The following is a 72,089-nucleotide window of genomic DNA, read 5'->3' on the forward strand; positions in this document are numbered from 1 at the left end:
CATCATTCCACGCATCATTCCACAACTTATTTCACCCGTCATTGCTACTCATCGTTCCACACATCATTCCAAACCTCATTCCACACATCATTCCACAGATCATTCCACAACTCATTCCACACATCATTCCAGACATCATTCCACACATCATTCCACACCTAATTCCACACATTATTCCACACATCATTCCACAACTCATTCCACACATCGTTCCACAACTCATTCAACACATCATTCCACACATTATTCCAAACATCATCCCACACGTCATTCTACACATCATTCCTAAAATCATTCCACACGTCATTCCACACTTCATTCCACAACTCATTCCACAACTCATTCTACCCGTCATTCCACACATCATTCCACACATCATTCCAATCCTCATTCCACACATTATTCCACACATCATTCCACACATCATTCCACACATGATTCCACACCTCATTCCAAACATCATTCCACACATGATTCCAGACCTCATTCCACACATCATTCCACACATCATTCCACACAACATTCCACACATCATTTCAAACATCATTCCACACGTCATTCCACCCATCATTCCGTAATCATTCCACACCTCATTCGACACATCATTCTAAACATCATTCCACATATCATTCCACACATTAATCCACTCATCATTCCACATTTCATTCCACACATCGTTCCACACATTATTCCACTCATCATTCCACACATCATTCCACACATCATTCCACACAATATTCCACTCATCATTTCACAATTCATTCCACACATCAATCCACACATCATTCAACGCATCATTCCACGCATCATTCCACACATCATTCAACACATCATTCCACACATCATTGAACACATCATTCCACACATCATTCCACACATCATTCAACACGTCATTCCACACATCATTCAACACATCATTCCACACATCATTGAACACATCATTCCACACATCATTCCACACATCATTCAACACGTCATTCCACACATCATTCAACACATCATTCCACACATCATTCCACACATAATTCCACCACATCATTGCACACAACATTCCACGCATCATTCCACATCTCATTCCACTGATCATTCCACACATCATTCCACAATTCATTCCACACATCATTCCACGCATCATTCCACACATCATTCCACACATCATTCCAATCCTCATTCCACACATTATTCCACACATCATTCCACACATCATTCCACACATGATTCCACACCTCATTCCAAACATCATTCCACACATGATTCCAGACCTCATTCCACACATCATTCCACACATCATTCCACACAACATTCCACACATCATTTCAAACATCATTCCACACGTCATTCCACACATCATTCCGTAATCATTCCACACATCATTCCACAGCTCATTCTAAACATCATTCCACATATCATTCCACACATTAATCCACTCATCTTTCCACATTTCATTCCACACATCGTTCCACACATTATTCCACTCATCATTCCTCACATCATTCCACACATCATTCCACACAATATTCCACTCATCATTTCACAATTCATTCCACACATCAATCCACACATCATTCAACGCATCATTCCACGCATCATTCCACACATCATTCAACACATCATTCCACACATCATTGAACACATCATTCCACACATCATTCCACACATCATTCAACACGTCATTCCACACATCATTCAACACATCATTCCACACATCATTCCACACATAATTGCACCACATCATTGCACACAACATTCCACGCATCATTCCACATCTCATTCCACTGATCATTCCACACATCATTCCACAATTCATTCCACACATCATTCCACGCATCATTCCACGCATCATTCCACACGTTATTCCACACATCATACCGAACATCATTGCACAAATTATTCCATCCATCATCCCGCACCTCATTCTAAACATCATTCGACACATCACTCCACTCATCATTCCAAACAGCATTCCACAATTCATTCCACACATCATTCCACACATCATTCCACACGTCATTCCACACATCATTCCACACATCATTCCACACATCATTGCACATCTCATTCCACACGACATTCCACACCTCATTCCACACTTCATTCCTCACATCATCACAAACCTCATTCCACACATCACTCCACACGTCATTCCACACAACATTCCACATAGCATTTAACACAGCATTCCACACAAAGTTCTACAAATCTTTCCACTCAACATTCCACACATCATTGCACACCTCATTCCAAACATCATTCCAAACCTCATTCCAAACTTCATTCCACACATCATTCACTTCATTCCACCACTTCATTCCACACATCATTCCACACATCATTCCAAACCTCATTCCACAAATCATTCCACACATCATCCCACACATCATTCAACATATAATTACAAACCTCATTCCACACATCCTTCCACACATCATTCCAAACCTCATTTCACACATCATTCCACACCTCATTCCACAAATTATTCCACACATCATTCCAAAACTCATTCTATACATCATTCCACACGTCATTCCACACATCATTCCACTCATCATTCCACACAGCATTCCACAATTCATTCCACACATCAATCCACACATCATTCAAAGCATCATTCCACGCACCATTCCACTCATCATTCCATCACATCATTCCACGCATCATTCCACAACTCATTCCACCCGTCACTGCAAACATCATTCCACACATCAGTCCACACATCATTCCACACCTCATAACACACATCATTCCACACATCATTCCACAACTCATTCCACTCATCATTCCATAACTCATTCCACACATCATTCCACAACTCATTCCACATATCATTCCAAACATCATTCCAAACATCATTCCACACGTCATTCCACACATCATTGCAAAAATCAATCCACACATCTTTCCACAACTCATTCCACCCGTCATTCGACACATTCCACACAGCATTCCAATCCTCATTCCACACATTTGTCCACACATCATTCCACACATCATTCCACACATCATTCCACACCTCAATCTACACATCATTCCACACACCATTCCACAAACCATTCCACACATAATTCCACACCTCATTCCACACATCATTCCACACATGATTCCACACCTCATTCCACACCTCATTCCACAAATCATTCCACACATCATTCCAAACATCATTCCAAACATCATTCCACACATCATACCACACATCATTCCACAATTCATTCCGCACTTCATTCCACCCACCATTCCACGCACCATTCCACATATCATTCCATACATCGTTCGAAACCTCATTCCACAACTCATTCCACCCGTCATTCCAAACATCATTGCACACATCATTCCAAACCTCATTCTACACATCATTCCAATCCTCATTCCACACATTATTCCAAACCTCATTCCACACATCATTCCACAACTCATTCCACCCGTCATTCGACACATTCCACACATCATCCAAACGTCATTCCACACTTCATTCCAATCCTCATTCCACACATCATTCCACAGATCATTCCACAACTCATTCCACACATCATTCCAGACATCATTCCACACATCATTCCACACCTAATTCCACACATTATTCCACACATCATTCCACAACTCATTCCACACATCATTCCACAACTCATTCAACACATCATTACACACATTATTCCAAACATCATTCCACACGTCATTCTACACATCATTCCTAAAATCATTCCACACGTCATTCCACACTTCATTCCACAACTCATTTCACAACTCATTCCACCCGTCATTCCACACATCATTCCACACATCATTCCAATCCTCTTTCCACACATTATTCCACACATCATTCCACACATCATTCCACACATGATTCCACACCTCATTCCAAACATCATTCCACACATGATTCCAGACCTCATTCCACACATCATTCCACACATCATTCCACACAACATTCCACACATCATTTCAAACATCATTCCACACGTCATTCCACACATCATTCCGTAATCATTCCACACATCATTCCACAGCTCATTCTAAACATCATTCCACATATCATTCCACACATTATTCCACTCATCATTCCACACTTCATTCCACACATCGTTCCACACATTATTCCACTCATCATTCCACACATCATTCCACACATCATTCCACACAATATTCCACTCATCATTCCACAATTCATTCCACACATCAATCCACACATCATTCAACGCATCATTCCACGCATCATTCCACACATCATTCAACACATCATTCCACACATCATTGAACACATCATTCCACACATCATTCCACACATCATTCAATACGTCATTCCACACATCATTCAACACATCATTCCACACATCATTCCACACATAATTCCACCACATCATTCCACACAACATTACACGCATCATTCCACATCTCATTGCACTGATCATTCCACACATCATTCCACAATTCATTCCACACATCATTCCACGCATCATTCCACGCATCATTCCACACGTTATTCCACACATCATTCCGAACCTCATTGCACAAATTATTCCATCCATCATCCCGCACCTCATTCTAAACATCATTCGACACATCATTCCTCTCATCATTCCAAACAGCATTCCACAATTCATTCCACACATCATTCCACACATCATTCCACACGTCATTCCACACATCATTCCACACATCATTCCACACATCATTGCACAACTCATTCCACACAACATTCCACACCTCATTCCACACATCATTCCTCACATCATTACAAACCTCATTCCACACATCACTCCACACATTATTCCACTCATCATTCCACACATCATTCCATACATCATTCCAAACAATAATTCACTCATCATTCCACAATTCATTCCACACATCAATCCACACATCATTCAACGCATCATTCCACGCATCATTCCACACATCATTCAACACATCATTCCACACATCATTGAACACATCATTCCACACATCATTCCACACATCATTCAACACGTCATTCCACACATCATTCAACACATCATTCCACACATCATTCCACACATAATTCCACCACATCATTCCACACAACATTCCACGCATCATTCCACATCTCATTGCACTGATCATTCCACACATCATTCCACAATTCATTCCACACATCATTCCACGCATCATTCCACGCATCATTCCACACGTTATTCCACACATCATTCCGAACCTCATTGCACAAATTATTCCATCCATCATCCCGCACCTCATTCTAAACATCATTCGACACATCATTCCACTCATCATTCCAAACAGCATTCCACAATTCATTCCACACATCATTCCACACATCATTCCACACGTCATTCCACACATCATTCCACACATCATTCCACACAGCATTGCACAACTCATTCCACACGACATTCCACACCTCATTCCACACATCATTCCTCACATCATTACAAACCTCATTCCACACATCACTCCACACGTCATTCCACACAACATTCCACATAGCATTTAACACATCATTCCACACAACGTTCTACAAATCTTTCCACTCAACATTCCACACATCATTGCACACCTCATTCCAAACATCATTCCAAACCTCATTCCACAAATCATTCCACACATCATCCCACACATCATTCAACATATCATTACAAACCTCATTCCACACATCCTTCCACACATCATTCCACACCTCATTTCACACATCATCCAACACCTCATTCCACGAATTATTCCACACATCATTCCAGAACTCATTCTAAACATCATTCCACACGTCATTCCACACATCATTCCACTCATCATTCCACACAGCATTCCACAATTCATTCCACACATCAATCCACACATCATTCAAATCATCATTCCACGCATCATTCCACTCATCATTCCATCACATCATTCCACACATCATTCCACACATCATTCCACGCATCATTCCACAACTCATTCCACCCGTCATTGCAAACATCATTCCACACATCAGTCCACACATCATTCCACACCTCATAACACACTTCATTCCACAACTCATTCCACTCATCATTCCATAACTCCTTCCACACATCATTCCACAACTCATTCCACATATCATTCCAAACATCATTCCAAACATCATTCCACACGTCATTCCACACATCATTCCAAAAATCATTCCACACATCTTTCCACAACTCATTCCCCCCGTCATTCGACACATTCCACACATCATTCCAATCCTCATTCCACACATTATTCCACACATCATTCCACACATCATTCCACACATCATTCCACACCTCAATCTACACATCATTCCACACATCATTCCAATCCTCATTCCACACATTATTCCACAACTCATTCCACCCGTCATTCGACACATTCCACACATCATTCCAATCCTCATTCCACACATTATTCCACACATCATTCCACACATCATTCCACACATCATTCCACACGTCATTCCATACATCATTCCAAAAATCATTCCACACATCTTTCCACAACTCATTCCACCCGTCATTCGACACATTCCACACATCATTCCAATCCTCATTCCACACATTATTCCACACATCATTCCACACACCATTCCACACATCATTTCACACATCATTCCACATATTATTCCACACATCATTGCACACATCATTCCACACCTCATTCCACAAATCATTCCACACATCATTCGAAACATCATTCCAAACATCATTCCACACATCATACCACACATCGTTCCACAATTCATTCCGCACATGATTCCACCCACCATTCCACGCACCATTCCACATATCATTCCATACATCGTTCCAAACCTCATTCCACAACTCATTCCACCCGTCATTCCAAACATCATTGCACACATCATTCCAAACCGCATTCTACACATCATTCCAATCCTCATTCCACACATTATTCTAAACCTCATTCCACACATAATTCCACAACTCATTCCACCCGTCATTCGACACATTCCACACATCATTCCAAACGTCATTCCACACTTCATTCCAATCCTCATTCCACACATTATTCCACACATCATTCCACACATCTTTCCACACATCATTCCACACCTCATTCTACACATCATTCCACACACCATTCCACACAACATTCCACACATAATTCCACACCTCATTCCACACATCATTCCACACCTCATTCCAAACATCATTCCACACTTCATTCCATACATCATTCCACACACCATTCCACACACCATTCCACACATAATTCCACACCTCATTCCACACATCATTCCACACCTCATTCCAAACATCATTCCAAACTTCATTCCATACATCATTCCAAACATCATTCCACACATCATTCCAAACCTCATTATACACATCATTCCAATCCTCATTACACACATGATTCCACATCTCATTCCACACATCATTCCACACATCACACCACATATTATTCCACACATCATTCCACATATCATTCCACACATTATTCCACACATCATTCCACACATCATTCCACACCTTATTCTAAACATCATTCCGCACATCATTCCACACATCATTACACTCAACATTCCAAACATCATTCCACAATTCATTCCACATATCACTCCACGCATCATTACACATATCATTGCACACATCATTCCATACCTCATTCCACAAAGCATTCCACACATCATTCCACATATCATTCCACACATCATTCCACACATCATTCCACATATCATTGTTCACATCATTCCATACCTCATTCCACATATCATCCCACACATCATTCAACATAAAATTTCAAACTTCATTCCACACATCCTTCCACACATCATGCCACATCTCATTCCACACATCATTCCACACCTCATTCCACAAATCATACCACACCTCATTCCACACCTCATTCTAAACATAATTTCATACATCATTCCACACATCTTTCCACATATCATTGTACACATCATTCCACACATCATTCTACACCTCATTCCTCAAATCATTGCACAACTCATTCCACACATCATTCCACCACATCATTCCACACATCATTCCACACATCATTCCACGCATCATTCCACAACTTATTTCACCCGTCATTGCTACTCATCGTTCCACACATCATTCCAAACCTCATTCCACACATCATTCCACAGATCATTCCACAACTCATTCCACACATCATTCCACACATCTTTCCACACACCATTCCACACCTCATTCCACACATCATTCCGCACATCATTCCACAACTCATTCCACACATCATTCCAGAACTCATTCCACACATCATTCCACACATTATTCCAAACATCATTCCACACGTCATTCTACACATCATTCCTAAAATCATTCCACACGTCATTCCACACTTCATTCCACAACTCATTCCACAACTCATTCCACCCGTCATTCCACACATGATTCCACACATCGTTCCAAACATCATTCCACACATGATTCCAATCCTCATTCCACACAGTATTCCACACATCATTCCAAACTTCATTTCAAACATCATTCCACACATCATTCCACACACCATTCCACACATCATTCCACAACTCATTCGAGACATCATTCCATACATCATTCCAAACATCACTCTACTCATTATTCCATACATCATTCCACAATTCATTCCACACATCATTCCACGCATCATTCCACACATCATTCCACACATCATTCCACACATCATTTACCAAATCTCATTCTACACCTCAATCCGCACATCATTCCACACATCATTCCACACATCATTCCACACATCATTCCACATATCATTCCACACATCATACCACAAATCATTCCAAACATCATTCCGCACCTCATTTTAGACATCATTCAAAACATCATGCCACAATTCATTTCAGACATGATTTCACGCATCATTCTACGATTCATTCCACACATCATTCCACACATCATTCCACACATCAATCCACACATCATTCCACACTTCATTCTACACATCATTCCACACATCATTCCACACACCATTCCACACATCATTCCACACATCATTCCACACCTCATTCCACACACCAGCCCACACATCATTCAACACATCATTCCACACAACATTCCAGACATCATTCCACACATCATTCCATACATCATTCCACTCATTATTCCATACCGCATTCCACACCTCATTCCACAAATCATTTCCACATCATTCCACACCTCATTTTAAATATCATTCCACGCATCATTCCACAATTAATTCCACACATCATTCCACGCATCTTTCTAAGCATCATTCCACACATCATTCTGCACATCATTCCACACATCATTCCATACATCATTCCACACATCATTCCACACATCATTCCACACAAAATTCTACGCATCATTCCACACATCATTCCACAATTCATTCCACACATCATTATACTCATCATTCCACACATCATTCCACCCATCATTCCACACATCATTCCACACCTCATTCCACACATCATTCCGAACCTCATTCCGCACATAATTCCACACATCATTCCACACATCATTCCACACATCATTCCACACATCATTCCACACATCATTCCACTCATTATTCAACACCTCATTCCAAACATCATTCCACACATCATTACACTCAGCATTCCACACATCATTCCACAATTCATTCCACACATCATTCCACGCATCATTTCACACATCATTCCACGCATCATTCCACATATCATTCCAAACATCGTTCCACACATCATTCCACATATCATTCCACATCTCATTCCATACCTCATTCCACATATCATTCCACACATCATCTCAAACATCATTCAACATATCATTACAAACCTCATTCCACACATCCTTCCACACATCATTCCACACCTCATTCCACACATCATTCCACACCTCATTCCACAAATCGTTCCACACATCATTCCACAACTCATTCTAAACATCATTCCACACATCATTCCACTCATCATTCCACACAGTATTCCACAAATCATTCCACACATCAATCCACACATCATTCAGCGCATCATTCCACGCATCAGTCCACACATCATTCCACACATCATTCCACACTTCATTTCACACATCATTCCACACATCATTCCACACATGATTCCACACCTCATTCCTCACATCATTGCACAACTCATTCCACACATCATTCCACCACATCATTCCACACATCATTCCACACATCATTCCACACATCATTCCACACATCATTCCACAATACATTCCACCCGTCATTGCACACATCGTTCCACACATCATTCCAAACCTCATTTCACACGTCATTCCACTGATCATTCCACACATCATTCCACAAATCATTCCACACATCATTCCACGCATCATTCCAAGCATGATTCCGCGCATCATTCCACACATCATTCCAGGCATGATTCCGCGCATCATTCCACACATCATTCCAGACATCATTCCACACATCATTCCACAAATCATTCCACACATCATTCCACAGCTCATTCTAAACATCATTCCACACATCATTCCACACATTATTCCACTCATCATTCCACACTTCATTCCACACATCGTTCCACACATTATTCCACTCATCATTCCACACATTATTCCACACATCATTCCACACAATATTCCACTCATCATTCCACAATTCATTCCACACATCAATCCACACATCATTCAACACATCATTCCACACATCATTCCACACATCATTCAACACATCATTCCACACATCATACCACACATCATTCCACCACATCATTCCACACAACATTCCACGCATCATTCCACATCTCATTCCACCCGTCATTGCACACATCGTTCCACATCTCATTCCACACATCATTCCACTAATCATTCCACACATCATTCCACAATTCATTCCACACAACATTCCACGCTTCAATCCACGCAGCATTCCACACGTTATTCCACACATCATTCCGAAGCTCATTCCACAAATTATTCCATACATCATCCCGCACCTCATTCTAAACATCGTTCGACACATCATTCCACTCATCATTCCAAACAGCATTCCACAATTCATTCCACACATCATTCCACACATCATTCCACACGTCATTCCACACATCATTCCACACATCATTCCACACATCATTGCACAACTCATTCCACACGACATTCCACACCTCATTCCACACATCATTCCTCACATCATTACAAACCTCATTCCACACATCACTCCACACGTCATTCCACACAACATTCCACATAGCATTTAACACATCATTCCACACAACGTTCTACACATCATTCTACTCAACATTCCACACATCATTGCACACCTCATTCCAAACATCATTCCAAACCTCATTCCAAACTTCATTCCACACATCATTCACTTAATTCCACCACTTCATTCCACACATCATTCCACACATCATTCCAAACCTCATTCCACAAATCATTCCACAAATCATCCCACACATCATTCAACATATCATTACAAACCTCATTCCACACATCCATCCACACATCATTCCACACCTCATTTCACACACCATTCCACACCTCATTCCACAAATCATTCCACACATCATTCCACACCTCATTCTAAACATCATTCCCCACATCATTCCAAACATCATTCCAAACATCATTCCACACGTCATTCCACACATCATTCCAATCCTCATTCCACACATTATTCCACACATCATTCCACACATCATTCCACACATCTTTCCACACATCATTCTACACATCATTCCACTCACCATTCCACACACCATTCCACACATAATTCCACACCTCATTCCACACATCATTCCACACATGATTACATACCTCATTCCACACTTCACTTCAAACATCATTCCACACATCATTCCACACACCATTCCACACATCATTCCTCACATCATTCCACACCTCATTCCACACATCATTTCACAAATCATTCCACATATTATTTCACACATCATTGCACACATCATTCCACACCTCATTCCACAAATCATTCCACAAATCATTCCAAACATCATTCCAAACATCATTCCACACATCATTCCACACATCATTCCACTCATCAAACCACACATCATTCCACAATTCATTCCGCACATCATTCCATTCATCATTCCACGCACCATTCCACATATCATTCCAAACATCATTCCAAACCTCATTCCACAACTCATTCCACCCGTCATTCCAAACATCATTGCACACATCATTCCAAACCTCATTCTACACATCATTCCAATCCTCATTCCACACATTATTCCACACCTCATTCCACACATCATTCCACAACTCATTCCACCCGTCATTCGACACATTCCACACATCATTCCACACATCATTCCACACATCATTCCATATCTCATTCCACACATCATTCCACACTATTCCACACACCATTCCACACATAATTCCACACCTCATTCCACACATCATTCCACACCTCCTTCCAAACATCATTCTACACTTCATTCCATACATCATTCCAAACATCATTCCACACATCATTCCAAACCTCATTCTACACATCATTCCAATCCTCATTCCACACATGATTCCACACATCATTCCACACATCATTCCACACATCACTCCACATATTATTCCACACATCATTCCACATATCATTCCACACATTATTCCACACATCATTCCACACATCATTCCACACATCATTCCACACCTTATTCTAAACATCATTCCGCACATCATTCCACACATCATTACACTCAACATTCCAAACATCATTCCACAATTCATTCCACACATCACTCCACGCATCATTACACATATCATTGCACACATCATTCCATACCTCATTCCACAAAGCATTCCACACATCATTCCACACATCATTCCACATATCATTGCAGACATCATTCCATACCTCATTCCACAAAGCATTCCAAACATCATCCCACACATCATTCAACATAAAATTTCAAACTTCATTCCACACATCCTTCCACACATCATGCCACATCTCATTCCACACATCATTCCACACCTCATTCCACAAATCATACCACACCTCATTCCACACCTCATTCTAAACATCATTCCATACATCATTCCACACATCATTCCACACATCATTGTACACATCCTTCCACACATCATTCTACAACTCATTCCTCAAATCATTGCACAACTCATTCCACACAACATTCCACCACATCATTCCACACATCATTCCACACATCATTCCACGCATCATTCCACAACTTATTTCACCCGTCATTGCTACTCATCATTCCACACATCATTCCAAACCTCATTCCACACATCATTCCACAGATCATTCCACAACGCATTTCACACATCATTCCAGACATCATTCCACACATCATTCCACACCTAATTCCACACATCATTCCACACATCATTCCACAACTCATTCCACACATCATTCCACAACTCATTCAAAACATCATTCCACACATTATTCCAAACATCATTCCACACGTCATTCTACACATCATTCCTAAAATCATTCTACACGTCATTCCACACTTCATTCCACAACTCATTCCACAACTCATTCAACCCGTCATTCCACACATCATTCCACACATCATTCCAATCCTCATTCCACACATTATTCTACACATCATTCCACACATCATTCCACACATCATTCCACACCTCATTCCAAACATCATTCCACACATGATTCCAGACCTCATTCCACACATCATTCCACACATCATTCCGTAATCATTCCACACATAATTCCACAGCTCATTCTAGACTTCATTCCAAACATCATTCCACACATTATTCCACTCATCATTCCACACTTCATTCCACACATCGTTCCACACATTATTCCACTCATCATTCCACACATCATTCCACACATCATTCCACACAATATTCCACTCATCATTCCACAATTCATTCCACACATCCTTCCACACATCATTCAACACATCATTCCACGCATCATTCCACACATCATTCAACACATCATTCCACCACATCATTCCACACAACATTCCACGCATCATTCCACATCTCATTCCACCCGTCATTGCACACATCGTTCCAGATCTCATTCCACACATCATTCCACTGATCATTCCACACATCATTCCACAATTCATTCCACACATCATTCCACGCATCATTCCACGCATCATTCCACACGTTATTCCACACATCATTCCGAACCTCATTGCACAAATTATTCCATCCATCATCCCGCACCTCATTCTAAACATCATTCGACACATCATTCCACTCATCATTCCAAACAGCATTCCACAATTCATTCCAAACATCATTCCACACATCATTCCACACGTCATTCCACACATCATTCCACATCTCATTCTACACATCATTCCACACACCATTCCACACACCATTCCACACATCATTCCACACCTCATTCCAAACATCATTCTACACTTCATTCCATACATCATTCCAAACATCATTCCACACATCATTCCAAACCTCATTCTACACATCATTCCATTGCTCATTCCACACATGATTCCACACATGATTCCACACATCATTCCACACATCACTCCACATATTATTCCACACATCATTCCACATATCATTCCACACATTATTCCACACATCATTCCACACATCATTCCACACATCATTCCACACCTTATTCTAAACATCATTCCGCACATCATTCCACACTTCATTACACTCAACATTCCAAACATCATTCCACAATTCATTCCACACATCACTCCACGCATCATTACACATATCATTGCACACATCATTCCATACCTCATTCCACAAAGCATTCCACACATCATTCCACATATCATTCCACACATCATTCCACACATCATTCCACATATCATTGCACACATCATTCCATACCTCATTCCACAAAGCATTCCACACATCATCCCACACATCATTCAACATAAAATTTCAAACTTCATTCCACACATCCTTCCACACATCATGCCACATCTCATTCCACACATCATTCCACACCTCATTCCACAAATCATACCACACCTCATTCACCACCTCATTCTAAACCTCATTCTATACATCATTCCACACATCATTCCACACATCATTGTACACATCATTCCACACATCATTCTACACCTCATTCCTCAAATCATTGCACAACTCATTCCACACAACATTACACCACATCATTCCACACATCATTCCACACATCATTCCACGCATCATTCCACAACTTATTTCACCCGTCATTGCTACTCATCGTTCCACACATCATTCCAAACCTCATTCCACACATAATTCCACAGATCATTCCACAACTCATTCCACACATCATTCCAGACATCATTCCACACATCATTCCACACCTCATTCCAGACATCATTCCACACATCATTCCACAACTCATTCCACACATCATTCCACAACTCATTCAACACATCATTCCACACATTATTCCAAACATCATTCCACACGTCATTCTACACATAATTCCTAAAATCATTCCACATGTCATTCCACACTTCATTCCACAACTCATTCCACAACTCATTCCTTACGTCATTCCACACATCATTCCACACATAATTCCAATCCTCATTCCACACATTATTCCACACATCATTCCACACTTCATTCCACACATGATTCCACACCTCATTCCAAACATCATTCCACACATGATTCCAGACCTCATTCCACACATCATTCCACACATCATTCCACACAACATTCCACACATCGTTTCAAACATCATTCCACACATCATTCCACACACCATTCCACACATCATTCCACACCTCATTCGACACATCATTCCATACATCATTCCACACATCACTCCAATCATTATTCCACACATCATTCCACAATTCATTCCACACATCATTCCACGCATCATTCCACACATCATTCCACACATCATTAAACACATCATTCCAAATCTCATTCTACACCTCAATCCACACATCATTCCACACATCATTCCACACATCATTCCACACATCATTCCATATATCATTCCACACATCATACCACAAATCATGCCACACATCATTCTACACCTCATTTCACAAATCATTCCAAAATCATTCCTCACCTCATTTTAGACATCATTCAAAACATCATTCCACAATTCATTTCAGACATGATTTCACACATCATTCTACGAATCATTCCACACATCATTCCACACATTATTCCACACATCATTCCACACATCATTCCACACGTCATTCCACACATCATTCCACACATCATTCCACACATCATTCCACTCATTATTCCACACCTCATTCCAAACATCATTCCACACATCATTCCACACATCATTCCCACACATCATTCCACACGTCATTCCATACATCATTCCACACATCATACCACACCTCATTCCGCACATAATTCCACACATCATTCCACGCTTTATTCCACACCTCATTCCACACATCATTCCACACATCATTCCACGCATCATTCCACACATCATTTCAACCATCATTCCACACATCATTCCACACACCATTCCACACATCATTCGACACATTACTCCACACCTCATTCCACACATCATTTCACACAACATTTCACATATTATTCCACACATCATTCGAAACATCATTTCACATGTCATTCCACAAATCATTCCACACATCATTCCACAACTCATTCTAAACATCATTCCACACATCATTCCACACATCATTCCACACACCATTCCACACATCATTCCACACATTACTCCACACCTCATTCCACACCTCATTTCACACATCATTTCACATATTATTCCACACATCATTCCACACATCATTTCACACGTCATTCCACATGTCATTCCACACATCATTCCACACATCATTCCAAACCTCATTCCACACATCATACCACACATCATTCCACACATCATTTCACACATCATTTCACATATTATTCCACACATCATTCCACACATCATTCCACACATCATTCCACACATCATTCCACACCTCATTCCACAAATCATTCCACACCTCATTTTAAACATCATTCCAAACATCATTCCACAATTCATTCCAGACGTGATTTCACGCATCATTCTACGAATTATTCCACACATCATTCCACACATCATTCCACATATCATTCCACTCATTATTCCACACTTCATTCCACACATCATTCCAAACATCATTCCACACATCATTCCGTACATCATTCCACTCATTATTCCATACCGCATTCCACAACTCATTCCACATATCATTCAACACCTCATTCCACAATTCATTCCCACATCATTCCACACCTAATTTAAACATCATTCCACGCATCATTCCACAATTCTTTCCACACATCATTCCACACATCATTCCACACTTCATTCTACGCATCATTTCAGACATCATTCCACACATCATTCCACACATCATGCCACACCTCATTCCACACATCATGCCAAACCTCATTCCAAAGATAATTCCGCACATCATTCCGCACATCATTCCACACATCATTCCACACATCATTCCACACATCATTGCAGACATCATTCCACACATCATTCCACTCATTATTCCACACCTCATTCCAAATATCATTCCACACATCATTCCACGCATCATTCCAAACATCATTCCACACATCATTCCACACGTCATTCCATGCATCATTCCACACATCATTCCACACATCATTCCACACATCATTCCAGACATCATTCCACACATCATTCCACTCATTATTCCACACCTCATTCCACACATCATTCAACACCTCATTCCACAAATCATTCCCACATCATCCCACACTTAATTTAATCATCATTCCACGCATCATTCCACAATTCATTCCACACATCATTCCACACATCATTCCACACATCATTCTACGCATCATTTCTGACATCATTCCACACATCATTCCACACATCATTCTGCACATCATTCCAAACATCATTCCACCCATCATTCCATACATCATTCCACACCTCATTCCACACATCATTCCAAACCTCATTCCAAACGTAATTCAACACATCATTCCGCCCATCATTCCACACATCATTGCACACATCATTCCACACATCATTCCACACATCATTCCACACATCATTCCACTCATTATTCCACACCTCATTCCAAATATCATTCCACACATCATTCCACACATCATTCCACACATCATTCCACACATCATTGCAGACATCATTCCACACATCATTCCACTCATTATTCCACACCTCATTCCAAATATCATTCCACACATCATTCCACACATCATTCCAAACATCATTCCACACGTCATTCCACGCGTCATTCCATGCATCATTCCACACATCATTCCACACATCATTCCACACAACATTCCACACATTGTTCCTCACCTCATTCCACATCTCATTCCACCCCATTCCAAACATCATTACACGCCTCATTCCACACATCATTCCACACATCATTCCTCACCTCATTCCACATCTCATTCCACACCTCATTCCACACAACATTACAACGCCTCATTCCACACATCATTCCACACATCATTCCACACACCATTGAACCAGCGGTACTAAATTAGTTGAAACATTGCTCATGTCTTTCCGGGGAAATTTTGCACAACCAAGTGAACGCCTTTGTCATTGACACTTGATCTACAATTCTAGTTTTCAAATCGTGTGTGCAACCGCCAGTTACTTGTTAGAAATCAGCAGAGGAGAAAACAGTTTTCTTGTCGAATGATGCCGTTGCCTGAAAAATGTGTGTTGTATTTAGCCGTGCAATATGCATTCAGCAGGATGAATAAAAGCAACGCCTTTTGGAATGCAGGCACTGCATGTTTTGCACTCAACAAAACGTTACATTTTGTTGTTATGCCGGGCATTTTACATTCATGCATTGTAATGCGAACTCACTTTTTACCGGAAACGTATGAGAAATGTTTCAACCAACATATTGCATCGTTGGTTCAATGGTGTAATGGTGAGCACTCTGGACTTTGAACTCAGCGATCTGAGTTCAAATCTTGGTAAAAGCTGAATTTTTGTTGTCCTAGCTGCTACAAATTTGGGACAACAAAGTGAAATACACCTGGTGCTGGTGTGCAGTTTTGATGCCTTTGTTATTGAAGCTTGTTCTACAAGTCTAGTTTTTCTACTTTATCTGGCTAATTTGTATGCCTATTCCTTGGATTGAACACTATCCTTAATTTCCCTTGTTAGCCACGCTTGAGCCACTTTACTCGTTTTATTTTTACTCCAGTCAGTGATGCACAATTGTTGAAGATCGTCCATATGATCTTAACAATAGGTTTGCCATTGCCTATCCACCGTAAACCCTTTCAGTATCATTTACCAATCTAATCTAGCCAATTCACGCCTCATAACATCACTCTCACCCAAGGTGCCTCGCAAATTATTGCGAATTAGTCGCTTCTCATTACACATCATCCAGTCTATGATGGCCAGCTCTCGGGTTGGTTCCTCGACATATTTGTCTCGAAATCCATCCCAAATACATTCCAGGAAATCCTCCTCCACCGCATTGCTCATCCACCATATTACACATCCATCATATTACATATCCATCAGATTACACATCCATCCTATTACACATGCAAACGATTACACATTCATCTTATTGCACATCCATCCTATTACACATCCATCCTATTACACATCCATCATATTAGACATCCATCATATTACACATCCATCCTATTAGACATCCATCCTATTACACATCCATCATATTACACAGCCATTATATTACACATCCATCCTATTACACATCCATCATTATACACATCCGTCCTATTCGATGTCCAGCCTATTACACATCCATCATATTTCACATCCATCATATTACACATCCATCATATTACACATCTATCCTATTACACATCCATCATGTTACACATTCATCCTATTACACATCCATCCTATTACACCTCCATTATATTACACATCCATTATATTACACATCCGTCCTGTTACACATTCATCATATTACACATCCATCCTACTACACATCCATCATATTACACATCCATCCTATTACACATACATTATATTACACATCAGTCATATTACACAACCATTCTATTACACATCTATCCTATTATACATCCATCCTATTACACATCCATCATATTACACATCCATCCTGTTAAATATCCATCATATTACACATAAATCAGAATGCACATCCATCCTATTTCACATCCATCCTGTTACACATCCATCATATTACACACCTATCATATTACATATCCATCCTATTACACATCCATCCATAGCAACATCCATCATATTAAACATCAATAATATTACACATCCATACTATTACACGTCCATCATATTGCACAACGATCATATGACACATCTATCCTATTACACATCCATCATGTTAACCATTCATCCTATTGCACCTCCATCCCATTACACATCCATCATATTACACATCAATCATATACACATCCATCATATTACACATCCATCATATTACACATCCATCCTATGATACATCCATTCTATTACACATCCATCCTATGATACATCCAACCTATTACATATCCATCCTATTGTACATCCATCCTATTACACTTCCATACTATTACACATCCATCCTATTAAACATCCATCATATTACACATCAATCAGATTACACATCCTATTACACAACCATCATATTACACATCATTCTTATTACATATCCATCCTATTACACATCCATCCTATTGTACATCCATTCTATTACACTTCCATACTATTACACATTCATCCTATTACACATCCATCATATTACACATCCATCCTATTACACATCCATCATATTACACATCAATCATATTACACATCCATCATATTACACATCCATCCTATTACACATCCACATCCATCATATTACATATCCATCCTATGACAATTCCATCATATTACACATTCATCCTATTACACATCCATCATATTACACATCCGTCGTATTATACTTCCATCATATTACTCATCCATCGTGTTATGCATCCATCATATTACACATTGATCATATTACACATCTATCCTATTACACATCCATCATGTTCCACATCCATCATGTTACACATCAATCAGTTTACACATCCATCCGGTTACACATCCATCCTATTACACATCCAACCTATTGCACATCCATCATATTGCACATCCATCGTATTATACATCCATCCTATTACACATCCATCATATTACACATCCATCCTATTACACATCTATCATATTACACATCAATCATATTACACATCCATCTTATTACACATCCATCCAATTAAACATCTATCATATTACACATCCATCCTATTACACATTCATCATATCATACATCTATCCTATTACACATCCATCCTATTACACCTCCATCATATTAGACATCCATCATATAACATATCCATCCTATTAGCCATGCATCATATTACACATCCATCCTTTTAAACATCCATCCTACTTCACATTCATCATATTACCCATCCAAACTGTTACACATCCATCATATTGCACATCCATCCTATTGTGCATCCATCATATTGCACATCCATCATATTACACATCCATCATATTACATATCCATCCTATTATACATCCATCCTATTACACAACCATCCTATTACAGACCCATCATATTACACGTCACTCATATTACACATCCATTCTGTTACACATCCATCCTATTACACTTCCATTATATTACACTTCTATCATATTACATATCCATCTTATTGCACATCCATCATATTACACATCCATCCTGTTACACTTACATCCGATTACACACCCATTGTATTTCACATTCATCATATTACACATCGATCATATTACACATCTATCCTTTTACACATCCGTCATGTTACACATTCATACTATTACACATCCATTCTATTACACATCCATCATCTTATACGTCCATCATATTACACATACGTCATATTACACATTCATCTTATTACATATCCATCCTATTATGCATCCATCCTATTACACCTCCATAATATTAGACATCCATCATATAACATATCCATCCTATTAGTCATGCATCATATTACACATCCATCCTATTACACATCCATCCTATTACACATCCATCATATTACACATCCGTCATATTACACATCCAACCTGTTACACATCCATCATATTGCACATCCATCGTATTATACATCCATCCTATTACACATCCATCATATTACACATCCATCCTATTACACATCCATCATATTACACATCAATCATATTACACATCCAGCCTATTACACATCTATCATATTACACATCCATCCATTTGGGATAACCAAGTGAAAGGCACCTGTTTCTTGTGTGCCGTTTTTTTGCCTTTGTCATTGATGCTTGACCTACAAGTCTAGTTTTCAAATCGTGTGTTCAACTGGCAGTTACCTGTTATAAATCAGCGGAGGAGAAATCAGTTTGTTGTCTAATGATACCTTTGCCTACCCAATGTGTGCTGTGATTATCTGTGCAATATGCATTCAGCAGGATGAATAAAAGCAACGCCTTTTGAAATTTCACTCAACGCATCCCAGGCCAACAAATGGTCTAATGGATATCAACTCAGGTAATATTGTATCATGATGTCCATCGCAAAGTGGTACATGTAATATTGAATCTGACCAAAATGGGACTACGTGTGTTGTACAAGCCTAAAACAGCACGGCTACATGGGAGAATGAACAAGGGATTTTGGCAGAGCGCTAGTTCTACCTGCACTGAGTTCAAGGAAAGTGATGTGCTTGATCGGACCTTGACAAGAATGATGTCTAGACCAGTTGGGAGAATCAATACCGAAGGCAGTTAGGCCTTATTAATATGTTGCAACTGGATTAATGCTAAAAGAGGGTAAACAAGATTAGAGAAGGGTAACAAATCGTCTTCAACGAAACGGCTTGAAGTAATGTGTTGATCTTGGTTAGTGGAACAAGCCCAATGAAACCTGCAGCAAATTGCAGTAAGAAAACTTTCTTTCTGGGTAACTGATGGAGACCTTGGGCAATGTTCACTTATCAACTTACTAAGACTCAGAATTTGGTAAAAGTGTACCCGGTGGCATGAGTATCAGTTGCAGGAACAGAATGACACCACCTTGTTAGAGATAGTAGGATATTACTCAAGTATGCCTGAGAAATATTTAGCAGAATGCAATGAACACAGGAAATTAACCCTTTTGAATGGGATAACATGGAATTGCACCATGAAGATAATTGCCGGATAGCATTTTCCTGTACGATTTTCATAAAGAGCGAAGGGTGATTATTGTTTCAACACCATACGCCTTGAAGACCAGTATGGTACCAACCTGACTTGTCTCATTGCGAAAGGAACGTTTTGCATTACCCGACTCCAAACTGTGAAACTTGTGGCGCGTCTTTCGTTTGGAAACTATTTGCGTAGGCAATAAATATCATGATGAGGAAGGAGTTAAAGGTGCAACTGCCAAAGGGCAGATATAATTAATTTGGATAGTTAATTGGGCCAATTGAAGACCAAGTGAAATGGGCAGTAAGCGATTTGGGCAACAGAGGGTAACACCGGTTAGAGGCTGAGGTGATATTTACAGTATAGTTGATCGAAATAGTCCGACAATGAACCAAGAGACTATGTGTGTTTTTTATGTTCCCTATTATCTAACAACAGACACACACTATCGGTATGTGGCGAGGGTGGCAGCTGTTAACACATTTGACATATTCAGTATTGACCAAGAAGTTGAAGACGTAGCCCAACGATTGAAAATTATTTTACTAAAGGGAAACGGTCGGACTTCGCAGTTGTCAGAAACGGGGGACGAGATCGCCAGATAAATGCTGCAAGTCGAGGAAATCGGAGAGCCTAATGCCCAAAAAATCAGTACGATAAATATGCGACTAAATCATCGAACCCAAGAAAAACATAAAGAACTTGTATGTGCAATGTATGGCTTATGGTTACTAGGGAACAGCTGACGCAATATAAACCAGATGAAACAAGAAAATACCCGATTGGATAACAAAGAAACCTCGAAAATAGGTGCAGCATTAGGCCATTCGGCCCTTCGAGCCTGCATCACCATTCAATATGATAATGGCTGTTCATGTAACATCAGTACCCCATTCCTGCTTTCTCACCTTACCATTGATCCCTTTAGCCGCAAGGGCCACTTCCGACTCACTTTTGAATATATTTAATGAACTGAACATATTCTGTGGCAGAGAATTGCGCACGGTCACAATTCTTCACTCAGACAACTGTGAACCTGTGGAATTCTCGACCACAGTTTCTCCTCATCTCGGTCTTAAATGGCTTGCACCTTATCCTTAGACTGTGACCCCTGGTTCTGAAATCCCCAACATCGGGAACATTCGTCCTGCATCTAACCTTTCAAATCCCGTCAGAATTTTATATGTTTCTATGAGATCACTTCTCATTCTTCTAATCTCCAATGAATATAAGCCCAGTCTTTCTTCATATATCAGTCCTACCATCCCGGGAATCAGTCTCGTGAATCTTTGCTGCACTCCCTCAATAGCAAGAATGTCCTTCCTCAGAGTAGAAGATCAACATTACACACAATACTCAAGGTGAGGTCTCACGAAGGCTCTGTACAACTGCAGTAAGACATCACTGCTCCTATACTCAAATCCCCTCGCTATGAAGACCAGCATGCCATTTGCTATCTTTACTGCCTGCTGCACCTGCATGCATACCTTCAATGACTGATGTACCATGACATCTAGGTCTCGTTGCAGCTCCCCTTTTACTACTCTGTCACTATTCTGATAATAACCTTCCTTCCACTTCTTGCCACCAAACTGGATAACCTCACAATTATCCACATTATACTGCATCTGCCATGCATTTGCCCATTCACCAACCTGTCCAAGTCCCCTTGCAGCCTCCTGGCATCCTCCTCGCAGCTCGCACTGCCACACATTTTAGTGGCATCTGCAAATTTGGCGATATTACGTTCAATTCCTTCGTCTAAATAATTAATTTATATTGCAAATAGCTGGTGTCCCAGCACTGAAACCTGCGGCACCCCACTAGTCAGTGCCTGCCATTCTGAAAATGACCCTTTAATTCCCACTATTTGCTTCCTGTCTGCCAACCAGTGCTCTATCCACGTCAATGCATCACCACTAATACCATGTGCATTAATTTTGCACAACAATCTCTTGTGTGGGACCTTGTCAAATGCCTTGTGGAAGTACAAATATATCACATCCACTGGTTCTCCCTTATTCTTACACTAGTTAGATCCTCAAAAAACTCTAAAAGATTTGTCAAGCATTATTTCCTTTTCATAGATCCATGCAGATTTGGAGTGATCCTGTCACTGCTTTTCAAATGCACTGCTATTACATCTTTAATAACTGATTCCAGCATTTGCCCGAGCACCGATATCAGGCTAACCGGTCCATAATGCCCTGTTTTCTCTCTCCCTCCTTTTTTAAAAAGTAGGGTTACATTAGCTGCCCTCCAATCCATAGGATTGAACCAGAGTCCATGGAATGTTGGCAAATGACCACCAATGCATCTGCCACTTCCTTAAGTACTCTGGGATGCAGACTATCAGGTCATTGGGATTTATCATCCTTCAGTCCTTTCAATTTCCCGAACACCATTTCCTGACTAATAAGGATTTCCGTCGGTTCCCCCTTCTTGCTAGACCCTCGGTCTCCTAGTATTTTCAGGAGGTTATTCGTGTCTTCCTTAGTGATGACTGAACCAAAGTATTCTTTCAATTGTTCTCCCATTAACTTGTTCCCAATTATGAATTCACCAGATTCTGACTGCTAGGGACCTTCATTCGTCTTCACTAATCGTTTTCTCTTCACATATCAATTGAAGGTTTTGCAGTCAGTTTTTATGTTACTTGCAAGCTTACTCTCATACTTTACTTCCCCCCTCTACTTTAAAAAAACCTTCGTCCTCCTCGGCTGAATTCTAAATGTCTCCCAGTCTTCAGGTTTGCTGCTTTTTCTGGCCACTTTCCCTTTTAATTCTTATGCCACACAGGGATGTACAATTGTTGTAGTTCATCTATGTGACACTTAAATGTCTGCCATTGCCGATCCACTGTCAAACCTGTTAGTATGGTTCTCCAGTCTATTCGAGCCAATTCACATCTCATACCGTCGAAGTTTCCTTTCTTTAAGTTCAGGACACTAGTCTCTGAATTAACTGTGTCGCTCTCCATCTTAATGTAGAATTCTACCATATTATTGTAACTCTTCCCCAAGGTGCCCCGCAAGACCAGATTGCTCAGTAATCCTCTCACATTACACAAGACCCAGACCAGGATGGCCTACTCTCTAGTTGGTTACTCGACTTATTGGTCCAGAAAAGCATCCATTATACACACCAGGAATTCCTCCTCCACAGTATTGCTACCAGTTTGGTTAACCCAATCAATATGCTGTTTAAAGTTACCTATGATAACTGCTGTACCCTTAACGCACCCCTTCCCCAGTGTCTGCACCCAGCTCTACCCCAGTGTCTGCATCTACTCTTGCACCAGTGCCTGCATCCTTCCCTCCCCCAATGTCTGCAACACCCCCTCCCGATGTCTGCACACACCCCAACCCCCGTGTCTGCACCCACCCCGCCACCAGTGTCTGCACCCACCCCTTCCCCCAGTGTCCGCACCCACGCTCCCCCGTGTGCACCCATTCCTCCCCCAGTGTCAGCACCTACCCTCCCCCAGTGTCTCCACCCACAACTACCCCAGTATCTCCACACACCTCTCCCCCAGTGTCTGCAACCACCTCTCCCCCAGTGTCTGCAACCACCTCTCCCCCAATGTTTGAACCCACCTCTCCTCCATTGTCTGCACCTACTCCTGCCCTAGTGTCTGCACCCACCTCTCCCCCAGTGTCTTCACCCAGCCTTTCCCCAGTCTCTGCGCCCTTCCCCAGTGACTGCACCCATCCCTCCCACAGTGTCTGCAGCCATCTCTCCCCCAGTGTCTGCACCCACCCCTTCCCCCAGTCTCTGCAGCCATCCCTCCCCCAGTGTCTGCAACCACCACTCCACTCCAGTGTCTGCACCCATCCCTCCCCCAGTGTCTGCACCGACCCCTCCATCAGTGCCTGCACCCACCCCTCCCCCAGTGTCTGCACCGACCCCTCCATCAGTGTCTGCACCCAATCCTCCCCCAGTGTGTGCATCCAACCTCTCACAATATCTGCAGTAAAACAAACAGAGAATGGGATGTTCGACCCGGGCCTCGCTGTAACTGGGGTTTGTGTTAGGCTCCAGTCTCAGTTCCTGGTCATTATCATTTCAAAGATTCAGGGGGAGAGTCGCACTTGTATGGTGGTAGTTGCGGCGATACCCCGCCTCACAACACAAATCCCAAACACCAGATTCTCCAAATCAGCTGGAATAAGGTGTGTGCAAACTGCTGAACCCGTCTGTGAGAGGAGATGGAATAAGGTCTGAGATTGACAGGGATGGGACTATATACGCTGGAATATTCATGATTGTTCATTGTACCGGGGCCTTATTTAAAAGCTTTTGGTTCCTGGAAGCCTTGGAAAAGTGTCATGTATGTACATTCTGTTTGTAGCCACCAGATGGCATCATTGTTGGAGGCCACTGAGCAGCACGCAATGGTGCTGCTCAGGGATAAAAGGCCAGCCATTTTGAGAGTCAGGCACTTTGTCCTAATTAATGCAGAGCCAATGTTGTCCCTTGCTTAGTTAAACAGTACTCAGTTTGATCCTTTATTGCATACATAAGATATGGCCAGGACAACACAACAACCTTTGTTTGCAAAATGAGCACGATTGGATTTTTAGAGCGTGTCGTGAAGGGAGATGATTCGGCAGACTTTGTGAGCCATTTGAACAAGATTTTCATGGCCAACAAAATGAGGCGGTCGACTGTGTGCAGCTCAAGATCTACAGTCTGACAAATATCGACTCATGCCGAGTGATCCAACAGAGAAAACGTATGAGGAGTTGTGTACTTTGGTACGGGAGAACCTCAAGCCAGACGATGGCATCTTCATCTCGAGATGCAGATTTTATACACACATTCAATCAAAGGGCCAGTGTGTGGTGGAATTGTTTGCCGACCTGAGACGTCTAGCCAGACCGTGCAAGTTCGGGACGGTGTTGGCAGACATGCTGCGGGACTTCTTTGTTATCGTTATCAACCACGAGGTGATCCTGCGCAAACTTCTGGCAGTGGAGGAGTTGCATTTAAAATAGGCCCTCCAGATCGCTCAACCATGTATGATGACAGACAGGAGTCAAAAGCTAAAAGCAGTGAAGAACCGAACCTCGGAATGTACTGTAAATACAATTGATTCAGCGTTTGGCAGAGCGGCACATGGCAGGGCCTCTCCGGTTGCATTCGCGAAAGCTGTGGCTGCCCGAAGTCCGCCAGCGGGAATGTATACGACTTGTCTGTGTTGGCATTGTGGGGGAAATAATCGGCACCAGCAGTGCCGATTTAAGCAATATAGTTGCAAAAGGTTGTTTGAGATTGAGGCATCTCCAGCGCAAGTGTTCGCAGATGAGCAAGCGAGCTGCTACACACCAAGTGGAGCATGACAATCAGACTAGTGTGGATCCGGATACGCAATCCCAGATGCCACAGGAGGAAGTCCATGGACTGTACTCCTTCATGACCAAGAGTAAGCCAATTTTGACTAACGTAAATTTTAATGGGATATCGGTATCGGTGGAACCAGACACGGGGGCGAGTCAATCGATCATGAACGAGAGGGCATTTAATACGCTGTGTGATACTCAGATTGAGAGGCTCCGGCTGAGCCTGGTAATGCCAAGCAGCGCACGTACACCAAAGAACTGATAAAGGTGATTGGCAGAGCACAAATTAAAGTGTCATATAATGGTGCAGTTCACGAGTTACCGCTGTTGGTTGCTCGGCAGGAGCTGGTTGGAGAAAATCAGACTTGACTGGAACGACATAAAGTTTTTGTCATCGGAGGAAGATACATGTGCCCAAGAATTGAGCAAGATCCCCTCGCTGTTCGAACCGGGTATCAGCAACTTCACGGGAGACAAAGTGCAGATCCATCTGGACTCAGCTGCATGACCCTCCATCATAAAGCTCGGGTAGTGCCGTATATGATGAGGGAGAAGGTCAAAATTGAACTGGACAGACTGCAGTGTGAAGGAATCATATCACCGGTCGATTTTAATGAATGGGTCAGCCCCATTGTTCCTGTGCTGAAAAGTGATGGCACCGTCAGAATCTATGGAGACTACAAGGCTACGATCAACAGGGTTTTGAAACAAGATCAGTACCCGTTACCGAAGGCTGATGACGTGTTTGTGACGCTAGCAGGAGGGAAGTCGTTCACAAAACTGGACTTGACATCGGCCTATATGACATCGGAGTTGGTCGAGACATCGAAGAGACTTACGTGCATTAACACACATAAAGGACTGTTTATTCACCACAGATGCCCTTTCGGAATTTGCTCAGCTGCAGCAATATTCCAGCGGAAAATGGAATGTCTACTGAAATCCATTCTGAGAACAGTTGTGTTCCACGATAACATCCTGATCACCAATTATGCCTCCAAGAAACATCTGAACAACCTGGAAAAGATTCCACTGCCTTTGGATAGGATGGGACTCAGACTGAAACGCTCGAAGTGAGTCTTCATCGCACCGGAGGTCGTATTCCTGAGATGCAAAATCGGCGCTAATAGCATCAGACCTACTGACATGAAAACCAAGGCCATTAAGAATGCAGCCAAGCTGTAGAATGTGATAAAGCTGCGTTCGTTCCTTGACCTACTCAACTACTTTGTTAACTTCCTACCTAAATTGAGCAGCTTACTAGAATCATTGCACATTCTATTGAATAAAGGGGACAACCTGGTGTGGGGCGCATCACAAGACCGAGCTTTCGAGAAAGCCACCAACGTGCTTTGCTCGAACAAGCTGCTGGTATATTGTGATCCATGTAAACGTTTAGTTTTGGCCTGTTATGCATCGTCATATGGAAGTTATTGCATACTCCAACAAGCCAATGAACCAGGGAAACTTTAATCTGTCACGTTTGCATCCAAAAGATGGTCGTAAGCGGAAAGATCCTTCAGCATGGTAGAAAAAGAAGCTTTTACATCTGTGTACGGTGTTAAAATGATGCATCAATACCTGTTCGGTCTGAAGTTCAAATTAGAGACTGATCACAAGCCGCTCATTTCATTGTTTTCTGAGAGCAAATTTATCAATACCATTGCTTCATCCCGCAACCAAAGATGGGCGCTGACATTATCGACCTATGATTATGTCATTCGCTGCAGACCTGGCGCAGATAATTGTGCTGATGCTTTGAGCTGGTTTCCGTTGCCCACACCGGAGGTGGAATCGCCACAACCGGCGAATCTAATGTTAATCATGAATGCTTTTGAGAGTGAAGGAACCCTTGTCATGGCTCAACAAGTTAAGACGTGAACCAGCCAGCACCCAATTTTATCGGTAGTAAAGCGTTACATCCTCAAAGGGGATTGGTCTGCCATACCTAAGCAAATGTGTGAGGATGCCAAACAATACATTCATCGCAAGAACGAACGGTCTATTCAAGCAGATTGCATATTATGGGGCAATCGCGTTGTAATGCCCAAGAAAGGGAGAGAGAAGTTCGTGCATGAGTTACACAGCATACATCCTGGTATAGTGATGATGAACGCCCTCGCAGGTACGACATTTGGTGGCCAGTAATTGATTCTGAGCTGGAAGCATGCGAGCATCAGTGCAACACTTGTATGCAGCTCAGCAAAGCACCAGCGGAATCGCCACTCAGTCTGTTATCATGGCCATCCAAATCTTGGTCCAGGATCCATGTAGATTTTGCAGGTCCCTTTCTGGGCAAGGTGCTTTTAGTGGTGGTAGAAGCTAATTCAAATAGAATGCATAATCATGACCGCTTATTCGAAATGGATAGAATGCATAATCATGTCATCCAGTACCTCCACGGCAACTATAGAGAGTCTCAATGCCATATTCGCCACACATGGTTTTACTAACATAGTGGTGATCGACAATGGGTTGTGATTCACCAGTCAGGAGTTTCAAGAGTTTCTGAAATGGCATAAACCATGTAAGGTCAGCACCGTTCAAGCTTGCGTCCAAAGGGCAAGCTGAACGTGCAGTACAAATTATCAAGCAAAGCATGAGGAGAGTAAACCTAATGGTCACTAAAGACCCGCTTGTCCTGCATACTGCTGTGTTACAGGACAAGACCCCACACACTCATAGGGGTCTCACCTGCTGAACTCATGATGAAAAGAGGTCTTAAGACCAAGCTATCTCTGGTACACCATATTTAAATAATCGTGCTGAATGCAGAAGAAAAAGTCAATAACGGTACCACGATCGCGCAAATGTGTCACGTGAGATTTCTGTTAATGATCTGCATGTGTGTTGAACTATGTTCAGGGTCTCAAATGTACTGCTGGTATGGTCATGGCCAAGAAGGGCAACAGAGTATTCGTTATTAAGCTCAAGAATAGGCAAACTTGCAGGAAACGCATGGATCAGACAAAGCTGAGGCACAGAGATGAGCCAACACAGTCGGACGAAGAAATCGTCGATGACCAACCACCCTAACAGCAGCCTTCAGAGAACCCGGAATTTCCATCATGGACCTCTTCAATAAAAATGGAATTGCAATTCCTGATATGGCCACGGCCACCCCCAACAAGTCAGGCATCCAGCCACCAGCCAGAACAGACTCCGCGCGTTCACCCAAGGCTGGAATCGAAATAAGAGGGTCAACCCGGAAGAGCAAAGCACCGGACCGTCTTAGCCTGTGAAACACTGTGATACGTTTGCACAGGGGTGTATTTACAGGTTTGTACATTCTGTTTGTAGCCACCAGATGGTGTGATTGTTGGAGGCCACTGCGCAGCACGCACGCAAAGACCAGCCATTTTGAGTGTCAGGCACTTTGGGACTAAATAAAGCAGAGCCAAGTGTGTACTTTGCTTAGTTAAACATTCCTCAGTTTGAATCTTTATTGCATACATAACAATATGAATTCTGAGTCTGTAAGGATTTGTGGGGAGCGCTGAGCATCGCTTCTATTGTTGATAAAACAATTTGAAATTGGCGGTTGTCGAAAGCTGGAGCTGGAGCTGGAAGATCAGCGCTCTGCTCTCTCTCTCAATTTTGATTCTGTTGCCTCCCCTGCCGCACTCTCTGTTGAATCTCTCATTCTGCCTCCTCCCCTTCCCGCCTCTTTCAATCTGCACTTTATCAGTCAGGTCGGGGCTAGCTCAATAAAAAGGAGCCAGGAGCAGTTCGTTTCTCATTCATGTCTGGCCGAGGTAAATGAGGCAATGGAATGGGCAAAAGCAGAGTCAAGTGGCACCGTAAAGTGCTCCGTGATGACATCCAGGGCATCACCAAACCCGCCATCCGCCACCTGGCTCGCCGTGGCAGTATCGAGCGGATCTCGGGCCTGGTCTACCAGGAGATGCGCGGGGTGCTGAAGGTTTTCCTGGAGAATGTAATCAGGAATGCAGTCACCGACATCGAACATGTGAAGCACAGACGGTCACTGCCATGGATGTGGAGTAGGCTCTGAAACGGCAGGGCCGCACTCTCTATGGATTCGACGGCTGAACAACTCGACCCTTTCCCCCGGACATAACACAACGGCTCTTCTGAGAGCCACCCATCGCCTCACACAGAGAGTGCAGCGACCTGGGGATGGGAGTGTGGATATTAATTCAGCTATTTCATTAATGGAAAGAGAATAAAAGTCCCGGATTTATATAGCGCCTTACACGACCACTGGACGTCTCAAAGAAAATGACTGTTGTCGCTGTAGGAATATGCGAATTATTAAATCTTTGAGAACAATATTTTAATATGAGAGATCAGAAATTCGATCACGGTCAAAATGAGAGGGCGGGGATACAGAGTCTCCTTTACCCAGACATTACAGTTTCCCCTGACAGGTAATCCTGTCATATTGTGAGGTTTCTGCGTGAGAACCGGTTAAACGAGACGGCACTGGCGGGATTGAGCGGGAATTTGTGTTTACATGCTGCAGTGACCTGGGAAGTATTCTCGCCCGGTACAGACCGATCAGGGAATGGGACAGAATACAAACCGGAATGTTAAAGAGAATGGGATTGGTGACTGATAATGGAGCAGCAGCGAGGTTATAAAGAAGGTGATTCTTAAACTGCTGGCGGGAAATTAGAGTTTCTTTAATCTGTTTGTTGATACTCTGAAATTGGCCGGCTGTTTGAAATTGACAAACTGTCAGTTTCATTTCAGTCAATCATGGCCCAGTAATCCCCGCCCTTGCTTTTCACTCTCGGTGATTGGTTCAAACTTGATTGGCAGTCGAGCTGCGACCAATCACAGCCCTGAGGCGGACACTCCCAGACACTTTCAAAGAAGGCTCCCCGCATTCATCATCACAGGCAATACCTTGGGATTGAGGAAGACTTGCTTCCACTCTAAAAATGAGTCCTTAGGTGGCTGTACAATCCAATATGAGAACCACAGTCCACGTCACATGTGGGCAGATAGTCATTGAGGGTAAGGAATGAAGGGACAGGTTTGCCGCACGCCCTGTCCTCTGCCTGTGCTTGGTTTCTGTATTTCTCGGCGATGAGACTGGAGGTGATCAGCACCCTCCTGGATGCACTTCCTCCACTTAGGATGGTCTTTGGCCAGGTAATGCCAGGGGTCAGTGGGGATGTTGCATTTTATCAGGGAGGCTTTGCAGGTGTCCTTGTAAAGTTTCCTCTGCTGAAATACATCCAGGTGGACCGACGCATCAGTAGGGAGCGCGCCTAGACTCCTCCTGCCCGAGCTCGAAGTTTCAGCACCAAATGCAACAACAGCTCTTTTCAGAGCCATCAAATCAGCAGAGGAAAGGGCTGTGACCGGCGCCAGCCAAACTAGCATGTGCACACATCGTGCAGGCCTTGTAGTGTTACTGTCACTGATTTTACACAGGGCAGGCGGTGAATAACTGATGGTGCGGGATTGATCCAGGTTTAAATGTGAATGAGATGCCCAGTATATCGACAGCACCCGCCCAATGTGGGTCAATAAGTACAAGTGAGAGCTCTGATAGTGAATTAGTCCCTGTGCACATACCGGAATAGATTCCAGGGAGAGGACGAGGTGTCTACAACATATATCTCACCTTTAAACCAGCTTTTAATGCGGGGATATTATTTGGAATATTTTGAATGAACCAGAGATGCAATTCTGGTCCAGAACTTAAAGAAAGGTGATTTTGAAGGTATGAGGCGTGAATTCCCTCGGAATGATTGGCGAATCATACTTAAGGGGTTGACAGTGGATGGGCAATGGCAGACATTTAGAGACCGCATGTATGAACGACAACAATTGTACATCCCTGTATGGCATAAAAATAAATAAAGGAAGGTGGCTCAACCGTGGCTATCAAGGGAAATCAGGGATACTATAAACGCCAAGGAAGTGGCATACAAATTGACCAGAAAAGCAGCGAACCCGGGGACTGGGAGAGATTTAAAATTCAGCAGAAGAGGACAAATGGTTTGATTAGGGCAGGAATATCGAGTACGAGAGGAAGCTTGCAGGGAACATTAAATTGGACTGCAAAAACTTCTATAGATATGTAAAGAGAAAAAGCTAGGTCCCCTGCAGTCAGAATCAGGCGAAGTCATAACTGGGAACAAAGAAATGGCAGACCAATTGAACAAATACTTTGTTTCGGTATTCACTACGGAGGAAACAATCAACCTTCGGATATAAAAGGGGTCAGAGGGTCTGGGAAGAAGGAGGAACTGAGGAAAGTCATTATTAGTCGGGAAATTGTGTTGGGAAAATTGATGGTATTGAAGACCGATAAATACCCAGGGCCTGATGGTCTGCATCCCAGAGAACTTAAGGAAGTGGCCTTGGAAATAGCGGATGCATTGACAGTCATTTTCCAACCTTCCAGAGATTCTGGATCAGTTCCTATGGAGTGGAGGGTAGCCAATATAGCCCCGCTTTTTAAAAAAAGAGGGAGAGAGAAAACAGGAAATTATAGACCGGATAGCCTGACATGGGTAGTGGGTAAAATGATGGAATCAATTATTACGGATATCATAGCAGCGCATTTGGAAATAGGTGACATGATAGTTCCAAGTCAGCATGGATTTGTGAAAGGAAAAGCATGTTTGACAAATCTTGTGGAATTTTATGAGGATGTTTCCAGTAGAGGCGACAAGTGATAACTAGTTGATGTGGTGTATTTGGACTTTCAGAAGACTTTCAACAAGGTCCCACACAAGAGATTAATGTGCAAAGTTAAAGCACATGGAATTGTGGGTAGTGTGCTGACATTGAGAAATGGTTGGCAGACAGGAAGCAAAGAGGAGGAGTAAAGGTGTACTTATCAGAATGGCAGACAGTGACTAGTGGGGTACCGCAAGGATCTGTGCTGCGGCCCCAGCTGATTAAATTGTACATTAATGATTTAGACGAGGGGATTAAATGTAGAATCTCCAAATTTGCGGATGACACTAAGATGGGTGGCAGTGTGAGCTGCGAGGAGGATGCTATGATGATGCAGAGTGACTTGGATAGGTTAGGTAAGTGGGCAAATGCATGACAGATGAAGTATAATGTGGATAAATGTGAGGTTATCCACTTTAGTTGTAAAAACAGAGAGACAGATTATTATTTGAATAGTGACAGATTAGGATAAGTGGAGGTGCAACGAGCCCTGGGTGTCATGGTATATCAGTCATTGAAGGTTGCCATTCAGGTACAGCAGGCAGTTAAGAAGGCAAATGGCATGTTGGCCTTCATAGCGAGGGGATTTGAGTACAGGGGCAGGGATGTGTTACTACAGTTGTACAGGGCCTTGGTGAGGCCACACCTGGAGTATTGTGTACAGTTTTGGTCTCCTAACTTGAGGAAGGACATTCTTGCTATTGAGGGAGTGCAGCAAAGGTTCACCAGACTGATTCCCGGGATGGCGGGACTGATATATAAAGAAAGACTGGATCAACTGAGCTTGTATTCACTGGAGTTCAGAGAAATGAGAGGGGATCTCATAGAAACGTTTAAAATTCTGACGGGTTTAGACAGGTTAGATGCAGGAAGAAATTCCCAATGTTGGGGAAGTACAGAACTAGGGGTCACAGTCTAAGGAGAAGGGGTCAGGCATTAAGGATGGAGATGAGGAGAAACTTCTTCACCCAGAGAATGGTGAACCTGTGGAATTCTCTACCACAGAAAGATGATGAGACCAATTCACTAAATATATTCATAAAGGAATTAGATGTAGTCCTTACTACAACGTGAATCAAGGGGTATGGGGAGAAAGGAGGAATGGGGTACAGAAGTTGCATGTTTAGCCATGAACTCATCGATCCTGCACCGCCATTCAAAGGGCCGAATGTCCGACTCATGCACCTATTTTCTATGTTTCAATGTTTCTATCCTGTATAAAAATGAAAAGGGTAAAAATCTGCATGGATCAATGTGTTCAGGATGTTTAAACCTCTCCCTATGGAATTATTGTCCCAATAAGATACGGTGATCCCATCTACCGCTCATTTCCTTTATACTCAGCTCTTAACATCCGTTCATATTCAACTCTCCCAACAACGTTTTGAATGATTGGTGGTCTCACGTTCAGGTTCCGCCTGATTTGTATTTTTCTGAAGCCAGTCGCTCTCTACATTGATTCACTGATCTGAATAATGGCTAACAGCATACATACGGCACTGGTTGGTGATCTGGACTTCGAGATGAGCATGCTCTTAACTGAGAATGTCTGAGGCTCGTTTTTGATCAACAAACTACCAGCTTAATTCCAGAGATTTAATATTAAATCAGAACCTGGAAACTGCGACCCATAGAACTGTAACCAGCCCTTTCATAGATACTGTATGTGTCTCTGAAAAGAGCCTTTTGATTAATAGATTCAACCCTGTACGCTTTACATGCTCTTCGTTTTCTTGGGCAGCAGCACAGCCTGGATATTAGGCAGCACCCTGCCCTGAGCGATGGCCACCTTTCCCAGCTGCTTGTTGAGCTCCTGGTCGTTGCGGATGGCCAGCTGCAGGTGTCTGGGTATGATACGCGTCTTCGTGTTGTTGCGGGCCGCGTTGCTGGCCAGCTCCAGGATTTCAGCGGGCAGATACTCGAGCACAGCAACCATGTAGAACGGGGCTCCGGCACCCACATGCTCAGCGTAGTTCCCCTTACGCAGGAGCATTTGAACACGGCTCACAGGGAACTGCAGTCCGGCCCGGGAGGAGCGAGACTTGGCCTTGGCCCGAGCTTTACACCCGCTTTTTTCCTCTTCCAGAAATTTACTTAATCCACACGTTCAGAGAAAGAATGAGAAACTGTTCCCACATCTGCCCTTCTTATACTATCTCGAGGAATGCAGAGAGCGAACTTGTGATTGGTTGCTCTGTGAGGAATTTCTTTGTTCTTTCTAATGACCAATCGCAGCCTGTTTAGCTTGCCAATAAAACCTGGGCGGAAATGATTGTATCCAACAGTCAGTCCTCTAACGATTTAGAAATTGATAAAATACCGCAAATAATTGTTAAAATTGCGGATTATGAAAGTAACTTCACCATTAACCAAATATATCCAAACATTTTTTGTTTCCTTTTGTCTTAATCCATATTTCCATTGCAAGTTCCAGGCTTTTACAATCAGGATTAAATTCCGGTTCAGTATAAACTATCTGTAATGTGCGAGAATCATTCCCCACTGATTCTGTAAAGGGATACATTCCAGCTCAATCTTTGTAAAATTCGGGATTCATAGATTATCGATCGATCCAGCGCAAAGGCGGCAGTGAGACCAGAACTGGGAGTCCCTTTGTGAAAGTTGAAGAGGGACAGAGTGTTCAAACTGTCCCGTTTGTTATGCTCGGACTCCAGGTTGGAACTGGGTTGTTACGCTCGGACTCCAGAGTTAATAAACTGTTTGACTCCTAACTAGAATTTTCTTTTAAATTGAAAAGGGCTTGAGAGAGAATGAGGTGGCCAAAGTCTGAGTCTCAGCCTAAAACAAGCTTCAAATTCGTCAGCAGGCGGTGTAAAGGAACGGGCCTGAGAGTAATGGGAAAAATGGAACAGGGACCGTGTTTTTAGTTTACGTCAAAGCGGACAGTACAATCGGTTATCTGAGAATTTAAAACTAAATCTGTAGCTGGGACTGCAAAGGTTCGCAAACACATATTCAGAAAATAATTGTGCAGCTTTTTCAGAGAGGTTGTGGATGGCTCTTAAAAGAGCCGTTGTGTTTGGGTTTGATCTCTCGGGACAGCGCGCAGTTATACTTAGAGCTGGTGGACATGGCCACCGCCTTTGCCCCTTCCGACACGGCGTGCTTGGCCAGCTTCCCGGGTAGTTGCAGGCGCATGGTGGTCTGGATCACCCGGGAGCTGATGGTGTGGCGCTTGTTGTAATGGGCCAGGCGGGAAGCCTCACCCGCAAAGCGCTCCAAAATATCGTTCTCAACCGAGTTCATGATATCCATGGCCTTGGAGCCCACTCTCTGAGAAAACTCACTTAACCCACTCACTGATCCCCCTCACTGAGCCCTCTCACTGACCCCCCTCACATAGCCCTCTCACAAAGCCCACTCACTGCGCCCACTCACTGAGCTCACTCACTGACCCCACTCACTGAGCTCTGACCCCACACACTGAGCCCAATCACTGACCCCAATCACTGACCTCACTCACTGACACCTGACCCCACTCACTGAGCCCATTCAATGATCCCACTCACTGAGCCCTGACCCCAGTCACTGAACCCAGTCAGTGAGCGAACCACAAGTAGGAAAATTCGGAGCCATATATATCGTCAAACTACTAGACTCGTCAAAAAGACAATTATGTGCTTCATAAACCGCACAATGTGGAGCTCCAGAAAAATTGAATTTTGGAGCTTCACAGGAATCTTTCCCAGAAAAAAAGATATTAGCTCGAGAAACCGTTGAATTAGCAACAGAAAGAGGGGAGTTACCTCCAAAAATAGATGCATTGGGAGATCCACAATTTGGGATATTAGGATATCAAGAAAAAACATGAGTGCCAGAAACAGGGGAATTAGCTCCAGGAACAGGGGAATTGGGAGCTGCAGAGAGGGGAATTAGGCTCAAGAAACAGGTAAACTAGCTATTTCTATAGCAGCGGAATTAGGAGAGCGCACCATAAGTAGAATAATTCAAAGCTAAATATATACTGGAAATGGTAGCCACATAAAAAGCAGAATTAGGTACTTCATAAACAGCGCACTGTGGAGCTCCAGAAAAAGGACAATTTTGAGCTCACAAACAACTCAAAATCTCCAGAAAGAGGTGAACTAGGACTTCCAAAAACTGTGGAATTTTCTCCACAAATAAAGGTATTAGCTCCAAGAAACAGGGGAAGTTAGCCAAAAACTAGAATTGGGTCATGAAAGATGAAAAGTAGGTGTTACAGAAACTGGTAAATTTGCAGCTCCAGAAACAGTGGAAATCGCTACAGAAACAGGGCAATGTGGAGCTGCAAAAACAGGGGAAGCGAGCTCCAGAAACACAGGAATGATCATAGTACCGCACTTATCTCCAGAAATAGGGAAAGTGCGTTTAGAAAGAGGATAGTTAACTTCAGGAAACGTGAATTTTCCGTTCATATTGCAGGGTAATTATGAGAGCGCACCATAATCAAAACAATGCGGAACCATATATATCAGCAAACTACTCGATACGTAAGAAGTACTATTATGTGCTTTATAAACCGCACAATTTGGAGCTCCCAAAAAAGGGAAATTAGGAGCTCCAGAGGAATTTTCCCAAGAAAAAAAGTTTAGCTGCAGAAAGAGTTGAATTAACAACAGAAATAGGGGAGTTACCTCCAGAAACAGATACATTAGGGGATCCACAATCTGGGATATGACGAACTCAAGGAAAAACATGAGCTCCAGAAACAGTGGAATTAGCTCCAGGAACAGGGGAACTGAGAGCTGCAGAGAAGGGGATTAAGAGTACGAGGAATACCGGAAATAGTTCAGAAACAAGGGTATTAGCTTCAGAAATAGGGGGATTAGGTCTAGAAAGATGAGAATTATAGTTACAGAAACTGCCGAATTGGGCGTTGGAGAAACTGGGGAATTAGGAGCTCCAGAAACACGGGAATTTGTTTAAAATAAAGGAAGTAGCTCTCGAAAAAAGGAATTACATTTTGAAAGAGAAGAGTTGGCTCACGAAACGGGAAAACTAACTATTCATGGAGCAGGGGAATTAGGAGAGCGCACCATATGCAGAATAATTCAGAGCTAAATATATCGGGGAAATGGGAGCCACATAAAAAGCACAATTAAGCCTTTCATAAACAGCGCAATTTGATGCTCCAGAAACAGGAGAACTGAATTAGCTCCAGAAACAGGAAAACACAGACCTGCATAACCTGGGGTAGTCGGAGCTCCAGCAACAGCGGCATTGGGAGCTCCCATAAGATGGGATTTAGCAGCTCCAAGAACACTGAATCTAACCCCGGAACAAGAGAAATAGCTGCAGAAACAGGGGTAATAGGATATCCTTAATTATACTAAAGAATTCCAGAAACGAGGGAATTAGTTCAAAAAATACTGGAGTTAACTCTAAAAATTGGGGAATGAAGTTCTCCAGAATCAACTGAATTAAGAGCTCTAGAAAGAGAGGGATTATGTCCAGAAATATGGTGATTATCCCCAGAAAGATCGAAAATTCGGCGCTCCAGAAACAGAGGACTGTTCAGCTACGGATACAAGGTGATTAGCTCCCGGAACAGGGGAAGTTGCTCCAGAAACAGAGGAATTAGGAGCTCCACAGACTGGGGAATTAGCAGCTCCAGGAACAGCGTAATTCTCTCCAAAAACAGGGGATTGCGTGGAGAAAGAGCAGAGTTAACTCTAGAATGAGCTGACTTAGCTGTCCTTGCAGCAAAGGATTGAGGAGAGCGCAACATAAAGAGGACATTTCAGAAAGATATATATATAAGTAGTAGATACTTAGATAGACAATTAGGTGCTTCAACAACAGCGCAATTTGGAGCTCCACAGCCAACTCAGAATCTCCAGAAAATGGAGAACTAGGACTTCCAAAAACTCTCAAATTTTCTCCGCAAACATAGATATTAACTCCAGAAACAGCTGAATTAGCTAAAGAAACAGGATAATTCCCTCCAGGAACAGAGAAATTAGGAGTCGCAGAAAGTGGGAAAGTCCGAGCTCCAGGACACGGGAATTAACGCAAAAACAAGGGAAATAGCGACAGAAAGTGTGGAATTAAGTTTAGACACTGTGGAATTAGGTCTTGAAAGAAGAAAAGTAGGAGTTACAGAAACTGGTAAATTAGACGCTCCAGAATCTGTGGAATTCTCTCCAGATGCAGGGAAATTAGGAATCGCAGAAAGAAGGAAGTAGTAGCTCCAGGAACACGGAAATTAGCGTAGAAACAGGGGAATTATCTCCAGGAACAGGGGAATTAGGAGCTGCAGAGAGGGGAATTAGGAGTTCGAGGAATACTGGAATTAGTTCAGAAACAAGGGTATCAGCTCCAGATACGGAGGAATTAGATCTAGAAAGATGAGAATTAGGAGTTACAGAAACTGCCGAATTGGACTTTGGAGAAACTTGGGAATTAGCAGCTCCAGAAACACGGAAATTTGATCAGTACACGGAAGTAGCTCCAGAAAAAAGAGATTTACATTTAGAAAGAGAAGCTTTGGCTCAAGAAACATGCACATAGCCATTCCAGTCGCAAGGGAATTAGGAGAACGCACGGTAAGCAGAATAATGCGGAGCTAAATATATCGGGAGATGGTAACCACATAAAAAGCACAATTAGGTGTTTCATTAACAGCGCAATTTGAAACCCCGGAATCAGAGGAATTAGGATCTCCTCAAATAAGTAAATTAGCTCCAGAAACAGGGGAACCATGACCTGCATAACCTGGGGTAGTAGGAGCTCCACAAGGTGGGATCTAGCAGCTCCAAGAACATTGAAACTAACCACTGAACAAGGGAAATAGCTGCAGAAACAGGGGTAATGGGTTATCCTTAAATTACAGGAATTAATTCCATAAATCGGGGAATTAGCTCCAGAAATATTGGAGTTAACTCCACAAACTGGGGTATTAAGTGTTTTAGAAACACCAGAATTAGGAGCTCCGAAGAGAGGGGAGTTATGCCCAGAAGTATGGCGATTATATGCAGAAAGAGACAGCATTATGTTCTCCAGAAAGAGAGGACATTTCAGCGACAGTTGCAAGGTGATTTGCTACAGGAACATGGAAAATTGCTCCAGTAACACAGGAATTAGGAGCTTCACAGATTGGGAAATTAGCAGCCTCAGGAATATTAGAATTAGCTCCAGAAACAGTGAAATTAGATCCAGAAACAGGGGATGTGGGGTTAGAAAGAGCAGAGTAAGCTCTAGAAAGAATAACCTTAGCTGTCCCTACAGCAGAGGATTTAAAACAGCGCAACATAAACTGGACAAATCGGAGCTATGTATATCGGCAAACGAGTAGACAGGTAAGAAGGACAATTAGTTGCTTCATAAACAGTGCAAACTGGACCTCCAGTAAGAGGGGAAGTAGGAGCTCCACAAACAGCTGAAATATCTCAAGAAAGAGGACCTCCAGAAACTATGGAAACTTCTCCAGAAACAAAGGTATTTACTCCAGAAACAGCTGAATTCGCTCCAGAAAGAGGGAAATTCCATCGAGGAAGAGGGAATTTGGAGTCGAATAAAAAGGGAAAGTAGGAGCTCCAGGAACACGGGAATTAGCGCACAAACAAAGGAATTAGCGCCAGAAACAGGGGAATTAGGTCTAGAAACTGTGGAAATAGGCCTGGAAAGATGAAAAGTAGGAGTTACAGAAACCGTTAAATTAGAAACTCCAGAAACAGTGGAATTCGCTCCAGAAATAGGGCAATGTGGAGGTGCAGAAACAGGGAAAGCCTGGTCCAGGAACACCATCAATAATCACAGTGCAGTCCAATTAACTCCAGAAACAGGGGAATTACTTTTAGAAAGAGGACAGTTACCTCCATAAAAGATGAATATACATTTCTTGTTGCAGGGTAATTAGGAGAGCGCACCATAAACAGGACACTTCCAAGCCATATATATCGGCAAACTACTAGACACTAAAAGGAAAGGACAATAATGTGCTTCATAAACTGCACAATTTGGAGCTTCAGAAAAAGAGAAATTAAGATCTCCAGAGTAATTTTCCCCAGAAACAAAGGTTAGCTCCAGAAACAGTTGAGTTAGCAACAGAAACAGGGGAATTATCTCCAGAAACAGATGCATTAGTAGATCCACAATCTGGATATCAGGAACTCCAGAAAACCATGATCTCCAGAAACAGGTGATTTATCTCCAGGAACAGGGGAATTAGGAGCTGCAGAGAGGGGAATTAGGAGCTCCTGTATGACTGGATTTTAGTTCAGGAACATGGGTATTAGCTCCAGAAACAGGGGAATAACGTTTACAAAGAGGAGAATTAGGAGTTACAGAAACTGCCGAATTAGGCACTGGAGAAACTGGTGAATTAGGAGCTCCAGAAACATGGAATTTTATTGAGTACAGCGAAAGTTGCTTCAGTAAAAAGCAATTACATTTAGAAAGAGAAGCGTTGGCTCACGAAACAGGTAAACTATCTATTCCTGTAGCGGGGGAATTAGGAGAGCGCAGCATAAGCAGAATAATTCGAACCTAAATATATCAGGAAAATGGTAGCCATATAAAAAGCCCAATTCGGTGTTTCATATACAATGCAATTTGAAGCTCCAGAAACAGGGGAATTAGGGTCTCCACAATTAAGTGAATTAGCTCCAGAAACAGGGAAACTAGGACCTGCATAACCTGGGGTAGTAGGTGCTCCAGCCACAGCTGCATTGGAAGCTCCCATAAGATGGGATTTAGCAGCACCAAGATCATTGAATCTAAACCCGGAACAAGGGAAAAAGCTCCCGAAATGGCAAATGGAATATGCTTAGTTACCAGAATTAATTCCAGAAACCGGGGAATTAGCTCCAGAAATATTGGAGTTAACTCCACAAACTTGGGAATTAAGGGCTCCAGAAACCGTGGAATTAGGAGCTCCAGAGAGAGGGGAGTTTTGTCCAGGAATATCGCGATGATCTACAGAAACAGAGAGAATTAGGCGCTCCAGAAGCAGAGGACATTTCAGCTTCAGATAAAAGGTGATTTGCTGCAGGAATAGGGTAATTTGCTCCAGTAACAGAGAAATTATGAGCTCCACGGCCTGGGAAATTAGCAGCAACACAAACCTTGGAATTAGCTCCAGAAACAGAGGAATTGGGTTTAGAAAGAGCAGATTAAGCTCTAGGAAGAGGTGACAGCAGAGGATTTAGGGGAGCGCACTTAAACAGGACACTTCAGAGATATATATATATATGTATATATATATATGTCCATATATATATATATAAAACAAGTAGACAGTTAAATAGGACAATTAGCTGCTTCATAAACAGCGCAACTTGGAGCTGCAGAAAAAGGACAATTAGGAGATCCACAAACAACTCAGAATCGCCAGAAAGAGGGGAACTATGACTTCCAGAAACGTTATTTTTCTCCAGAAACTAAAGGTATTAGGTCCAGAAACAGGTTATTTGCTGCAGAAAAATGGGAATTCCCTCCGGAAACGGAAATTAGGACTCGCAGAAAGAAGGGAAGTAGAAGGTCCAGAAAAACGGGAATAACGCAGGAACAAGGGCATTAGCGACAGAAACAGGAGACATACCGACGGAAACAAGGGACATAAATCTAGAAACTGTTGAACTAGGTCTTGAAAGATGAAAAGTAGTAATTACAGATACTGGTAAATTAGCAGCTCCAGAAACAGAGGAATTTCCTCCAGAAACAGGGGAAGCCAGCACCAGGAACACAGGAATATTCACAGTACAGTGCAATTAGCTCCAGAAACAGAGGAATTACATTTAAAAACAGGAGAGTTAGCTCCAGAAAAGTTGCATTTTCGTGCTCATGTTGCCGAGTAATTAGGAGAGCGCACCATAAGCAGGACAATTCGGAGCCATATATATCGTCGTCGACTAGACAGGTAAAAAGCACAATTATATGTTTCACAAACTGCGCAATTTGGAGCTCCAGATAAAGGGAAATTAGGAGCTCCATAGGACTTTTCCGCAGGAAAAAAGGCATTAGCTCCAGAAAGAGTTGAATTAACTACAGAAACCGGCCAGTTACCTCCAGAAACAGATGCATTAGGAGATCCACAATCTGGGATATTAGGAACTCCAGAAAAACATGAGCTCCAGAAACAGGGGAATTAGCTCTAGGAGCAGGGGAATTAGCAGCTGCAGAAACAGGGGAATTAGCTCCAGAAACTAGGGATTTGGGAGTTACAGGAACTGCCGAATTGGGCGGTGCAGAAACTGGGGAATTAGGAGCTCCAGAGAGACGGAAATCAGTACAGGGGAAGTAGCTGCAGAAACAAGAGATTTACATTTATTAAAGAGTATAGTTGGCTCAAGAAACAGGTAAACTAGCTATGCCTGTAGCGGGGGCGTTAGGAGAGCTCACCCATAAGTGAAATAATTCGGAGCTAAATATACTGGTTGAAATATTCGCCACGTAAAAATCACAATTAGGTGCTTCATTATCAGCGCAAAGTTTAGCCCCAGAGACAGGGATAATAGGATCTCCACAAACAACTGAAGTAGGTCCAAAAACAGGGGAACTAGGATCTGCATAACCTGGGGAAGTAGGAGCTCCAGCAACAGCGGCATTGGGAGCTCCCATACATAGAAACATAGAAACATAGAAAATAGGTGCAGGAGTAGGCCATTTACCCTTCTAGCCTGCACCGCCATTCAATGAGTTCATTGCTGAACATTCATCTTCAGGACCCCATTGCTGCTTTCTCGCCATACCCCTTGATCCCCCTAGTAGTAAGGACCTCATCTAACTCCTTTTGAATATATTCAGTGAATTGGCCTCAACAACATTCTGTGGTAGAGAATTCCACAGATTCACCACTCTCTGGGTGAAGAAGTTCCTCCGCATCTCGCTCCTAAATGGCTTACCCCTTATCCTTAGACTGTGACCTCTGGTTCTGGACTTCCCCAACATTGGGAACATTCTGCCTGCATTTAACCTGTCTAACCCTGTCAGAATTTTAAATGTTTCTATGAGGTCCCCTCTCATTCTTTTGAACTCCAGTGAATACAAGCCCAGTTGATCCAGTCTTTCTTGATAGGTCAGTCCCGCCATCCCGGGAATAAGTCTGGTGAACCTTCGCTGCACTCCCTCAATAGCAACAATGTCCTTCCTCAGGTTAGGAGACCAAAACTGTACACAATACTCCAGGTGTGGCCTCACCAATGCCCTGTACAACTGTAGCAACACCTCCCTGCCTCTGTACTCAAATTCCCTTGCTATGAAGGCCAACATGCCATTTGCTTTCTTAACAGCCTGCTGCACCTGCATGCCAAACTTCGATGATTGATGTACCATGACACCCAGGTCTCTTTGCACCTCCCCTTTTCCTAATCTGTCACCATTCAGATAATAGACTGTCTCTCTGTTTTTAACACCAAAGTGGATAACCTCACATTTATCCACATTATACTTCATCTGCCATGCATTTGCCCACTCACCTAACCTATCCAAGTCGCTCTGCAGCCTCACAGCATCCTCCTCACAGCTCACACTGCCACCCAACTTAGTGTCATCCGCAAATTTGGAGATACTACATTTAATCCCCTCATCTAAATCATTAATGTACAGTGTAAACAGCTGGGGCCCCAGCACAGAACCTTGCGGTACCCCACTAGTCACTGCTTGCCATTCTGAAAAGTACCCATTTACTCCTACTCTTTGCTTCCTGGCTGACAACCAGTTCTCAGTCCATGTCAGTACACTACCCCCATTCCCATGTGCTCTAACTTTGCACATCAATCTCTTGTGTGGGACCTTGTCAAACGCCTTCTGAAAGTCCAAATATACCACATCAACTGGTTCTCCCTTGTCCACTCTACTGGAAACATCCTCAAAAAATTCCAGAAGATTTGTCAAGCATGATTTCCCTTTCACAAATCCATGCTGACTTGGACCTATCATATCACCTCTTTCAAAATGCACTGCTATGAAATCCTTAATAATTGATTCCATCATTTTACCCATTACCGATGTCAGGCTGACCGGTCTATAATTCCCTGTTTTCTCTCTTCCTCCTTTTTTAAAAAGTAGGGTTACATTGGCTACCCTCCACTCTATAGGAACTGATCCAGAGTCAATGGAATGTTGGAAAATGACTGTCAATGCATCCACTATTTCCAAGGCCACCTCCTTAAGTACTCTGGGATGCAGTCCATCAGGCCGTGGGGATTTATCGGCCTTCAATCCCATCAATTTCCCCAACACAATTTCCCGGAGAATAAGAATTTCCCTCAGTTCCTCCTCCTTACTAGAACCCCCGACTCCTTTTATAACCGGAAGGTTGTTTGTGTCCTCCTTCGTGAATACCGAACCAAAGTACTTGTTCTATTGGTCCGCCATTTCTTTGTTCCACGTTATGACTTCCCCTGATTCTGACTGCAGGGGACCTACGTTTGTCTTTACTAACCTTTTTCTCTTTACATATCTATAGAAACTTTTGCAATCCGTCTTAATGTTCCCTGCAAGCTTCTTCTCATACTCCATTTTCCCTGCCCTAATCAAAACCTTTGTCCTCCTCTGCTGAGTTCTAAATGTCTCCCAGTCCCCAGGTTCGCTGCTATTTCTGGCCAATTTGTATGCCACTTCCTTGGCTTTAATACTATCCGTGATTTCCCTTTATAGCCACGTTTGAGCCACCTTCCCTTTTTTATTTTTATGCCAGACAGGAATGTGCAATTGTTGTAGTTCATCCATGCGGTCTCTAAATGTCTGCCATTGCCCATCCACAGTCAACCCCTTCAGTATCATTCGCCAATCTATCCTAGCCAATTCACGCCTCATACCTTCAAAGTTAGCCTTCTTTAAGTTCTGGACCATGGTCTCTGAATTTACTGTTTCATTCTCCATCCTAATGCAGAATTCCACCATATTATGGTCACTCTTCCCCAAGGGGCCTCGCACAACGAGATTGCTAATTAATCCTCTCTCATTACACAACAACCAGTCTAAGATGGCCTCCCCCCTAATTGGTTCCTCGACATATTGGTCTAAAAAACCATCCCTTATGCACTCCAGTAAATCCTCCTCTACCGTATTGCTTCCAGTTTGAATCCCGTATCACTATCGCTCTCCCACTCTTTTTCCTGCCCTCCTGTGCAACAGAGCCAGCCACGGTGTCATGAACTTGGCTGCTGCTGCCCTCTCCTGATGAGTCATCCCCCTCAACAGCACTCAAAGCAGTGTATCTGTTTTGCAGTGGGATGACCGCAGGGGACCCCTGCACTACCTTCCTTGCACTACTCTTCCTGCTGGTCTTCCATTCCCTCGCTGGCTGTGGACCCTTTTCCTGCGGTAAGACCAACTCGCTCCACGTGCTACTCACTTCATTCTCAGCATCGTGGATGCTCCAGAGTGAATCCACCCTCAGCTCCAACTCCGCAACGCGGACCGTCAGGAGCCGGAGGTAGATACACTTCCCGCACATGTAGTCGTCAGGGACACTGGTGTTGTCCCCGTGTTCCCACATGGTACAGGAGGAGCATATCACGTGACCGAGCTGTCGTACCATGACTTAACCCTTGGATACACTTAAATTGGCGACAACAATGTTAAAAGTTACTGACTAATAAAGAAAACGAAAAAGAAAGAAAGAAGAAAGAAAAAGAAAAACTAATCACCAATCACCAGCCAATCACTTCCCACGTTGGCTGTGACGTCACCTTTTGATTTCTTTCCACTTATTTTTTGCCTTCTCTCTCAGCTGGAGCTGCACCGGTACGCATCTCTCGACGCTCCACAGACTGCTGAGCCTTTTATAGGCTGCTGCCTCTCTTGACGCTCCCCGGACTGCTGAGCCTTTTATAGGCCGCTGCCTCTCTCGACTCCCGCCACTCTCGACGCTCCCCGGACTGCTGAGCCTTTATAGGCCGCTGCCTCTCTCGACTCCCGCCTCTCTCGACGCTCCCCGGACTGCTGAGCCTTTTATAGGCCGCTGCCTCTCTCGACTCCCGCCTCTCTCGACGCTCACCGGACTGCTGAGCCTTTTATAGGCCGCTGCCTCTCTCGACTCCCGCCTCTCTCGACGCTCCCCGGACTGCTGAGCCTTTTATAGGCCGCTGCCTCTCTCGACTCCGGCCTCTCTCGATGCTCCCCGGACTGCTGAGCCTTTTGTAGGCCGCTGCCTCTCTCGACGCTCCCCGGACTGCTGAGCCTTTTATATGCCGCTGCCTCTCTCGACTCCCGCCTCTCTCGACGCTCCCCGGACTGCTGAGCCTTTTATAGGCCGCTGCCTCTCTCGACTCCCGCCTCGCTCGACGCTCCCCGGACTGCTGAGCCTTTTATAGGCCGCTGCCTCTCTCGACTCCCGCCTCTCTCGACGCTCCCCGGACTGCTGAGCCTTTTATTGACCGCTGCCTCTCTCGACTCCCGCCTCTCTCGACGCTCCCCGGACTGCTGAGCCTTTTATAGGCCGCTGCCTCTCTCGACTCCCGCCTCTCTCGACGCTCCCCGGACTGCTGAGCCTTTTATAGGCCGCTGCCTTTCTCGACTCCCGCCTTTCTCGACGCTCCCCGGACTGCTGAGCCTTTTATAGGCCGCTGCCTCTCTCGACTCCCGCCTGCGTTTTTGCAGATCCAAGAACATTGAAACTAACACCAGTACAAGGAAAATAGCTCCAAGAACAGGGGAAATTGGATATCCTTAATTACAGAAATTAATTTCATAAACCGGGGAATTAGCTCCAGAAATATTGCGATACACTATACAGACTGGGGAATTAAGTGCTTCAGAAATACCGGAATTAGGAGCTCCAGAAAGAGGGGAATTATGTCCAGATCAATCGCGATTAGCTCCATAAAGAGGGAGAACCTTGTGCTTCAGTAGCAGAGGACTTTTCAGCGACAGATAAAAGGAGATTAGCTCCAGGAACAGGGGAGATTGTTCCCGAAACAGAGGAATTGGAGCTCCACAGACTGGGAAATTAGCCGCTCCAGGAACATTGGAATTGCTCCAGAGCAGGGGAGTTGCGGTTAGAAAGAGCAGAGTTAGCTCTAGAAAGACGTGAATTATCTGTCGCTGCAGTCGGGGATTTAGGTGAGCGCACCATTAACAGGACATTTCGCAGATATATATATAAACCTACTAGACACTTAAATAGGACAATTAGGTGCTTCATCAACATCGCAATTTGGAGCTCCAGAAGAAGGACAATTAGGAGCGCCACAAACATCTCAGAATCTCCAGAAAAAGGGGAAATAGGACTTCCAGAAGCTATGGATTTTTCTGCTGAAACAAAGGTATTAAAATCAAAGAAACACAGAAAATAGGTGCAGGAGTTGGTCATTCGGCTCGGCGAGCATACACCACCATTCAATAAGATCATAGCTCATCTTTTACCTAAGTTGCCCTTTCTTGCTTTCTCTCCATACGCCTTGATACCTTTCGCCGTAAGGGCCGTATCAAACTCCGTCTTGAATAAATGCAATGAACTGGCTTCAACAACTCTCTGTGCTAGAAAATTACACAGTTTAACAACGCTCTGAGTGAAGACGTTTCTCCTCATTTCAGTCCTAAATGGCGTACCCCATATCCTTCGACTCTGTCCCCTGCTTCTAGACTTTGCCAACATCGGGAACATTCTTCCTGCATCTAACCAGTCCAGTCCAGTCAGAATTTGATATGTTTGTTTGAGATCCCATCTCATGCTTCTAAATTCTAGTGAATATAAGCCTCGTCGATCCAGTCTCTCCTCATATGTCAGTCCTGCCATCGCGGGAATCAGTCTGGTGAACGTTCACTGCACTCCTTCAATCGCAAGAATGTCCTTCCTCTGATTAGGAGAAAAAAATTAACACAATATTCCAGGTGAGGCCTCAACAAGGCCCTGTACAACTGCAGTAAGACCTCCCTGCTCCTATACACACATCGCCTAACTATGAAGGCCAACATACCATTTGCCTTCTTCACAGCCAGCTGTATCTGCATGTCAATTTTCAATGATTGATGTACCATCACACCCACGTCTCGTTGCACCTTCTCTTTTCCTAATCTGCCGCCATTCGGATAATATCCTTCTTTTGTGCTTTTGCCAGCAAAGTGGATAACCTCACATTTATCCACTTTATACTGCATCTGCCATGCATTTGCCCACTCATCTAACCTGTCCAAGTCACCCTGCAGCCTCTTAGCATCCTCCTCACAGTTCACACCGTCACCCAGTTTAGTGTCATCTGCAAACTTGGAAATATTTCACTCAATTCCTTCATCTAAATCATGAATGTATAATGTAAAGAGCTGTGGTACCAGCAGAGCCCTGCGGCAACCCACTAGTCACTGCCTGCCATTTGAAAAAGACCTGTTTATCCCGATTCTCTGCTTTTTGTCTGCCAACCAGTTCTCTATCCACGTCAGTACATTACCCACAATATCATGTGCCTTAATTTTGCACACCAACCTCTTGTGTGAGACCTTGTCAAAAGCCTTTTTAAATTTCAAATACAGCACATCCAATTGTTCTCCCTTGTCCACTCTGCTAGTTACAACCTCAAATAATTGTAGAAGATTTGTCGAGAGTGATTTCCCCTTCATAAATACATGCTTACTTGGACCGATCCTGTCACTGCTTTCCAAATGTGCTGCTATTTCATTTTTAAGAATTGATTCCAACATTTTCCCCACCACTGATGTCAGGCTAACCGGTCTATAATTACCGGTATTCTCTCCCTCCTTTTTAAATTCCATAAACAGTTGAATTAGTTACAGAAACAGGGGAATTCCCTCCAGGAACTGGAAAATTAGGAGTCGCAGAAAGAGGGAAAGTCCGAGCTCCAGGAACACTGGATTTAGCGCCGAAACAAGGGAATGACCGCCAGAAACACAGGAATTAGATGTAGAAACTGTGTTATTAGGTCTTGAAAGATCAGCAGTAGTATTTACAGAAACTGGTAAATTAGAAGCTCCAGAAACAGTGGAATTCACACCAGACAGAGGGCAATGCGGAGCTGCAGAAACAGGGGAATTGAGCTCCAGGAACACATGAATAATCACAGTCCTTCGTAATTAGATCCAGAAACAGGGGAATTACGTTTAAAAACAGGAGAGTTACCTCCAGAAAAGTGGCATTTTCGTGTTCATGTTGCGGGGTAATTTGGAGAACGCACCATAATCAGGTCGTTTCGGAGCCATATATATCGGCAAACTACTAGATTCGTAAAAATTACAATTATGTGCTTCATAAACAGCACAATTTGGAGCTTCGGAAAAAGGGAAATTAGGAGCTCCACAGGAATTTTCCCCAGAAAAAATGTATTAGCTCAGAAACTGTTCAAGTAGCAACAGAATCAGGGGTGATACCTCCAGAAACAGATGCATTACGAGATCCCCAAGCTGGGACATTAGGTACTTCAGAAAAAATATGAGCTCCAGAAACAAGGGAATTATCTCCAGGAACAGGGGAATTAAGAGCTGCTGAGTTGGAAATTAGGAGTTCCATGAAAGCTAGAATTATTTCAGGAACAAAGAGATTAGCTCCAGAAACAGGGTGAATGGGATATTCTTAATTGCAGGAATGAATTCCAGAAACTGGGGAATTAGCTCCAGAAATGTTGGAGTTAACTCCATAAACTAGGGACTTAAGTGCTCCAGAAACATCGGAATTTGGAGCTACAGAAAGTAGTGAATTATGTCCAGAAATATGTTGATTAGCTCCAGAAAGAGGGAGAATCAGATGCTCCAGAAACAGAGGACTTTTCAGCTAGAGAAACAACGTGATTAGCTTCAGGGGAAGTTGTTCGAAACAGAGCAATTCGGCGGACCACAGACTGGGCAATTAGCAGTGCAATGAACAGTGGAATTAGCTCCGGAAACTAAAGTATTAGCTCCAGAAACAGCGGATGTAGCTCCAGAAATAGAAGGATTAGGATTAACAAGAGACGATTTGCCAAATACACAGGCAAATTAGCTGTTCCTGTGGCAGGGAAATTAGAAGAGCGCACCATAAGTGAAATAGCCCCAGAACAATGGGATTAGCTCCAGTAACAGGGGGAATGGGATCTCCATAAATACAAGAATGAATTCCAGAAACAGGGAAATTAGCTCCAAAAACATTGGAATTAGCTCCACAAACATGGGTGTTAGGTGCTCCAGCAACACCTTCTCTGGAGCTTACTTTGATCATTTATTGCCCGATTAGCACCCACCTCCAATTTCCCATTTAGTATTCAACAATCCTGCATTCCACTGCAACACAGACCTACAACTTTGTCCTTTTTCGCTGTCTATTCTTTTCAGGTCCTGTCCTTGTTGATGAAGTCTGTAATCTTAAACATTTTCCTAAAAGCTCGGATTGATCATCCGACTGTACGTAAAATCGAGTTGTTCATCCAAGGAATCTGCACGACCTGCTGAGTTTGACAGAATGTTGTGTTATATTCATTTTGCCTCCGTATCCCTTTTAACGGGCTGTTCTGTTTGTCTGGGAGCAATCTCTGTCTGTTTAAAATGGTGTGTTATCAGAACCGGGGCATTCTGTGTCTGTTTAAATGGGATGCGCTGTCTGTTGCGGATCGCAAATTTCAAATTTAACAAACTGCCATTGGAGGAATCAAGAATTTTAATTTGTTTGAGACAAAGAAAATCTCTTTTGTCTGTGTCTTGCTCCTGATCAGTGATGCTGGTATATATTGGGGCAACCCCCTGGGTCCTGTTCCTGATCAGTGATGCTGGTATATATTGGGGCAATCCTCTGGGTCCTGCTCCTGATCAGTGATGCTGGGATATATTGGGGCAATCCTCTGGGTCCTGCTCCTGATCAGTGATGCTGGGATATATTGGGGCAATCCCCTGGGTCCTGCTCCTGATCAGTGATGCTGGGATATATTGTGGCAATCCCCTGGGTCCTGCTCCTGATCAGTGATGTTGCTATATATTATAGAAACATAGAAACATAGAAACATAGAAAATAGGTGCAGGAGTAGGCCATTCGGCCCTTCTAGCCTGCACCGCCATTCAATGAGTTCATGGCTGAACATTCAACTTCAGTACCCCATTCCTGCTTTCTCGCCATACCCCTTGATCCCCCTAGCAGTAAGGACCTCATCTAACTCCTTTTTTAATATATTTAGTGAATTGGCCTCAACAACTTTCTGTGGTAGAGAATTCCACAGGTTCACCACTCTCTGGGTGAAGAAGTTCCTCCGCATCTCGGTCCTAAATGGCTTACCCCTTATCCTGAGACTGTCACCTCTGGTTCTGGACTTCCCAAACATTGGGAACATTCTTCCTGCATCTAACCTGTCTAACCCCGTCAGAATTTTATATGTTTCTATGAGGTCCCCTCTCATTCTTCTGAACTCCAGTGAATACAAGCCCAGTTGATCCAGTCTTTCTTGATAGGTCAGTCCCGCCATCCCGGGAATCAGTCTGGTGAACCTTCGCTGCACTCCCTCAATAGCAACAATGTCCTTCCTCAGGTTAGGAGACCAAAACTGTACACAATACTCCAGGTGTGGCCTCAACAATGCCCTGTACAACTGTAGCAACACCTCCCTGCCCCATTACTCAAATCCCCTTGCTATGAAGGCCAACATGCCATTTGCTTTCTTAACCGCCTGCTGCACCTGCATGCCAACCTTCAATGACTGATGTACCATGACACCCAGGTCTCTTTGCACCTCCCCTTTTCCTAATCTGTCACCATTCAGATAATAGTCTGTCTCTCTGTTTTTACCACCAAAGTGGATAATCTCACATTTATCCACATTATACTTCATCTGCCATGCATTTGCCCACTCACCTAACCTATCCAAGTCGCTCTGCAGCCTCACAGCATCCTCCTCGCAGCTCACACTGCCACCCAACTTAGTGTCATCCGCAAATTTGGAGATACTACATTTAATCCCCTCATCTAAATCATTAATGTACAGTGTAAACAGCTGGGGCCCCAGCACAGAACCTTGCGGTACCCCACTAGTCACTGCCTGCCATTCTGAAAAGTACCCATTTACTCCAACTCTTTGCTTCCTGTCTGACAACCAGTTCTCAATCCATGTCAGTACACTACCCCCAATCCCATGTGCTCTAACTTTGCACATCAATCTCTTGTGTGCGACCTTGTCGAACGCCTTCTGAAAGTCCAAATATACCACATCAACTGGTTCTCCCTTATCCACTCTACTGGAAACATCCTCAATAAATTCCAGAAGATTTGTCAAGCATGATTTCCCTTTCACAAATCCATGCTGACTTGGACCTATCATGTCACCTCTTTCCAAATGCACTGCTATGACATCCTTAATAATTGATTCCATCATTTTACCCACTACCGATGTCAGGCTGCCCGGTCTATAATTCCATTTTCTCTCTCCCTCCTTTTTTAAAAAGTGGGGTTACATTGGCTACCCTCCACTCCATAGGAACTGATCCAGAGTCAATGGAATGTTGGAAAATGAATGTCAACGCATCCACTATTTCCAAGGCCACCTCCTTAAGTACTCTGGGATGCAGTCCATCAGGCCCTGGGGATTTATCGGCCTTCAATCCCATCAATTTCCCCAACACAATTTCCCGGCTAATAAGGATTTCCCTCAGTTCCTCCTCCTTACTAGACCCCCCGACCCCTTTTATAACCGGAAGGTTGTTCGTGTCCTCCTTCGTGAATACCGAACCAAAGTACTTGTTCAATTGGTCCGCCATTTCTTTGTTCCACGTTATGACTTCCCCTGATTCTGACTGCAGGGGACCTACATTTGTCTTTACTAACCTTTTTCTCTTTACATATCTATAGAAACTTTTGCAATCCGTCTTAATGTTCCCTGCAAGCTTCTTCTCATACTCCATTTTCGCTGCCCTAATCAAACCCTTTGTCCTCCTCTGCTGAGTTCTAAATTTCTCCCAGTCCCCAGGTTCGCTGCTATTTCTGGCCAATTTGTATGCCACTTCCTTGGCTTTAATACTATCCCTGATTTCCCTTGATAGCCACGGTTGAGCCACCTTCCCTTTTTTATTTCTATACCAGACAGGAATGTACAATTGTTGTAGTTCATCCATGCGGTCTCTAAATGTCTGCCATTGCCCATCCACAGTCAACCCCTTAAGTATCATTCGCCAATCCATCTCAGCCAATTCACGCCTCATACCTTCAAAGTTAGCCTTCTTTAAGTTCTGGACCATGGTCTCTGAATTAACTGTTTCATTCTCCATCCTAATGCAGAATTCCACCATATTATGGTCACTCTTCCCCAAGGGGCCTCGCACAACGAGATTGCTAATTAATCCTTTCTCATTACATAACACCCAGTCTAAGATGGCCTCCCCCCTAGTTGGTTCCTCGACATATTGGTCTAAAAAACCATCCCTTATGCACTCCAGAAAATCCTCCTCCACCGTATTGCTTCCAGTTTGGTTAGCCCAATCTTTGTGCATATTAAAGTCACCCATTATAACTGCTGCCCCTTTATTGCACGCACCCCTAATTTCCTGTTTGATGCCCTCCCCAACATCACTACTACTGTTTGGAGGTCTGTACACAACTCCCACTAACGTTTTTTGCCCTTTGGTGTTCTGCAGCTCTACCCATATAGATTCCACGTCAACCAAGCTAATGTCCTTCCTAACTATTGCCTTAATCTCCTCCTTAACCAGCAATGCTACCCCACCTCCTTTTCCTTTTATTCTATCCTTCCTGAATGTTGAATACCCCTGGATGTTGAGTTCCCAGCCCTGGTCATCCTGGAGCCACGTCTCCGTAATCCCAATCACATCATATTTGTTAACATCTATTTGCACAGTCAATTCATCCACCTTGTTGCGGATACTCCTTGCATTAAGACACAAAGCCTTTAGGCTTGTTTTTTTAACACCCTCTGTCCTTTTAGAATTTTGCTGTACAATGGCCCTTTTTGTTATGGGGCAACCCCCTGGTCCTGCTCCTGATCAGTGATGCTGGTATAAATTGGGGCAGTCCAATAGATCCTGCTGCTGATCAGTGCTAGTGGGATATATTTGGGCAATCACCTGGGTCCTGCTCCTGATAAGTGATGCTGGGATATATTTGGGCAATCCCCTGGGTCCTGCTCCTGATCAGTGATGTTGGGATATATTGGGGCAATCTCCTGTTCCTGATCAGTTATGGAGGAAAATATTGCGGCTAATCTCCTGTTTCCTGGTCCTGATCAGAGATGCTGGGTTATATTCGGGTAATCATCTGGAGGCTGATGCTGATCAGTGTGAAAAGTATTCAGCTGGAATGTTTTTGAATGATCGAGGAGAAAAATGTTGGTCAGCCAGGTTAAGTGCCAGGATTTGTGGATATGGACACCAAGATCTCTCTGCTCGTCTAGAATTTTCTAATTCGTGACATTTATACTATACTGACTTTCCATATTACTGCTCCCAAGGGGTATCGCTTCATACTCCTCTACCTTGAACTCCATCTGCCATGCTTGTGCCCATTTCAACATCCTGTCTCAATCAGCTCAAAGCCTATAACTAGCCACATCACTACCTACTAGTGTGCCAAATTTTGTATTATCTGTAAAGTTTTGAATTTCGCTCTTTACAACTTATTCCAGGTGTTTATAATAATTGCATAGAGTAATGGAGCCAAAATTGGCACCTGGGTATCAGCACGGCAAACCCCTTCACAATCTGAAAAACATCCACCCAACACCATGCGTTGATGTTGTTACTGAGCTAATTTTGCACACCCCACTTTCAATTTAATTCCCTGCAATTCCATCTTTGTAATGACGACTTGTGTGTGACTTTGTCCAATACGTTCACAGTGTAGCTAGATACAAAATGTACGCTATAAGGTCAACTAAGGCAAGAAAACGTTCTGATGATTAACAATTACCGCTGTCCCTCAGCTGAAGAATCAGCTCTTCTTCATGTTGAACACCACTTGGAAGAAGCAGGGCACAGAACGTAATCTGGGTATGGGACATTAATGACCATCAACAAGAGTGGCTCAGTCGCACCACCATTGACCGTGCTGGCCGAGATCTACGTGGTCATAGCTGCCAGACTGGCCTTTCGCATCACATAAGTGGCAGGCAATGTCAACCTCCATCAATAGAGATTCTAACCACCTTCCCTTGATAATCAATAGCATTACCATCGCCAAATCCCCGACTAACAAATCCTGGGGTCACCATTGACCAGAAACTTAACTTGGCCAGCTACATAAATAATGTGGCAACAAGAGCAGGTCGGAGTCCGGGTAATCTCTGCGGGTGTCTCGACTCCACACTCAGATTTTCAACCATCTACAATACACATGTCAGGATTATGATGAAGTACTCTCCACTTGCCTGACTGAGTGCACCTTCAACAACACTCAAAAAGCTCGGCACCATCCAGGACAAAGCAGCCCGCTTGATGAACAAAGCATCCACCAGCTTAAAGATTCACGCCCTGCAACATGAGTGCACCGTGGCTGCAGTGTGTACCATCTGCAAGATTTACTGCAGCAACTCGCCAAGGATTCTTCAGCAGCACCACCCAAACCATGCAACCTCGACCAGCAAGATGGTCAAGGGCAGCAGGCGCATGGGAACAGCATCACTTGGAAGAGCCACACGAGGTTACACATAAACCTGACATGGTAATATTTTGCCGATGCTCCATCGTTGCTGAGTAAACATTCTGTAACTCCCTCCCGAACAGTACTGATACCACAAGGATTGCCGCAATTCATGAAGGCATTTCACCACCACGTTCTCAAGGGCAATTAGGCGATGGACAATAAATGCTGGCTTTGTCAGCGATAACCACATCCTGGAACGAATTAAAAAATCTAGGGAATCCCCACTTATATCCGCTGATATATATTACACGTCGTAGCACCCGACATTCTCGACACAGAGGTCGCTTGATACTTGTGGCCAGTGGTGAACACTTTGCATTGCCACCAACGTTAAATTCCACGGGAATAATTGGCATATAATTAGTGTGAACGGTATAAAGGGCGCGTTATTCATAAAATATATTGAGCTCAGCATTTTGAGCTTGTACTTAGCAAGACAAACAACAGAGGGAGAAATCCTGATCTCAGGTTTAATTAATTAAGTTGTATAGGTGGGTGAGAATATGTTGGTGGCATTGATCATAATTCAGTAAAATTTATTGTATTTATGTTAAAGGAGACAGATAGACTAGGAGTTACAAGTTTCAATTGTGGAAAGTCCATTTTTAATGTGGTGAGATGCGATTTATCGAATGTGGACTGGAAACAACTACTGAAGTAAATCAGTACGGAAGTAGTGTGAGGCATTCGAGGAAGAGAGAGAGGTTTCAGAGCAAATATATTTCATTCAAGAAAAAGTGTGAACCTCAACATCTAGAGCCTCCTGGATGTCAATTAATAAAATGAGACAAAAAAGGGATGCTTAAGTCAGATGCAGAAATCTAAATAGTACAGAAAGTCAAGCGGTAAATGGAATTAAAAACAAAATTACAGAACTATGACAAAATATTGGCAAGTGAAATCAAGGAAAACACAAAGATATTTTACAAATACATGAAGGGGAAAAGCTTACCTACAGAAAGTGTATGGCCTATTAGAGAGCAAAGAAGTAACATGTGTATTGATTTGGAAGATGTGGGAATGTTCTTCACAAGGGACACGATGCAGAAATTGTAGTTAAGGTTTGGTATGTGAATTATTCGATTAGATAAATGTAGTGAGAGTGGAAATGTTAAGTTTTTTTTTAGCATTTTTGAAAGAAGAGACTTCACTGGGCTCTGAAGAAATGTAACCCAGGCTATTAAATTAATCAATAGAGAAAATAGCGGAGGCTCTGGCCATCAATTTCCAATCCGCTCTGGAATAAATTGTGGTGCCAGAGGACTGGCGGTTTGCTAACACTGTACCATTGTTTAAAATGAAGAAAGGGGTTCACCGAGTAATTCAAGCTGTGTGACCCTGAACTAAACCGTGGGAAAATTATTAGAAAAAGTCTGAGCGACAGTATTAATCATCATATGTAACGGCACGGATTAATCAAGGATTTATTAAGGGAAACTCATGTCGAACTAACATGATTGAATTTTTTGAGGCGGTAACAAGGAGGTTCGGTGAAGACAGTTTGTTTGATGTAGTCTGCATGGATTTGAATCATTGCTTGCAGCAAACTCCCACATGGAAGAAAAATAAAAATCATCGGATCCAAGGGAAAGTGTCAAGTTGGACCCATAATTGTCCCAGTGGCAGGACGCAAAGGCAAATGATTGGTGTGTTTTTGTGACTGGAAGGTTGTTTCCAGTGGGGTTCGGCAGAGCTCAGTTTGTTTAATATATCAATGCTAGAATTTCCATTAGTTTCTCCCAGCTACCGATCCCTTCCCACCCATTTAAACGCTGAGATGTTATAACACCCGGTTATCTCCCATTTACCCAGAAATGGAAACGAACGTCCATCTATCGCCTATTTATTACCCATTTATCGCCAGCATTAGTTTTAGAATCAAGTTAACGCCGACATTTAATTTAACCACTCGTCCATATGTTTATGACGTCAACATCCAGAAAACAGATTTTAATGGAAACTAACGCCCATAAACCGCCCAGCCTAACGTTAGCCCAAAACAACGCTGAAAAAAAGCTGCATTCACCTGATCTTAACCCAGAGGCATGGAATCCATTTCGTAAATGGAAGGATCTTTCTAGAAAAGGCTGCTTCAATTTCTGGAGAGCATTGATTTAATCTGTGAGTTATTTTAAGGTGAATATCAAAATTTAAGAAACATCTTATAATACTGTGGTCGAATTTACAATAATTTATGAAATTTCGGAAGAAAATGTATTATTTCTGAAGAATAGGTCAAATAGTAATTGTAATGTGGCCTGAAATTTCTCAGCCTGTATTGATGACTACACACATGCTGCAGACTCGAGGTGAAAAAAGGGATATTGAAGAGCATTATCTGCCCAATTAAGGACGTGGCAGGAGGAGGAGGAGAACGTACACCCGACGCACTTCCAGAGAGAAACGGTCTTACCTGAACGTGTCGGTGAACACGTGCCTTAGAAGAGTATGATTCCAAAAGAGGTCATCGCTGGGATATGCCAGATCATCAAGGAGATCTGCAGCATAACAGCACCATCATGACCGTGCTGCCCTTTGAGGTCAAGGTTACTGCGGCACTTTCCTACTATGCATCTGGCTCCTTTCAGACATCAGCAGGCGAAATGTGCGGTATCTCTCAGTATGCCACGCATTGCTGCTTTCGATAGGTTACTGAAGCCCTTTACGCTCAAAGGATGGACCTGATAAGCTTCCCTTTGACCAGGGTGGCACAGACTGAGGGAGCTTTGGATTTCTCCAGAATAGCAAACTTCCCCAAGTTACAGGGAGTAATACACAGCCCGCACATCACCATGCGAGCACCCTTTCAGGATGCAGAGGTGTTTCTGAACCCAAAGGGAGTCCACTCCCTGAATGTGCATCTCGTTGTTGACCACAAGGAAATAATCATGGCATTCAATGCAACATTTCCAGGCAGCATCCCTGATGCACTCATCTTGCGTGATTATGAGTCAGCCATAAGTCACGGTTGGATGCTGGTGATAAAGGATATGGCCTTACCAGCTGACTGATGGACTCCCCTGTGTAAGCCGCAGACGGAAGCCGAGAGGTGATAACATGAAAGGGACATCGCCACACAAAATATCGTCAAAAAGAGAATTGGAATGCTCAACCAACACTCCAGATGCCGGGACCATTTAGGAGACGAATTGCAATAATACTCTGAGTAGTTTGCTCAATTAATTGTGGTGTGCTGCATGCTGCATAATTTGGCTATCAGGTACGGATAGGGATTGCCAAATGGGACTGCCGATCCACCTCAGGAGAGAGGAGAAGACGATGAAGTTGAGATGGACGATGACCTCGGGGAAGACACTCAGGCTGATGTTGAAACCATGCGCTCTCTCTCCTCTAGAACGCAGGAAAGGGCCCGTTGTGACGACATAGCTGAACGTGTTATGTCTGTAGCTCATAAATGAAAGCTTTGCGTTAAGTTTGTGACAAGTACCGTTACGTTTGATGTTAACCTTTCATGGTAAGGACTCGCCGGAGTTTAATGCTACAAGTAGCTGAATACAATGCACGACAATGTTAAGTTAAGTTTTTATAAATACGTTTAACGATATATTTTTTTAATAAAACATAACACAATACAACAGTACCCCCTCCCACAACTCAACCCAAACTTTCAACATTTTAACGTTTTAGCAATACAATAACAACAGATTTTAATTTAAAAAAAGCCTTCATAACCCACTCTCTCGCAAACCATCCCAACAATGAAACATTTAAAAACAGGAACAATTTAATCAACTAAAAGTAAACCGAAACACACAACCCACCTCACAGACAACAATATTTACGTATAACAAAACACATTCCCTCCATCCTTACGGCCACACCCCTCCTTCACTTTCCGCGTCTGATCAGCACCTTTTTCCTTTCCCCTACCAACACCAAGGTGATGATGGTGGAGAGGACATTTCTGTGGAAATATCCTCCGAGCCAGATGCAACAGCTTCCTCTGGCTCGCATGAGTCTCGGGCAATGGGGGTGCATACCTTGGGGAGCAGTGCCGGATTCCTGGACCAATGATAGCACTCTGTCACCAGTGTCCCTGACTGTTATCTCCAGGGCCACCCATATCTGTGTCATTTTCTCGTTCACTTTAGTGGATAGGGTGGCCATCTGCTGAGATATTCCACCGATTGCCTGGAGGAGCTCTTGACAAAACTCAATGCTTCTCCAGGACAAGTTAAACATGTACACGCTAAGATCTCCTGTTCGTGGAGCAGTTCGACTGCGCCGAACCAACCGCTGCGTGCTCGTCACTGGCAGTGAATCACTGGAGGCACCCTTTGGCAAAGCACTTGGCCCCGCTAACTCCTCGTTCGAGAAGTACGTAGCCGCAGGAATACTGGAAGCTACGGCTGCTGCAGGCTTCTCCTTGACCTCCTCACTTTCCTCAGTGGAGAGTAGGACCCGCAGCAGAACGGGGGGGATTCAGGGCTCCACGAACCCAGAAATAAGTTAGACCGGCTCCATTGTTTGAAGTGGTGGTTCGATTTCCAAGGCCTACACCCTTGGTTGAACTAGAAGACAAAAAAGAGCTAATTAGAGGAGAAGGCGGTGCTTGGGTCACATCGGAATCCAAACGCTACACAGCCATGTGCATGAGAGCAACTCTAATGTTGTAAGAATGATGACAGACTTCACGTTTGATGAACATCATGATCGTACAAAATTAGCATTACAATAACTTTCATGATCCCATCATTAATTACATAACAGTACATTACATAACATAATATTACATAACATTGCATCGATAAATCATCAATGATATATTTTATGGATATATGAGGCATCAATTGACTTTACATCACCCAATGGTTTATAGTTTACTCACGTGGCCTGACGACAGGTTCTGACGCAGCACAGGTGGGCAAACGATAGTGTAAACCCAGAAGTGCCAGCACCGGCTCCTCGAGATCGGTGAGGGGACGTAGATCTGCTGGGCCGTTACCTGTGCTCCGCTGCGCATCCCTGTTCTATGAAAGTTTTTTCTGCATGGCGTAAGATCATTGTCAGGTATTGTTACAGATAGAGATACATAGATTACTGACAGATATTTTATTATTATCATTATTATTATTAATACGCAACACAACACAACATACATGACTATCCACCGTAAAAGTTATGCATACTGCATGCATGGTTACATCTGCCGTCTGCAAAAAAATTGCTTAAGAGCGACATTTGTATTAAATGCTGAATGGGAGGTGATCTTATCGAAACGTATAAGTTTATGAGTGGGATTGACAAGGTGGATGCAGAGAGGATGTTTCTACTGATAGTAGAAACTAGAACAAGGGGCATAATCTTAGAATACGGGGCCAACCATTCACGGCTGAGATGAGGACAATTTTCTTCTTCCAGAAGGTTGTAAATTTGTAGAATTCGCTGCCTCAGAGAGCTGTGGAAGCTGGGTCATTGAATAAATGTAAGACAGAGATAGACAGTTTATTAAATGTTAAGTGAATAAGGGGTTATGGGGAGCGGGCAGGGACTGGTGCTGAATCCATGATCGGAACAGCCATGATCATATTAAATGGCGGCGCAGGCTCCAGGAGCCGTATGGCCTACTCCTGTTCCAATTTCTTATGTTCCTTTGTTCTTAATTCTAATTAAACACTCACTGTGTTCTCCCAAATTTCCCAGTCCTCTAATACAAATGTAACTCTCACTGTGTTCCCCTAAATTCCCCAGACCTCTATTTCTACTTAAACATGCACTATGTTCCCCGAAATTCCCCGGCCCTCCAATTCTCATTAAACACTCACTGTGTTCCCTAAATTCCTCAGTCCTCTATTTCTAATTAAAAACTCACTATGTTGCCCTTAAATCCCCAGTCCTCCCATTCTATTTAAACTCTCACTGTTTGCCGCTAAATTCCCCAGTCCTCTATTTCTAATTAGACAATGACTCTATTTCTCTGCAATTACCTTTATATGATTTATAACTGAACAGTTGTTCTATTGCCCTAAATGCACCAGTTCTCTGTTTCACATTAAACTGTGACTGCATCCCTCCACATTCACCTGACCTATATATGTAATTTAACAGTAAATGTATTACCATGAATACCCTGATGATTCCCATTTCCTGTCGTGTTGGCGACGAGCTCATTCTGACCGTGTGATCCACATCGTGTTACATATAAACATAGAAACAGAGGAAATATGTGCAGGAGTAGGCCATTCGGTCCTTCGAGCCTCCACCGCCATTCAATAAGATCATGGCTGATCAATCCTTCAGTACCCATTTCCTGATTTATCTCCATACATCTTGATCCCCTTAACCGTAAGAGCCAAATCTAAATCCCTTTTGTATATATCCAGTGAATTGGTATCAACAACGCTCTGCGGCAGGGAATTCCACAGGTTAACAACTCTCTGAGTGAAGAAGGTTCTCCTCATCTCAGTCCGGGGTCGGCGAGAGGCGTACCGGTGCAGCAACAGGGAGAAGGCAAAGAAAGAAACAAAGGTGACGTCACAGCCTAGGGGGTAAGTGATTGGCTGGTGATTGGTGAGTAGTTTTTCTTTTTCTTCTTATATTAGTCAGTAACTTTTAACATTGTTGTTGCCAATTTAAGTGTATCTAAGGGTTAAGTCATGGCAGGAGAGCTCGGTCGGGTGTTATGCTCCTCCTGTACCATGTGGGAACTTAGAGACACTTCCGGTGTCCCTGACGACCACGTGTGCAGGAAGTGTATCCACCTCCAGCTCCTGACTGACCGCGTTGTGGAGTTGGAGCTGAGGGTGGATTCGCTCTGGAGCATCCACGATGCTGAGAATGACTTGAGTATCACGTGTAGTGAGTTGGTCTTACCGCAGGGAAAGGGTCCACAGCCAGCTCGGGAATGGAAGACCAGCAGGAAGAGTAGTGCAAGGAAGGTAGTGCAGGGGTCCCCTGTCGTCATCCCCCTGCAAAACAGATACACTGTTTTGAGTACTGTTGAGGGGGATGACTCATCAGGGGAGGGCAGCAGCAGTCAAGTTCATGGTACCGTGGCTGGCTCTGCTGCACAGGAGGGCAAGAGAAAGAGTGGGGCAGCAATAGTGATAGGGGATTCAATGGTGAGGGGAATAGATAGGCGTTTCTGCGGCCGCGACCGAGACTCCAGGATGGTGTGTTGCCTCCCTGGTGCAAGTGTCAAGGATGTCTGGGAGCGGGTGCAGGACATTCTGAAATGGGAGGGTGAACAGCCAGTTGTCGTGGTGCACATTGGTACCAACGACATAGGTAAAAACAGGGATGAGGTCCTACGAAACGAATTTAAGGAGCTAGGAGCTAAATTAAAAAGTAGGACCTCAAAAGTAGTAATCTCGGGATTGCTACAAGTGCCACGTGATAGTCAGAGTAGGAATCGCAGGATAGCGCATATGAATACGTGGCTTGAGCAGTGGTGCAGCAGGGAGGGATTCAAATTCCTGGGGCATTGGGACCGGTTCTGGGGGAGGTGGGACAAGTACAAACCGGGCGGTCTGCACCTGGGCAGGACCAGAACCAATGTCCTAGGGGAAGTGTTTGCTAGTGCTGTTGGGGAGGATTTAAACTAATATGGCAGGGGAATGGGAACCAATGCAGGGAGACAGAGGGAAACAAAAAGGAGGCAAAAGTAAAAGACAGAAAGGAGATGAGGAAAAGTGGAGGGCGGAGAAACCCAAGGCAAAGAACAAAAAGGGCCACTGTACAGCAAAATTCTAAAAGGACAAAGGGTGTTAAAAAAACAAGCCTGAAGGTTTTTGTGTCTTAATGCAAGGAGTATCCGCAATAAGGTGGATGAATTAGTTGTGCAAATAGATGTTAATAAATATGATGTGATTGGGATTACGGAGACGTGGCTCAAGGATGATCAGGGCTGGGAACTCAACATTCAGGGGTATTCAACATTCAGGAAGGATAGAATAAAAGGAAAAGGAGGTGGGGTAGCATTGTTGGTTAAAGAGGAGATTAATGCAATAGTTAGGGAAGACATTAGCTTGGATGATGTGGAATCTATATGGGTAGAGCTGCAGAACAGCAAAGGGCAAAAAACGTTAGTAGGAGTTGTGTACAGACATCCAAACAGTAATAGGGATGTTGGGGAAGGCATCAAACAGGAAATTAGGGGTGCATGCAATGAAGGTGTAGCAGTTATAATGGGTGACTTTAATATGCACATAGATTGGGCTAGCCAAACTGGAAGCAATACGGTGGAGAAGGATTTCCTGGAGTGCATAAGGGATGGTTTTCTAGACCAATATGTTGAGGAACCAACTAGGGGGGAGGCCATCTTAGACTGGGTGTTGCGTAATGAGAGCGGATTAATTAGCAATCTCATTGTGCGAGGCCCCTTGGGGAAGAGTGACCATAATATGGTGAAATTCTGCATTAGGATGGAGAATGAAACAGTAAATTCAGAGACCATGGTCCAGAACTTAAAGAAGGGTAACTTTGAAGGTATGAGGCGTGAATTGGCTAGGATAGATTGGCGAATGATACTTAGGGGGTTGACTGTGGATGTGCAATGGCAGACATTTAGAGACCGCATGGATGAATTACAACAATTGTACATTCCTGTCTGGCGTAAAAATAAAAAAGGGAAGGTGGCTCAACCGTGGCTATCGAGGGAAATCAGGGATAGTATTAAAGCCAAGGACGTGGCATACAAATTGGCCAGAAATAGCAGCGAACCTGGGGACTGGGAGAAATTTAGAACTCAGCAGAGGAGGACAAAGGGTTTGATTAGGGAAGGGAAAATGGAGTACGAGAAGAAGCTTGCAGGGAACATGAAGGTGGATTGCAAAAGTTTCTATAGGTATGTAAAGAGAAAAAGTTAGTAAAGACAAACGTAGGTCCCCTGCAGTCAGAATCAGGGGAAGTCATAACGGGGAACAAAGAAATGGCAGACCAATTGAACAAGTACTTTGGTTCTGTATTCACTAAGGAGGATACAAACAACCTTCCGGATATAAAAGGGGTCAGAGGGTCTGGTAAGGAGGGGGAACTGAGGGAAATCTTTATTATTCGGGAAATTGTGTTGGGGAAATTGATGGGATTGAAGGCCGATAAATCCCCAGGCCCTGATGGACTGCATCCCAGAGTACTTAAGGAGGTGGCCTTGGAAATAGCGGATGCATTGACAGTCATTTTCCAACATTCCATTGATTCTGGATCAGTTCCTATGGAGTGGAGGGTAGCCAATGTAACCCCACTTTTTAAAAAAGGAGGGAGAGAGAAAACAGGGAATTATATACCGGTCAGCCTGACCTCAGTAGTGGGTAAAATGATGAATCAATTATTAAGGATGTCATAGCAGTGCATCTGGAAAATGGTGACATGATAGGTCCAAGTCAGCATGGATTTGTGAAAGGGAAATCATGCTTGACAAATCTTCTGGAATTTTTTGAGGATGTTTCCAGTAAAGTGGACAAAGGAGAACCAGTTGATGTGGTATATTTGGACTTTCAGAAGGTTTTCGACAAGGTCCCACACAAGAGATTAATGTGCAAAGTTAAACCACATGGGATTGGGGGTAGTGTGCTGACGTGGATTGAGAACTGGTTGTCAGACAGGAAGCAAAGAGAAGGAGTAAACGGGTACTTTTCAGAATGGCAGGCAGTGACTAGTGGGGTGCCGCAAGGTTCTGTGCTGGGGCCCCAGCTGTTTACATTGTACATTAATGATTTAGACGAGGGGATTAAATGCAGTATCTCCAAATTTGCGGATGACACAAAGTTGGGTTGCAGTGTGAGCTGCGAGGATTATGCTATTAGGCTGCAGAGTGACTTGGATAGGTTAGGTGAGTGGGCAAATGCATGGCAGATGAAGTATAATGTGGATAACTGTGAGGTTATCCACTTTGGTGGTAAAAACAGAGAGACAGACTATTATCTGAATGGTGACAGATTAGGAAAAGGGAAGGTGCAACGAAACCTGGGTGTCATGGTACATCAGTCATTGAAGGTTAGCATGCAGGTACAGCAGGCGGTTAAGAAAGCAAATGGCATGTTGGCCTTCATAGCGAGGGGATTTGAATATAGGGGCAGGGAGGTGTTGCTACAGTTGTACAGGGCATTGGTGAGGCCACACCTGGAGTATTGTGTACAGTTTTGGTCTCCTAACTTTAGGAAGGACATTCTTGCTATTGAGGGAGTGCAGCGAAGATTCACCAGACTGATTCCCGGGATGGCGGGACTGACCTATCAAGAAAGACTGGATCAACTGGGCTTGTATTCACTGGAGTTCAGAAGAATGAGAGGGGACCTCATAGAAACGTTTAAAATTCTGACGGGTTTAGACAGGTTAGATGCAGGAAGAATGTTCGCAATGTTGGGGAAGTCCAGAACCAGGGGTCACAGTCTGAGGATAAGTGGTAAGCCATTTAGGACCGAGATGAGGAGAAACTTCTTCACCCAGAGAGTGGTGAACCTGTGGAATTCTCTACCACAGAAAGTAGTTGAGGCCAATTCACTAAATATATTCAAAAGGGAGTTAGATGAAGTCCTTATTACTCGGGGGATCAAGGGTTGTGGCGAGAAAGCAGGAAGGGGGTACTGAAGTTTCATTTTCAGCCATGAACTCATTGAATGGCGGTGCAGGCTAGAAGGGCTGAATGGCCTGCTCCTGCACCTATTTTCTGTGTTTCTATGTTTCTATGTTAAATGGTCTACCCCTTATCCTAATACTATGTTCCCTGTTTCTGGACTTCCCCAACATCGGGAACATTCTTCCCGCATCGAACCTGTCCAGTCCCGTCAGAATCTTATATGTTTCTATGAGACCTTCTCTCATCCTTCTAAACTCCAGTGACTAAAGGCCCAGTTGATCCAGTCTCTCGTCATATGACAGTCCAGCCATCCCTGGAATCAGTCTGCTGAACCTACGCTGCATTCCCTCAAGAGGAAGAACATCATTCCTCAGACACTAAACACAAGATGAGGCCTCACTAAGGCCCTGGACAACTGCAGTAAGACCTCTCAGCATCTATATTCAAATCCCCTAGCTATGAAGGCCGATATAACATTTGCATTCTTTATCGCCTGCTGTACATGAGTGCACACTTTCAGTGACTGATGAACCATGACACGCAGGTCTCGTTGCACATTTCCTTTTCCGAGTGTGCCTCCATTCAGATAAAATTCTGCCTTCGTGTTTTTGCCCAAAAATGGATAACCTCAAATTTATCCACATTATACTGCATCTGCTATGCATTTGAACACTAACTTAACCTGTCCAAGTCACCCTGCAGTGTCTTCGCGTCCTACGCACAGCTCACACCGCCACCAAGTTTAATGTAATCTGCAAACTTGGAGATATTACACTCTATTCCTTCATCCAAATCGGTAATGTATATTGCAAAGAGCTGGGGCCCCAGCACTGAGCCCTGCGGCGCTCCAGTGGTCACTGCCTGCCATTCTGAAAAGGGCTCGTTATTCCCGATCTCTGCTTCCTGTCTGCCAACCAGTTCCCTATCCACCTCAGTATATTACCTCCAATACAATGTGCTTTGATTTTGCACAACAATCTCTCGTACGGGACCTTGTCAAAAGCCTTCTGAAAGTCCAAATACACCACTCCCTTGTCCACTCTACTAGTTGCATCCTCACAAAGTTCCAGAAGATGCGTCAATCATGATATCCCTTTCATAAATCAATGCTGACCTGATCCGTTCCTGTCACCGCTTTCCAAATGCGTTGCTATTACATCCTTCATGATCGATTTCAACATTTTCCCCACTACTGATGTCAAGCGAACCGGTATATAATTACCTGTTTTCTCTCTCCCTCCTTTGTTAAAAAGTGATGGTAAATTACCTACCCTCCAGTCCATAGAAGCTGAACCAGAGTCGATCGACTGTTGTAAAATGATCACCAATGCATCCACTATTTCTAGAGATACATCCTTGAGCATTCTGGAATGCACACGACTGGCCCATCGGATATATCGGCCTTCAATCGAATGAATTTTCCGAACACAATTTCCCGCCCAATAAGGATATCCTTCAGTTCCTCCTTCTCACTCGACCCACTGTCCCTAGTACCTTCAGACGGTTATTTGTTTCTTCCTTCGTGAAGACAGAATCGAAATATATGTTCAATTGGTCCTCCATTTCTTTGTTTCCGATTATAAATTAACCTGAATCCGACTGCAAGGGTCCATCGTTTGGCTTTACTAATCTTTTTTTCTTCACATATTTATAGAAGCTTTTGCAGTCAGTTTTTATATTCCCTGCTATCTTCCTCTCGAAGTGTTTGTTCCCCCTCTTAATTAAACCCTTAGTCCTCCTCTGTCGAAATCTAAACTTCTCCCAGTCCTCAGGTTTGTTGCTTTTTCTTGCCAATTTACATGCCTCTTCTTGGCTTTAACGCTATCCTTAATTTCCATTGTTAGGTATGGTTGAGACACCTTCCCAGTTTTCTTTTTACTCCAGACAGGGATTTACATTTGCTGAAGTTCATCCATGTGATCTTTAAATCTTTGTCATTGCTTATCCAGCGTCTCCCCTTTGAGTGTCGTTTGCCAGTCTATTCTAGCCAATTCATGCCTCATACCGTCGAATTTACCTTTCCTTAAGTTCAGGACATTAGTTTCCGAATTAAATTTGTCACTCTCCATGTTAATAACGAATTCTACCAAAGTATGTTCACTTTTCACCAAGGGGCCTCGCACAACAAGTTTAGTCCCTTCTCATTACACATCGCCCAGTCTAGGATGCCCAGCTCCCTGGTTGGTTCCTCGACATATTGATCTCATAAACCATCTCTAATACACTCGAGGAAATGCTCCTCCACCGCATTGCTACCAGTTAGCTTAGCCCAAGTAATATGTTGATTAAAGTCGCCATGATTACTGCTGTACCTATATTGCACACGTCCCTTATTTCTTATTTGATGCTGTCCTCAACCTCACTACTACCATTTGGTGGTTTATACACTACTCCTACTAGCGTTTTCTGCCCTTTAAATTCCGCAGCTCGACCCATACCAATTCCACATCATCCAGGCTGTTGGAACGGATTTTTGGACATTTACTTGTCCAACATTTTTTTTATTTTCCTCTTTAAATTAATTTTGTAAGGGATAATACTGATGCATTGTGCTTTCAACAGTTAAACTTCAAGGTATAATGGCCTTGAGTTAATGGAGATAGGAAAGTGAGATAATGAACACTGAAGAGTTAAGTGCTGAGTATGTTTGTTTATACCGGTGTCAAAAACCTGCACTTGTTTATACTGCCCTGTCACAATGCAGGATGGGTTATACGGCTTTTGAGCTTAGCCTTCGATAGTCAAAGCTTTGTAGTGCTAAAGCATGTGTTGTAAAGTGACGTAATTTATAAGATAAAAGAACTTCACTGCAGATACCAATTTGAGTCGTGGTTCAGAGACAGGAGTCTCTAACACTTCTCCCAAAGCTTTGTCTCCGCTTTAATAAACCTCTCTTTATATATTATACAGTCTCGGAAATATTTTTCCACAACAAAATGGCGTCATGACCGGATACTCTCTGATCAGACGTGATCATTTAAGACAGTATCTGGAATCTGGTGTT

The sequence above is a fragment of the Pristiophorus japonicus genome, chromosome 25 (assembly GCF_044704955.1).
Source record: "Pristiophorus japonicus isolate sPriJap1 chromosome 25, sPriJap1.hap1, whole genome shotgun sequence".
NCBI classification, from domain to species: Eukaryota; Metazoa; Chordata; class Chondrichthyes; family Pristiophoridae; genus Pristiophorus; species Pristiophorus japonicus.